General features: G+C 40.4%; 3 protein-coding genes across 4 annotated transcripts; 2 read left to right on the forward strand and 1 right to left on the reverse strand.

The window, feature by feature from the left end:
• Positions 1-17,863: 17,863 nt before the first annotated feature.
• C1GALT1C1 (C1GALT1 specific chaperone 1) lies at positions 17,864-19,712 on the forward strand. The gene is made up of 2 exons (XM_084213074.1): positions 17,864-17,877; positions 18,358-19,712. The coding sequence occupies exon 2, from the start codon at positions 18,363-18,365 to the stop codon at positions 19,317-19,319; it is 957 nt and encodes a 318-aa protein (XP_084069200.1). The 5' UTR covers positions 17,864-17,877; positions 18,358-18,362; the 3' UTR covers positions 19,320-19,712.
• A 1,729-nt stretch (positions 19,713-21,441) lies between these two features.
• MCTS1 (MCTS1 re-initiation and release factor) lies at positions 21,442-28,435 on the reverse strand. Its single transcript, XM_084213149.1, has 6 exons — positions 28,271-28,435; positions 27,475-27,627; positions 26,675-26,772; positions 25,498-25,631; positions 24,432-24,499; positions 21,442-22,490 (listed from the first exon to the last, which is right to left on the reverse strand). Exons 1-6 carry the CDS (start codon positions 28,279-28,281, stop codon positions 22,409-22,411), a joined length of 546 nt encoding a protein of 181 aa, XP_084069275.1. The 5' UTR covers positions 28,282-28,435; the 3' UTR covers positions 21,442-22,408.
• Positions 28,436-31,493: 3,058 nt separating this feature from the next.
• On the forward strand, positions 31,494-56,582 carry CUL4B (cullin 4B). Of its 2 annotated transcripts, XM_084213193.1 has the most exons (20): positions 31,494-32,600; positions 35,249-35,364; positions 39,811-39,914; positions 40,837-40,906; positions 41,386-41,459; positions 42,464-42,626; positions 42,727-42,816; positions 43,092-43,174; positions 44,207-44,274; positions 45,351-45,469; positions 46,291-46,483; positions 47,510-47,614; positions 47,905-48,015; positions 48,734-48,819; positions 49,364-49,471; positions 49,720-49,833; positions 50,732-50,837; positions 50,912-51,084; positions 51,625-51,777; positions 52,899-56,582. In XM_084213193.1, the coding sequence occupies exons 1-20, from the start codon at positions 32,069-32,071 to the stop codon at positions 52,992-52,994; spliced, it is 2,664 nt and encodes an 887-aa protein (XP_084069319.1). In that variant the 5' UTR covers positions 31,494-32,068; the 3' UTR covers positions 52,995-56,582. The 2 variants fall into 2 exon arrangements, 1 of the variants encoding a protein (XP_084069319.1); XR_014616439.1 differs by lacking the exons at positions 51,625-51,777; positions 52,899-56,582 and having other exon boundaries at positions 49,720-49,844; positions 50,742-50,837; positions 50,912-51,047.
• The last annotated feature ends 5,603 nt before the right edge of the window (positions 56,583-62,185 follow it).

Here is a 62,185-nt window from a genome sequence, read left to right on the forward strand (position 1 = left end):
ACAGTAGCTACTCAAAGAAACTTACTACGACATAATCAGCAGTATACAATAAGAGAGAATATAGTGAGACTGCTCCTTTCAAATGCTACAGTAAAAGAAACCAGTCTGAAACACGCAATCCTGACAAAGCCAGAGCCCTTAGGGGACATGGGGAGGCCCATCAGAAAAAAATATCATTAAATGATAGCCTCCACCAGGTGACTGAATGATGGGGCAGCACAGATCAGCTGCAAGAGACAGCTCTGCTCTCTGTGACCCAGGCAAGGATCAGCACAGAAAGAAAGGGAATTCATATATAACCAATATCCATTCCCTCTGGTGCAGCAGATGTGATAAGCACAATCTCTTCTAGCACATTAATGTGCCCATGCTGCTCTTTTCTTGCCTCATTTGACTGGGGGAGAAACATTTCCTGGGCACCATCCAAGCCTTCATGACAATGTTTTGAACCAACCCATCATGGTAGAAATACTTTCAGTCCAATCCTCTCCAATACTTATGTCAGGAATTAGGCATTTATGACATGCACATCATGATGTAGAAATATTAACTGCTAAGCCATAAAGAGCATAGACATTTAAATTTAAACAAGAGTGTAGCTTTTAGGACACAAAATAGTAGCTTCCAGAAGAAAGGAAAAAAACTTTAAGCAGCCTGTACTGTGTCCCAGATTGGTCCTTGGACCTAGTGCTGAAAGCAACACCTGAGCAAATGCTGCAATCCCAGCAGCCATATGAATCAAGACAAGTAACTTAATCATGCTGTGCCTCCATCCTCTCATAGGAATAATGCACAGCTGATTTCATTAGCATTCACAAACTGCTTTCTGCCCAGCAGAGGAAAGTATTAGGGAAATGTTAAGAATCTCTACTGCTGGGCTTCTCTTCTAAACTAGCTCTTTTCATAAGTTATGTTTTACCAAGCATACAAAAATTTCTTAGAACCTTCTTAATCAAGAAAGCAAACATACCCTCATTTGCCAAATGCAGCCTTGTAATTATGTGGAAATGAGGCAGAAACAGCACATACATGCATTAACATTGACATGATCAAGAGATAACAACACCATTAATACATCCTTTTGGAAATGACAGTTTTCAGCCAGACAAACAGTTGGAAAATCACAAGTGGGGCTCATTAAACATTTTCTTTTTCTAAATTAACTAAACTTAAAAGAGAAAATGCTGCAGTAACTCAAGGGAGAAAAGGAGCCATGGTGTTTAAATGCATTAAATACATTCTAAGCTGTCCATTCAAATGAACCCACAGATCTTTTGTACCCAGAGCAGACATTTAATGGACTGTTGAATAGCTGTAAACAACCAGGTGACCCTGTGCGAGCTCCTTCACCTGCTTCAGACAGAAAAAATCTCATTAAAATCATTAAAGATAAAAACCACAGGCACCTGATTAATCAATGCTTGCACCAAGGAATGGTATGGGATCAGGAAGGCAAGCAGCAGAACTGGGCTTAGAAACAGAGCTGTACATAAAACATTTGCATTACAACACAGGTAAACTGAAGTAAAGCGCTGTGGAAACACCTGAATCAGGGCTGGAATACATTTAAAAGTCAGGGTAAAATATAATCCACTCTCCATTTGTAACATTGAAGACATTCCTACTCATACCATAGCATAGACACCCATACAATTTCATTTTGTGCTGAATTAATTTCTTTTCCTTCTTCTTGTGTTTTTTTTTTAACTAGAACAAGTGTATCTTCCCATTCTAACTCTCATTATTTTCAACTATGTTGACATTGAGAAATAGAGGAACAGTCCCTCTGTTGTTTCTTTACTTCCAAACTCCATTGTACTGTAACCATAGGTGACCATTTTTTTCCAAAAGTGAGATATTTGGTAGATTTTTCTCTGTGCAACACAGAAGACAAAGCACTTTCATTTTAGCTACATTTAAGATTGCATTAGGTTGAACAAATGCAAAGCACTTGGATCATTTTCTAAAACAAATTAAGGATCCAATATACTTTATTAGATCTGGGAAATACTGGATATTTCTCTAGACTAAAAGCTATATTGCTTCTGTTGGGTGATATTGGTATAGCTCAGGTGCTCAGAATTTGTATTAGCATCTTCCAATATATTTACAGTTCCAGCATGTTGTGAAGCTTTAATTATCTTTTGCCATTTTATGATTGAAAATCTGCTAGATGATTCAGTGTACTAAGTCACAGAACAGAGATGTGACTTGGGCAAATAGTACTGATGGGGAGTTCTGGCAAAAAAAATAATCTCCTTAGTTACATTAATAAGCTTTCCCCATAAGGCAAACTCAGCTCAAGCTGCTGCAGTCTTGATTTCTAAATTGTTTGGAATCTATTTTGATTTTCTGCCTCCTGTTAAATATAATTCTCTTCTGGGCTCTGTTTTAAGCATTGATTTTTGCAATTGAATCCATATTACATTGGGACCCAAATCCACAGCTCTTGGATTCAGATTACATAGAAAAATTTAGACAAATAATCACAATTTTTTTAATTAGACATACTTTTCCTTTTTGAGCAAAGGTGGGACTCAGAGCAGTTACAGTACCATTTTTCTCCACAGTCAAGGATATACACGAGTAAGTGATGGACTGTTGACTTCTTAAGAGCATACTAAAAACTTCTCTCTAGGCTATACTTCCTATGGGAGAAACTTGCAGTTTAATGAAGCAAAAGTATTATTTTAAATCACTGTGCTCCAGAGTAGCAATCAGTGCTAGCCTGAGAATGTAGAGAATCTCCTAAAATTCTCTGCAAAGGCTCCATCACTAACAGCACATGGTGACTATTTCCATTTAAATAATCACAAGTGGGGCTGACATTTTTATTTCAAAAAAGTAATTTTTACTGATTTTTATGGCTACTAGGTAAGTTTTAACATGTGTTCATCTCAAAAATACACACAGAGAAGAGAAACATCATTACCACAGCAAAGACCTGCTTTCTGTTCCTAGCAAGTCTTTTAGGGCTTTCTGGGAAATGTAGGTGCAGAGAGAGTCAAAGTCTCCTATTCCTGCTCTCAGCTGAGTTACTTGTGCCAGCATGGCACCATCCCCAACCTAATCCAGGTGTAACCTCTCTTAGGGAAAGCTTCTCCAGCTACCTTTGTCTTCAACTGGAATGGAAGAAGGCAACAGCTCTGATGATTGCAATTCAAAATTAACTGAGCTTGAGACCCTCCCATTTGTAAGGGGCAAATATTAATAACTACTTTTTGGTGGTTTGCCAGCTAAGTCACTTGGAGCTTGTAGAATTTCTTTGTGGGTATGAAATAGAGAATGATATATAAAAGCAGAGAACCACGAAAGTGGATTTTGGGTTTAGATGTTTTGTCTGTTTTACATAAAACCAATTAAGAATTCTGACTAGCAGCTGACAATTTCTGCTGCTAGACAATACTATTTCAAAGGCAATGGAATCTTTGTACCTACACACCCTTTCTTCTCTCCCTTTGCTCGAAGGGTGTGATCCCCTCAGTTCAAATAAATATTTTCAAACTTGTTTTATATAGACGAGAATATTGACAAGAGTCTCTTTGCTGTTTCTCCTCTCACCTCCAGTTTCTTCCTGGAATAAATATGCCACAAGATAAATACCATGGCACTATTTCACTAATATTAAGAAATTTGGTTTCCTTTCTCTCAAAAACCAGCTGATTAGAGCTAATTGTATGACAGACTGTTTGCTTTCAGAATAGTCAAGAAATAGCCTGACTGTTTGGGGGCTTGGTTTTGATGGGCTTGAGGGGAATGAGGAAGAGCTCCTTTCTCATGCCTCTTCAAGTACAGCATAATCAACAGTGGTTTTCTGATATACTGCTCCTTGCCCATCACATTGACTAAGGAGTCTGGAATGCTTTAAGTACCTTTATTGTGTTCTCATTTTCATTTCAGACAGTGCCTTCCCCATCATCTCAGTTGGAAGAAAGCAGAGCAGCCTGTGATGTGCTACTCTGCCATTGTGCCAGCCACTTTGTACATAAGACAGAGTTTTCCATTGCTCCACCAGAGTGATCATTTTTGTGCCTCATTATTTCAAACCCTTTCCACTTCATTATAAAAACACCATTTGCCAGAGCTAAGGTAAGTAGCACAATAGCATTTCAAGGCAGCATGAATTAATCAATACAGCCTGTACAGCTGAGAAGTACAATGTCACTCTCACTGGAAGGTGTAGGTTTCATTTCAAGTTGCTCTCCATCCTTCTAATTAAGTACTTTATAACTCATCTTCCACAAAAAGCCTCAGCTCCCAGATGTAAAAACAAATATCTCTGTTGAGAAACAGATGTGAAGATAACTAAAGTAGAAACAAAATAACCCATCTGTAGGAAGAAAGAAAGATAAAAAGAGAAAAATTGAGTCAAACATGTTAGTCCCTACACCATCTAGAATAGTTAGGCTTGACCCATATACACCTGCCATTTTACAGTGTTCTCAAGCCTCAGGGTCATTTATTTGATCTGGCAAGAAGAAAGGAAGCAAGGGCCAAGAGAGCTTTCCTACCCATCCTTTTCACTGCCTAACACCTCATCTCATTCTCAAAGAGCACATTGCAGCCTGGCACTCACCAGAACTCAGAGAGATTTTTATTTCTAGGGCCACCATTGAACCAGGAAGCTGTCAGTGTTTAAGGCTCATGATGCTATTTCAGCTTCACTGAGTGACCCGTGTGGGCTCCACATCCAACATTCAGTCCATTAGCTGTACTTAGAAAAATCTGACTTCTGTTCTTGAAATAGGCTACTGTGCTCCATTGTGTATTGTGAGTGGAAATAATTTCCACCACCCACCCAGAGCAAAGCAGACCAGTGGAAGCCAGCAGAGCCCTGGGTTAATTGCTGTAGGAGCTGCCTACCAAAATCCTGTACAGCCCCACCAACACAGTCATCCTTTGTCATTCATAGCCCCTCTATCCATGCAACTTGCAACTCAGCCTCTCAAGAGAAATGTTCTACAGCAAGAAAGTCAGCCCTGGTCCTTTCTACTTTCAAGACATTATTTTAAGACATAGAAGAGAAGCCAGGATCAGGGACTGTAGTCAAATAGGAGATCTTTCTAATTGCATGACTAGGAAATGGGAGGAGTAGCACCAGTCCTTCAGAACGGGAGGAGTTCATCCCTTCCTGCAGTACAGCAGCACTGTCATTTTCTCCTTCAGAAGGCTCAGAGACACTAACTGGGAGGTACCACTCACCTGTTTGCACCTTACCATGCTGAGGTGGATCCAACACACACTTTTACCTCTACTGATCATCCAGAAAAAAGCAAAACATCGATGCCCTTGTTACTCCCAAATCTTTTATCTGTTCTGCAGTCAAGCTATAAAGCAAAGACTTTGAAGCAATAGCCAGTTTGTTCATTAACAAGAGGTCTCACCCAAGTTGTTTTTGTTCAGCTATGCCATGTACAGATCTGGTTTGATGTCTTGTAGAAGGCAATACAGAGCTGACAGATATAGAATAAATGCCTTGAATAAGGAAATGTTGTGCAATTGTTTAATTTACTTTGTGGAAATCTTCCTCACAGACCAACACTAATACTGTGCCAAGAGCCTTATACACAGTCCATTCTGTACCATGCTGCTCTTTTCCACTGTAATTTAATGTATGGGGTTTTATCACCAGTCTTTCAGGTGCAGATCTCAAGCAGAACAAAATGGCTTACAACATCTCTTGCTGGCAAGAGTTTAGATGTCTGCTTGAAAGGCAACTGGAGTTAAAATATGACAGGCAGCAGACTAACCTTAACCAAGGATGAAGCTTTCAGACAGTTCTTTCTCTCCCAAAACACAGTCAGCTCCTCTGGGGTCTGCTTTCCCTCTATGTTATAAAGGCTTGTAACAGGGTACTAATCCAGCCTTTGGGGGTGGCTCACAACAGAGATAGTGCTGAGTCCAGGCTTAGGAAAGGGCAGCACTCTTTTGACTGAGGTGAAGCTGGCTGGTTGTTATTTACTTTCTGCCTTATGAAGATATTTTTTTAAAAACAAATGCAATCATGCATTTGACCCTGTGGCAGATGGAAAGCAACTCAGTTTTTAGTGGCAATATGCCAAAAGAGTTTCATTTTTGTTCAGTTTCTAAGTCTATCTAAAAGAAGATCCAGTAGAAACTTGCCTCCACAAAGTTAATCCTGAAGGAAGATGTGCTGGTTTTGCCTGGGGTAGAGTTAATTTTCTTTACAGTGACTGGTATGGGGCTGTGTTTTTGGATTTGCTGAACACAGAGCTGATGATATAGAGATGCTTTTGTTATTGCTGAGCAGAGCTTACACGGAGCCAAGGCCTTTTCTGCTTTCCACACTGGTGAGGACATTCCCCCAGTCCTGACTCTGAGTACTCATCAACCCAGCCTGAACACAACATTCTGGAGCAATGTAAATGGAGGGAAGAGAGCTCAGCATGCAAAGGCTCTTTGTAAGACTGCCCCAAGCTGCAGCACAGACACAAGTACTGTCTTCGGTTAGTGGGGTCAGTTCCCCAGTTTCGTCCTGGGAAGGGTCAGAGAGCACAGTGACATCTCCCACTGTGCTGGGCTGACACAGCCCTGACACCTCCTGAGCAAATTGCTTTGTTCTGCAAGTGCACCACAGCAGCTTCTTCAGCTGAGGGAAATGTGCTGGGCTTGCTGCAGAGCTGAAGAAGTGCAGACAAGTAAAATGCTGTGGATGCCTGCCAGCACATAGAATGATGACTGCAAATGCACAGCACTGTCCTCCCACAGCAGAGATGGCAGGGTGACACTGCACAGGCAGAGAGCCGGGGTGGGCTGGTACCAGCACAGCCCACTTGTTCTGAGGACAGCTCACAGAGGGAGAGTCTAAGCCACAACAGCCCTCATGTGGCACTCTGAGCAGCCCTGCCCTAAAAATGGGAAGCACCTATCTAGCACATTACTCAACAGGCACTCACCAGGCAAGATATCTATCCTGCTAGCAACGCTCTTCCAGATGCTAGACAACATCAGAGCTACTCAGCTGAAATCCAGTTTTAGTCCTTTTGCAGAGTGAGTTCACAGAAGTTCAAAAGAGAGTTCTCCATCATTGTTACAGACCTCATCTCCTGAGACAAGGTGAGGCAAGCTAATCAAAAGAGATATGGTTACTAAAGCACAGGAGAAACTGGTGTATTGAGACTGAGTTGGTTTTCTAACTACAGCTTTGATTCACCTATTTTTCTCAAGCCTGTCTCATCTGTTAAGCTGAAGTGGTACCAATTCAATGCCTAGCTGAGCTATCAACTTTCCACTATTCCTCTTTCACTTCATGCAGCACTCAAGCCTCTACACTGAAAACACTGGCGCCACATGGAGAGAATAGATAGTTTAAGTTTAATGCTATGGCTGAGAGTCATTTATGTTAATAGACATTTTTGTTCCTTGGAATTAATCTTCCTCTGGGTTTGTGGATTTTTTTTTTTTGGTGGCATAAATCAGAACAAATTATTTCCCTTACAATTTAGAATACTCTTTTACTCTTTCTCAGATACTAAGAGCAGAGAAAGATAATCAAAAGCAATCAAATTACCATATCCTAATGAACTGCCATTTGTCAGCTGAGCCAGGGTTATTACTTCCTTGAACATAGCAGGAAAACATCAGAGAGGCTTGGGGATGGTGATTAAAGGCAGTATGTTTATTTCTGCATTTGCAGGAGGCACTCTCAACCACTTGCCTTGAAATCTCCATCAATTGCAATCTCTTGTCCTTACTCAGCACTTTAATTTCAGCCTTTTCCAACTCTCCCAACACTTGCTACTCCGGCCAGCTCCTGCTGAATTCCCCACTGGCCTCTGAGTGCTGGACAGAGGTTTTCCTTCATGAGCTGCAAATCTTTTCACTTTTCTTTAAAGTTAAAAGAGCTCTCTGCTTTGCCACTTCCACGTCCTGTTTTCCACCATCTGTGTTCTGCCCACTCCATCTGAGGGTTCTCCCTGATTCCCTTCTCCAGATCTGGGTCCCCTTTGAACAGCCTTTTTGTTCAAGGAGTAAGGATAGGAAAAGCAGACTCCACTCTTTTCATTCCCCATCAGCAGTGCTTCCCCCTCTGCCCAGAAAACTGCCAGTGCAGAGCAACCCTGTGTGTTGGGGAAGAGCTGCTCTGGGTGGCACATCCTGGACCTGGTGAGAGAGACAACAGGAGAACCAGGCTCCCTCGAGCTGCTTCACATCTGCCTCCAGTAGACAGCAGGTCTCCAAGGGCACATCCTGATACATTGCAAAAAGCAGAGCAGCAGGAGCTGGGTGCATCAAAGAGGGAAGGTCCTGACACCCTGTCTAAAAGGATGAAGAATATCACTGTTAGCAAGATGGTGTTGCCTTTGTGCTGATATTTGACATACAGACCTAGCAAACAGACTCTCCAAAGCAAACAACACCCATATTGCAAGCTGAATTCTGCAAGCTGCAATTTCCTGTCCTTGGCTGGTAGTTACAGGAATACTGTCAGTATATTCATATCAAAAAGTCCAACCACAAAAGCAAAAAATTAAAGAAAAAGGACATTGCCAATGAAAATCTGACCTTTCTGAGACTGACAAGTACTGTAGATGTTGGATGGCTCTGCTCCTAAATACACCTGCAGTCAACCATTAAATATTGTACAATAAAACTGCCCCATACTGAAAGTTTTGCCCAAGCCTTAAAGGCCACCCATCCTCTAGAAAAGCATTTCCATTCAGCAGAATTACAGGACCACCACAGACAAAATAAATCTGTTAGCAGAGAGTTAGGAGACCTTCAGGAGAGCATCATCTTCTAAGAAACTTACAGATATAAACCTCAAAATTAGTGGGGTTAAAAGACCTCACAGGCTTTTATGTCCTTGATTGCTTCCTTTGAGCCAAGTCATGCATGGAGATAAAGCACTGGGCATATTAGCTTCCATGAAACTCACTGTCCTGGCTGTATGTCTTCCTGATTTGAGTAATTGCTTAGACTTGTTATTCTTTTAGTGATAATAATCTTGCAGGAACCCTGGCCATAGGGTAGAGGGGACCTCATGGATGACTGAAACCATGAGCCTCCTTTGAAATAGTGCCATATAATCCCACTCACAAGACTTGCCAACCCAGGCTTTGAACTAGTAAGGCATCCTGTTCCCTGTGCTCTGTGGATATGGCTTTCAACATAGTGCCCTGATGCCTAACTGGTTCTGTTGTGGTTTTAGCAAGTTTTATAGAGCACTTACAGTCTTTACAGCTCTACCTGCAAAGCACTTCAAAAGATTCTGTTAAAACTTACCACAGTAAACCTGCTGACTCCATAATACAAATTCAAAGTAATTCCAGGTCAAACCTTTAATCAGAGAGACCTCTGTAAGCTGCTTCTCACCCTTATTAAAGAGATTTAGGAAACCATGAAGGAGATTGGAGAGTTACTGCTGTGCCATTTAAAAAGGCTCTGTTAAGATTCGGGTATTTTTATCTTTTAGAAAAAAGCATTTGCAGATTATAACTCTAAGAAGACAATTATAAGAGCATTCTGAGAGTCTTTTCACTTTAACTATATGGGGGAGAAATGGTACAGCAAAGTATGGGAAAGAAAATACATTGCCTAAGCCTTTTTCTTGAATAGGATCCTAACTAGCCATGTCACAGCTGCAGTGAAGTGTCTCATGTTCCTGTGATTTATTACTATAAGGGCCACATCATCTGCCAAAGTGTGCTTGGAAGAAATTAAATGGTTTCCAAAGGAAACTTTGAAATAAGACAGATTTTCGATTTGCATTTTCACCCTGATTAGTGTCTGTGAAGCTCCTTTGAAAACTTTTGTATCAAGCATAAATACAAAATTATTTCCAAATGCAGTTTGAATTGGGGAAGGTTTCAGGAAGGAAGCCCAGTTACCCACAGAAAGGGACGAAGAGACTGTTTAGAGGAGCGAGAAGGCAGAATAGTAATGAAAGAGAAAGGAAGTGGCAAAGTTCCAACATGCTGTGCCTTGGACCCAATTGCTTTCTGTCTAACATGATGAGTTGTTCACAGGCCTGAGTTACTCTGTTACCCTTTTAGCTTGACTGTGGACAATAAGCCTCAAATCAAGTGTAAGAAACAAATTAAGGGCTTGATTCTACACTCCTAGTTCCCTTTCACTTCCAGCTGAGGAGAGAGAATGGTATTAAGATCTACATTAATGTTGATCATGGCGTCATTCCTGATGGGTATCCATCCACAAAAATCCCAGAAAAGAAAACTCCCACAATTAGCCTAGCTACTGCAGAAAGATATTATCAGACCACAGCAGAAAATGAAGCAGCAACATTTCCATTGATCCCAATAGCATCAGAGAACCTCAGAGTCAGCCTTTCAAGACTCTTGTTTGCATATGAGTGTTTCTGCCAACTTGTATCAAGTTTTCATTTTCAAAGCAAAATAAATTTAACCTCACAATATTTGTCCACTGATGTAAGACTGCTCTGTTTTCCTGATGAAGGTCAGCAAAACTCTGTACATCTGTAGAGAAGTCCCAACACTTTCATCAGAAAGACTTTGGAAACATAAATTATTAATCTATTACAGCTTAGGTATGGAAAGAGCCAAAACAAAATAGAAATACATGGAAAAGGAAAAAGTATGTAATAATCTAAACAGATTGGCAAGCTGTAACACTGGGTATTCTCTGTAAAATGTCCATAAGTTAACTACTCAGTAACAGGCCAAACCAAATATCTTGGTCAGTCTTGACTTACGCTATATAAATTACCAAAACAGCAGCAGTGAGGAAGGACTGACATCTTTCTGGCCTAAAGAGGTGACTTGATTTACAGATGTGCCAGAAGTTGCTGATGGTAAATTACTGTTGTGTCAAACAACATGCACTCTGTAGAATAAATGCTTTAAATAAATAACTTAGTTCTCTAGCATCAGAATCAAAAAGCACAGATAGTTGCCATGAGACGCTGGGAACAAAGCAGCTTTGGTAGTTAACACCAAGGAGGAGATTCTCCCCTGAGTTATAGAGCCTTCAGAGGGGAGGTAACCAGATGCAGGGAATAACCAGACGCATGAATAATGAAAATATGTGGCTAAGAATAAAAATAGAAGGGTTTTTTTAACTTGGTCTTCCTACCTTTATCTGTATTCCTGCTATCAAAGTTTTGCAGAGTTTATGTAAGAGATTATTTCTGATTTTGAATTTGCAACAGCAGTTTTCCCCAGTAGCACCTCCCTATAAACCATGAATACACATTCAAGGAGCACAAGTTACACCACCATAACACCTCAATCCATTTGCTTTAGCACCAACCTGTAAAAGGATGACACACTACTGTTCAGTCTCCTACTTGCTTCCTTTTCTTCCTCCCAAGATAAAACAAGCGTTTCGCCTAAACTACTGCAATTTCCTTGGGGAGCACAGGATTGCATTATAATGAAGCCCATCAAATTTGGTTTAGAACTATAAAATGCTGGGATCAGTCCAAAAGAATCCCTCCAGGCATATGGCATATTTATCTTCCTATGCATTATATCTACAGTCCCATTCCAGTACCATGTACCAAAGCCTTTTCCTCATGCAGAAACGCCAGGTAACACATGACAACCCACAGAGGACATTTCTGACAGATTCTTTGACAGATGCTCAAGACAAGACATGCTGTTGACACTATATTTTTTACCTGGTTCAGATTAATAATTAAAACTGATTCAGCACTGAGAATCTTCTGACTTTGTACTGATCAGGAAAAAAACATGTTCAACTATGAGATGACTAGAATCATTAAAATTCTATTTCAGAGAACTGCTGTTAAGTGATAATTTTGTTCTTCAAATTGGAAGAGAGGATTAATAATTGAATCCAAAGACTTAGTTATATATATTTGGTAGGTTTGTTTCATAATAGAAAGAATTACTTAAGCAGAAATCCATTAAAATTTTTAGTATTCTCATGCTAGTCTGATTCTAAGCTTTTCCATTAAGCAGCACAGTTATAATGGCATTAACTACTTAAGCAGCAAAAACAGCACATAATTATCACTTTTAATTCAATCTTTTAGCACGTGAATGGATACTGCACATCACTATAATTCACATTCTTAAAGAGATTTTTCTATTCTGTCATAGCATCTTCGCCTCTTCTTTTACTGATACAACTGATCCAAGCATGTATAATTTTTTCCAAAATTCCTCAGATTAATGAGATAGCAAATTTAAACCCAAAGGTGTAGCAATCAGCTACTGCTTTATTGACCTTAAGATAGATGTTTAGATATGAGCAGGAACTAGGGCACAAATACCCATGTACCAGCATATCAGCATCTTAAACCATGTGCATACTCTCCAAATTATGACTATGTTAGATATTGCACATATTAAAAACAAAAGTCCCACATAAAGAGTATAAAGTATGTGGAAGCTCTAAAGAAATTAGGGGAGAAGAGAGAAGACTATGCAGCACATACTATCCCATAATTTTCTGCAGAGGGCCTTTTTCAAATAATCCCAAACTGACAACACTATGCTCCTTAAAGGTGCCACAAAATCACTTCATCACTGTCTCATGCATTTTATTTTAAAGGCCTCTTAAGAACCCATTCCTTCTAGTAGAATGCTATTTTCATGTCAACTTTTTTTTCCTTTGGGATCTTGAAAATTAGATTTCCCTATCTTTGCCTCTTTTTTTTTTCCTGTTTCTATTTGATCAATGATTATTCATTTTTTCCCCTGTGCTTCTAAGAGAGTTGACATTAAAATGCCTAGTTTATATTCTCTTTCTGTTGTACTTTTGCATTGGAGCCACTCGCAATGATGTCAGCTCAGCTCCAGGCATTGTCTCTGATAGTTCAATTCCAGCTGAATTGCTGGAGCCATCAGGACATTAGCATTCACTTGATTGATTTAGCATACTCAGAGAATAAGATGGGTTTTGTATGCAGCGACACACATGAAAAACTGAAGAAATTACAAAGCAGTCCAAAGTTCTTTTAGAATCACATATCTTTTCCTTCTCACATACCTTCCTGTGCTTGAGGGCACAATCTAAATAACAGCCATTTCAATGCCAAGCCCTTCTTTGACAGTGCTCATGGAAGAAAGAGGAAAGAAAAGCAATTTAAAACTTGTTTAACATAGTTCATCAATTTAACAGGTTTCAAGTCTAAAAGATGGTATTATGCATTACTTCCTATAAATATAGGAGAATTTCAACTGTAATTTCCAGATTTTGTCCAACAATTGGAGAGAATATTTTTTCAAAGGTAAATACTTCAAACTGAGTTCTGAAATAAGTATTAAAAATATAACACTTGATGGCTTTAAAACTTTCTTCCCTTGTCCAGTGCCTACACTTGTGACAAGGTTTTGGTGTTGTATGTGACTCAAGATGCACATGACCTACAAAGAGTTTGTGTCTTTTCAGATTCTAGATTCTTAAATGTAAAATTGAAGAGAACAAGAGAACGCAGGCCAAAATTTTTAGAAGAGGTGGCTAAAGTTTGGCTCATGAATCCATCTGCCTCCAAAAGAAATGCTGAGCCGAGCAGGTGCCTGTGAACTGAATCAAGAAATATGGCTTTATTTTCCTGCAAACTAGAATCTCCACCTCACTCTTTTAGGACTTCAAAACAGGGATTCCCAAACTTTGCAACACTAGGACTGAAGACCTCAGCAGATATATTTGTTCAATTACACACTTTATGGGCTGCATGAAATTACTGGAAGGACCATACTGTAATAGAACATAGCTGACCTCTTCTTAAAAGCCCTTTTCCTGCACCATCTCTGTTGGCTCCAATGGGTGTTCAGCTACTCAAGGGAGTTTGCAGCCTTCAGACCATAACCACACTTGACATCTGTGACAGGACCTTTCACCTCCTGATACAGCAAAAGCTTATCTCTACTTCCCCCATGGCTAAGCTAGGCCAGAATGGTTTGTCTTGGGATGAATTACCTCAGCTGAAAACACCTTCAGCCAGCAAAAAACATCCTTCCTTGAGTGGTGGGAAAGGAAGCCAGAAATAAGTGACTGACAGACAAGCACTTTTTACAGCTATAAAAGACACTATGATTTTCATGAAACCAGAAATCTCCTCTACACTCTGAGTGTGTAGAGAGTTCTCCTCCATGAGGAGATGTTAACGTCGAGATACTTCCCTTGGACTCAGGGAAATTAGGAGACTCTTTGCACACCACCATCATTTGTTGGTGACATTGGTACCTAATCTATACTATTTCTTTGACAGCTGTAACATAGGTACCTTTATTGCTGTGCCCTGTATTTTTATCTAGTAGTAGTTATTTTGTTTATCCTGTGTTGTAAGTAAGCCTGTTAAAGCCTTGAGTCTGTTTTCCTTATGTCTACTTAATAAATAATTCATGTTGTAATAGGCCTGATTGATCATTATTAAGGACTTGAGAGAGAGAGTGGGTTTTGGGGTGCTGGCTGCCTCAATAAAGCTACTGTCTAGTGCCAGAGAGCTGAGCAAAGGCAGGGACTTGTCTAAGCTCCCCCCTTTCATCCGTAACAACCTCCCTCTTCTGATGCAGTCAAATGGACAGGTAGAATTTGTGCATTTTCCAGTGGATTCAGCATTATAAATATATGGATGATGTGACAACAACGTCAGCTGTCCCAGTTCAACCTCACCTTTGCATTTCTCTTCATTCCAACAGTATCTCCTAATTAGGGATTCTTTCTATATGACATGTAGCTCAGCTGGTGTTTTAACTGCTCAGAAACACCTGCAATAGCTCTCCCTGGCTTCAGTTACCTGTTCTGAGTGCAACTGCAGGCTCCAGCCCAGCCTCCCCACTGCACACACCATAACAGGAAGACAGATGGGTCTGGACACTCATTTGTGATCATTAACAAGCAGTGCCTGTAAAAGATGACAAGTCATGTGTCAGCTGAAACATTTCACATTAATTGGAACAAAGTTCCTATCAAATATATTTTGATAATAGCCAATCTCTCAAGGATATTTTGCACCACACAGCGAGAACATGTTTAATGTCTTTCCTTGGAGGCATGAAAGAGAACTAGAAGGCAAATGCAGCTACAGCCAGTGAAGAAAGACAAACAGAAAATAACAAAGAAACAGTTCTGTCTGTGGAGATGAGCAATGAACCATGGAGCCTATCAGCTCTGTCAGCAGTGTAGATCCTGACACAGGTCTGTAGGTTCCAAAGGCTGCTATTGTTCCAGAGGGTGGTAGAGACACTATGAAGGATCAGTAGAAAGTAGGAGATGTTGTTGCAGCCAATGAACATCTCCATGAACAGTGAGTCAGTACTCAAAGCTGAAATCTGGCAATATTCTCTATGAATACAGGAGACTACAAGTTTTAACACAAAACTAATGCAAGGCCATTTGCAGTGATCTTAGAGGAGTCAATTCTTCTGTTCATTCCTACAATGTGATTGAGCATTTCCCTTGACCTTCCTCATTTAACTTCCATCTTAGGACTGGCCCTTTCTAGGTTACAAGATTTGGTTGGTTCCCAGCCAATGGCAGAGCGACTTCAAATACTTATCCCCTGAAGTTCCTAAGGATAGTTTCTTCTAGTAATTTGAGATGGATAGTTAACAGGACTACATGTGTGTCTAAATTAGCTCCAAAATACTTCACAATCACTGTTGTGAGACCTTATGCATTATGAGGCCATTTTAATCTTCTTAACACCAAGCAACAACTTCAGAAGCCAGAGAGTCTCTCTGGGTTTGTAGCATGCTTTCCATGTTGCTTAGACTTTCTCTTCACTGATCTACTGCTGGATAAAAGCAATGTTGAAAAGACATTAAAGCAACAGTCAAGATCTGTAGCTACATTAGTCATTCTGTCAGAGACCTGGAAAGAACCTCACTGAAGTTAAGCAGGAAAACAATTTGCTGAAGCATCTGCTGAAGCAGTGAGTCGCAACTCATTCAAATCTCTCTAAAGTACCTGATCAAGCAACTGCTGAAGCCCTGAAAGCCACAATTGATTCTGCAAACAGGAGATACTAAAAAAAGCTTTGAACTCATCTCCAGTCTCTGGTATGTGATAAAAACCTTACTGTCCACATATTTATTCCTTTAAAGCAGTCAGTTGAGGAAATACAGGATGAGTGACATTCCCCTAGTGCAGCAACATGGGAACACAAGCCTGTACAAGCTGGCAGTGCTCTCCTATCACTGTGTGTAATTGGCATTTAGTTCCACTGAACTCAGCCATTTTGGACATGCACTGACCCAACCAAAGGAATTGTTTTGTAATGTTTTTACCTGAACCTCAACCAATTGTTCCCCAGGCCCAGAAGAACTAAGCAATCAATCATCTCACAGGTCTTTTTGCTAAATATAATATTGTTAAGCATTGAATTCTACAGTACAACCTAAAAAAAAAAACCTTACCAAATAACTGAGGGATCTGAGGCACCCAGACAGGTGCCATAAAATCCAGAGCACCTCAGCTGTAAATTGACTACTATAAAACCTGCTATATTCATACAACCAGGATATACCTTACAAGATGGAGAAAACCTGTATAGGGCTTTATCCTAATCAATGTCTTGGCCTAATGGTAGAGTTTGATCAGCTAACAAAGAGATAAAATTTGTAAAACCTCTTCTTTTTTTTTTTTTCCCCAAGAGGCAGGTGGAAAAAGGGAGCAAACTGTTGTTCTGTGATGCTTGTTCAAATCAGGTGAATGTTCAAATCATTCATCAACTCCAAGTTCTTGATAGTTGATGAAAGAGATTCTGACAATCTGGAAATCAGAACAATTATCACTGAAGGAAAGAAAAAGTTATGTTGGTTGTAAATAAGGTTTTCGCTTTATTTTAAATATTAACTAACTTTGTGTGTATTGTGCTGCCTGCCAGGGAGGCAGAGGAACAAGCGAAATATACCATGCTTTAAGCATAGTTTATTGTATTGGTTAGGAAATTTATGACAGTATCTCCAGGATTTAACCCTGGATATACCTGAAATATTGATATACTTGATATATATTTGATCCTACATATACTTGGACATATTTTATTTGATCCTGGATACAGTTTAAGGCCAGTTCTGCCATTCATTTACTATTCTGTCCCCAGTCATATACCTTCTCATTTAAAATCAGTTTGTGCTGAAAAGTTGAACTTTTCCTGGAAGATATGGCTTGTGATGCAGATTGAGCTCTGGGTGGGAGCCCGAGGAGAGTTCTGAACTGCCAATCTTTGGGATAACAAGGGGCATAAAGATGGGTGATGCCAGCCAGGCGAATGGAAAGAGAGACAGAGCAGGAGCCGGGAACTGCCGATCTTTTGGGATAATAAAGGAGACGAGGGCGGGCGCCAGTGAGGTGGATGGACAGACAGACGGGGGCAGGGGCAGAGGACTGCGGAGGGAGAGTGACACTTGTGGCAGGGGGCACTGTGACGGGATAAAAGCCGAGGGGTTGCTTAACTGGGATTCCCCTCGGAGCAACCAGCTCGAGCTGTTTAGGGGTTGCTGTGCCGGGAATAAATCCCTTTATGGGACGAGACATCCGAGACTCAGCTATAGGAAACCTGCGGTCGAACCGGAGAGGAAACCTGGTCTGACTGTGTGACTGCCTTGTGTGGGGAGCCAAGCGGGGGACCCGTCGTGGCCTGGGGCCGCCGTGAAGAGGCTTCTGTCCCAGCAGCGACTGCCTCTGGCGCTGGGAGCGTGACTGCCAAGGACCAGAACGGTCCGATGGGAAGGTTCTATAACTAAACCGCGCTGGCACAGCAGGGCCCGCGGCTGTCCCCGCAGCGCTCTGCGAGCGCCTCGGCGGCGGCGCGGCGGCCCCGGGAGCAGAGGCGCCGTGAGGGAGGCAGGGCCGCGCGCGCACCGCCAGGCGGCGCCCCCGCCCCACCGAGCGCGCGGAGCCCGGGGCGGCCGCGCGGCGCTTCCGGCGGCGCAGGAAGGGGCGGTGCGCGCGGCTCCGGTGAGCGGCGGGAGCGCGGTCAGGGAGCTCGGGGAGCTGCGGCGGGAGCGGCGGTACCGCCGGGGCCGCGGGTCGGGGAGTCTGGGGAGCTGCGGCGGCTCCGGCACCGAGCGCCGTGGAGCGGGGCAGGCGGGGACCGGGCTCTGGGAAGGCTCCCCGCGAAACGCCGCCACGCGCGGGCCGCGTCAGCGCCCGAGCCCGTCCCGCGACCTCTCGGTGCTGCGGACGAGGAGACGGTGGGGCCGGGACCGTGCGGTCACGGCAGCGGAGAGGGGCCGGGGCACAGGGCTCGTCTCCTACCGTTACCGAGAGCTGCGACCGGGAACCTGGATATCGCCAACGCTTTCACCAGCCTTGTCCCGGTGCGGGAGATAAGGGAACTGCAGCTGGGTTCAGAAATTGAGGACTGCATTAGAACCGTATGGAACCTGCACTAGTACACTTATTCCTGTGAGTTCTTACAGTGTGTCTCTTTTCTAGGAAAAATGATTTCTGAAAGCAGCTCCTTCATCAAGGGTGTGGTGCTTGGAGGAGTCTTCTGCATGTTGGTTACGCTCCTCGGACACATTAAGGTGGGCCACGGGACCAAAGCACATCACCACGAGCATCATCACATCCAGGCTCCCAACAAGGAAGATGTCTTAAACCTTTCAGAAGGTGAACGTGTGGAGCTTAGTAAAAACATCAATGTTTACTGTATTATCCTTGTCAAACCAAAAGATCTGGGGCACTGGGCTGCAGCAAGGGAGACCTGGAGCAAGCACTGTGACAAGGCAGAATTCTACAGCTCGGAAAAGGTCAAAGTGTTCGATTCTGTAGCCGTCAACACAAACGATATGTGGGCGATGATGCGGAAAGCTTACAAGATAACATACGAACGCTATAAGGATGAATTCAGCTGGTTCTTCCTTGCATATCCAACAACATTTGCTATAATTGAAAATCTCAAGTATTTCTTACTGAAAAAAGACCCCTCTCAGCCTTTTTACATAGGCCACACTGTGAAATCTGGTGACCTTGAGTACGTAGATGGCGAGGGAGGGATCGTCTTAAGCATTGAGTCGCTAAGACGACTCTCCCGTGTTCTTGAAGACCCTGACAAGTGTCCAGAGCAGGGAGGTATGATTTGGAAACTGGCAGAGGACAAACAGCTGGCAATCTGCCTGAAGTACAGCGGCGTGTTTGCCGAAAACGCTGAAGATTCCGAAGGGAAAGACGTCTTTAACACTAAATCCGTGGGGGCCCTCATCAAGGAGGCCATGTCCACGCACCCGCAGCAGGTGGTGGACGGCTGCTGCTCCGACATGGCCATCACCTTCAGCGGGCTGGCCCCCAACCACATGCACGTGATGATGTACGGCGTGTACAGGCTCCGGCCCTACGGCCACTCGTACAGCGACGCCCTGGTCTTCCTGCCCCCTCCGGGCTCGGACAATGACTGATGGGTCTTCAGGGAAGGCCTGGAACCCTGGGGTTGGCTATTCTCACAACACACAGTTGTACTGACACATTCTGGTACTGGTGTACAGGTTCTTTTGCACACTGAGGGTTGGTAAAGCTCTTAATTTTAAAAGTGGAAGGAGAATTTTTTCCTAAATCTTTTATAGAGAAATGCTTCTGGCTTTTGACAGTGCTGGAATGAAATGATAAAAAGAAGATGTTAATGTTTATTATAAAAGGAAATTAAGTTTATAGGGGGGGTTTGTACATGTAAATATTTATTAATGAAAACTGAAATGAACTTTAGTCTACTCTTAAAAATATATTTTTGCAGGACTTTGATTATTTCAGTTCTTCCAGGCATTTCTAGAATGTCTTTATATCTTTCTAAGTTGTACCAATAAAAGTGACTGCAGATTCAGTCTCAAAGACTGTAACTTTAAGCTATTTTTTTTTACACTCAATATACACTCAGTATCTTGAGCTTATATAGCACCTTCCACCTCATGTACAGCCTTCTAACAGCAGGAAGCAAGGTGACAAGGAATCTTGCAGCAGAGTAATATCAAGTGCCCTTTGGACTACAGTTTCTAAGCAGACAAAGATAAACTGTATTTGAATAGGTATTAACATGGTCAGGGTGTCTGTTAGCACAAGATTAATTACTCATTTAAAATTTCACTCCATCTATAAGCATGTTAGAATAAAGGCTCAGTATTATTTTTACTCCTGTTAGTGGATGCTAATAGTGTTTACAAGGAAGAAGTTGGTCAATTGTCAGTACAATTTGGTGTTTGGTTTGGGATTTTTTCATGCTTTTTTTTTTTTAACAATAGAGTGCACTCAGTTTTACAGAAGTTCCTGGGTCACACTCCTACCCACCCACAGCCTGTGCCGACAAAGAGCACTTCAGTACTTACTCCATTTAGAATTCAGTGAGCTGACATGGGTGTTTCAAGACTTGAGGAAGGTATTACATCCATCTGTTAGATCTGTGACTGTCAGAGGCTTTGTTGGTATTACAATATGCATAAAACACAGGAGCAGACTCTGTTCTCTCAGCTTTAACCAACCAGTTGTAGCACCCTACCCTGCGCTCCAAGTGGGCAGGTGAAGTGAAACGACTGCTTGAGAGGTGATAAGACTATCCACATCTTGGGTTTTTTGTTTTAAGCATCATGTTTTTGACAAGGTAAGATAACTGTTCAGACCCGCCAGACAGGCTCCCACAGCTCCAGCTGCTTTTTGAAAGGTGAGACAAGATGCACCTTCTCATCCCCCCATCAGTCAGAGCTCAGCTGACAGCAACAGGATTGCTGCCAAAACCTAGGTAAAACTTGTACCTTTGATGTGTTGCTAATCTGGTATATAAATTAAGCATGATTACACTTTTATCTCCTTACAGAATAATACAGCTGCAAAAACTTAGACAAAACCAGGTAAAGCAAGCAAAACTTTCAGTGTTTCTAATTATCAAAAACAGTTCTGACCCCCCTGCAGCAACTGTAGTCATAGGAGAATGAGAGTGAACAATTCCAACAGGAAAAATCTCATTTGTCACAGATTTGAGGTACTGTAGGACAACAGGAAGAGATAAAATGGAAGCAAACCACAAAAGGCAAGATTAGCTCATTTTACACAAAAAAAAACCCACCAGCACTGAAGCATTAACTGATTTCCATAGTAGCAGAAATCAATACATTTACAATGAAATCTTTAAGATGCACAGAAATGTTCACCAGCATTCTGAAGTTCTGAGGTATGATCAGAACTCTTTCTGCAACACTGCTTAAATATTTTCTTCCTGCATTAATAGTTTGATTTTCCCTGTCATTTAAAGAAGTACAGTCTTGTAAATAATTTTACAGAATTTTAAAAGCAGCATTCCTTCTGCCATGTCTTACTTGGCTTTAGAATCAGATAGAGAACACCTTGGCCACTACCATCTGTAAAGGTCCAGGGTGGGGAAACCAAGTCTGCAGAACAGCACAAGGCACTGGCACACAAAGTTATATTCTGCTGCTGTAAAATGCATGTGTTAGAATAAAGACCTGAAATATTAAAAAATGCTTCCAGAGACAGTTATGAGTGGTAGACCTTAAAAGTTTCCTTAATTTATTACAGTATTCCATTTTTCCATAGGCATAGCTTTGGGTATGCAGAACAAAGGACTGGGTTATCCAGACAGACACACAGTGCTCCAGAACCCATTCTGTAGCTGTACAGAGACATGTGGCAGTGTGCACAAACTGAGAGCTCTTCAAGTTCCACCTGAAAAAGTTGCTCCTGGCTACAATGAAAAACGTTTTGCTGTCATGCCTTTATTTAACAGTGATTTTGTTTCTCTCCTAAAATAAGGCGGCACACAGGGAATAGGGAGCGTCAGGCACCAGGGTGGCACACACTTAACTGGCAGTGTGCCCACCATTACTACAAACTCCTCTAGAAGGAGAGCAGTATCAAAGTGTTGGCAGGTAGAAATCTGAACATACATACAGTCTTCAGATATGAGCCACCATAAAAGAATTTCTAATCCACATATCAGTCTGAGTTCATAAATCCTATACAGATAACTGCATATTAAAAAGAGAAAATCCTTAAGTAAAATGAAGTTAATGCTCTTAATAAGTTAAAAAATAATGTCAAAAAACCTGATTTCTCCACATTCAAGAAACTAGGTAGACTAACAAGATGTCAAGAAAAAATCTGAAATGCTTCAGAGGTTTTGTAAACCATATTTATATTTCACACACACTTTATATTACGCTTTTAGAAAAGCACAAAAATGTAAACATTTCTTGGCTTTTTCCTCCTTTCCATTTGAAATAGTCTACTCACAGTCCATGCAGAATCTTTCATCAAGCATCTTCAGTCACTGAAGACTCAGGTTTAAGACAAAACAAAGTAACTGTAATAAAAAGAAATCTAGAAAACTATTGTAGCCTAACAGTACTTTTGCATTCAACTGATTTATTTAGCATAGCCACAGAACAAAATAATTTGTACATTCAGTCACATTAAAAACAAGGAATTACAAAGCAGTCCACATTTAATCTAAGTGCATTCCTTTGGAGTAACAGTTCCTGTTGTTTCACTTGTATGTCTTCATATGCCAAAGGCCATCATTTAAATAGTGGATATTTTCAATACCAATCCCTTTGTTGACCTTCTCACTGTAAGAGGAAAAACATACAGAAATATTAGCTAGGTTAAATATGAGAGCACTACAAAATATATTATTTCAAGTAGAAACTGCAACATTTGCCAACTGGAAGGGGAAAGCTACCAACCACAAAGTCTTTCTTCCACAGCAGGTGGACAAGAAACAATATTTGTTATTACACATGCCCACATTGCTGACTGATAAGAGGACAATATTTGCCTTCCACATTTTTTCAACAGCTTTCCACGGCATTTTTACTACTTCTTCGTGGGACACAGTTCTTCAGACAACACTTCTGCTAATTTCCTTCATTTTACCATTTCTCCATCAAAGTAGCACAGCAGTTGTGAGGCTTCCTCCCCAAGGACAGGATGTGGTACAAGATGACTAGAATGTAGAATCTAACAAGTTCTGGTTACAAGTGTGCCAATGACACAATCAAATGCAGGTGAGCTGCCTCACTTCTAGTAGCAGGTCATCTACCCCCTTAATAAAGAATTAAAAATGCTAAATTTATATGCCAAGGACCTTCAGCTTGTTAGAGACGTGCTATCCTCCATAGTACTATCTTTTGAGTTATGTCATCTTTTAAAAATTACTGGTTTATGTCAGTTTATTTTTCCAGTTAAAAAAAAAAAATCACACAAATGAACTAGTTTTGCCACAATAAACAATACAGATCTCTTTCTGGGAGTGAGAACAAGTTTCATTCCCCTGGAGAATATAATTTACTCTATTTACACCAAGTGTTCTATTACTTACACAACCTGTCCAAAAGTAATCAGGAAGGGAAATGCTGCTAACACAATATTAACACATTATATGTAGTAATTACACCAAGAGATTGAAATCCCACTGCCTAAACCAGAAAATTGTGGTCCAGTGTCACACAAAAAAAGCAGCTAACAGACTGCAGAGAGGAGCATAATTTCATTTTCCTCTCCAGTTCATGTTGCTTCTCACAGGAACAGGATTTTCAGCTGCAAGGCTGGTGGATTTGAAATTAGGTATACAAAGGACCTTGGTTTGCAATGATCACAGTGGGTCACTGCTCTCTTAGGACTGGGACACAGGTAGCTTTTCTTTCCACTTCCTCTTGGAGTCTTTTGAAGCACCACAAAGAATCCTGAGAATAGAATTCCTCAACAGCTACAGCAGGTCCAAATCCAGGTTTCTGCAGTCCCACTCTATCCCTGTCCTCCAAGACATTCCCACCTCTCTGCCTCGTGCTACCATTATGACTTAGGACAGGCTTGTTGAGAATCAACCACACAAAAAAAGAGTGACTTGTTTTCACCAAAAAAGCTTCCTCACTGTCCCAAGTGACAGACAGGTCTGGAAACCTTATCCAGACAGATCTGGAACCCTGGAAGTTCTATTAACGTCTTGCAGGATATGAGGTGCACTCAGAAGTTTTAGGCCAAACCTTCTGGGTGCACCTCACATCCTGCAAGACATTAATAGAATTTAAAATGAGAAAGTGATTTAGCTACTTATAATTTAGCACGATCTGAAAGCCAAGAACAACTAACATCCATTTCCATTTTCTGTATCTCTTTTCCTTCTGAAACAGTTTTCTGTTTATCCAGAGTAGAACTCTGAATTTTACAGAAGGCTCAGGTAAGTTAGTCAGCACATCAAGCAGGAATGCTGGGCTGCATGTGGGTACACCCTGAAGAAAAAGAGCAGGCCACAGAAAAAAAAAAAGCCTGGACAGGCAACCAAGATCCAGCAGGACTTGAGTCTCTGCTAACCCTGCAGACAAAAATCTCTTCAATGTTTTTGATCCTCTCAAATCCAAATTACATCTCTTGCCTAGCCTGGGTGGTACTCTGTACTCAACACATGCTGCAACAGCAATGCAGTAACCTTGACAGTGGTGCTTATACTCCAGACTAACATAAGAATAATAACATGGGACAGGTTGTATTTCAGCTTTTAAAACACTTACATGTCCTCAGCTGACATCTTCATTACTCCCACACATAATGCATGTTGTTTTCCCTCTGCCATAATTGCCTACAAATTACTGCTAAGGAAAACAGAGTTCTTTTTAAACTATTTCAGAAAAGTCAAAGCAATATGAAGAAATTACTTCCAAAAACACTTTCAAAAGCCAGTGTTGAACTTCTAATCTTGCAGTAATTCTAGAGTTCCAGTTCTTAAAGATAAGCAAAACAATGCACTGAATTTAACAATTGAATCAGTGTGTAGAACAAAGCATGTATTTATGAACTTGGAACAGCAATTACAGAAAAAAATCTCCCAGTGCCAAATTTCTTCCTTTGTGCCTAACACAGAGATGACAGCCTCTGCCTTTCCGGAACAAAACAGCACATGTTTGTGGGGCCATTTTAGATTCCAAGGCACAGAAGAATTGAGACACCAATTTAAAAACCACAAGTACTGAAATCACGTGACCTTTTCAGAACTTAGCAACACGTGATGTTCACTGCTGATCTTTCCCTATAGCATCCAACTAACAACAAAAGCAGCACAGCTTGGTGTTATAAATGCTGAATTTGTTCAGGGTTCTTTTCTCAGTAATATAAGGAGTGAATTAGCACACTTTCCTCATTTTACATACACTAACTTCATCAGACACATAGATCAAGTCCTGACTGCAGTAAAGCTGATCCTACCCACCTTTCCTAATTCCCTAAGAAAAGGAGAGAAGGGAATACAAGATTGACTAAGGAGGCAGGGCACAAATTGCACTGCACCTCATCTACTTTTACCATTCTGCATAAAATCACTAAGGAGCTCCACTTACCAATGAGATTAACAGAACAGCAGGAATAGTTATGTGGTTTGGAACATACAGTCAGTAGAAAAATATGAATAACTTTAACCTTGCCAAGCAATATCTAAACCTCTGCAGCTCCTTTCTGATTATTAGTTATTTCACGAAATCCAATTAAAACCCAAAGTAATGCAGATAATAATAAACTGAGAACAGAAGAAGAGAAATTTAACTCATCTCACAGTGAGCAACAATTCATAGTTGAGAAGGATACAACAACAGTGTCAACAGCAGCAGGGTAAAGCTTTGCTCCAGGAGATGTCAGGCCAGGGCACATTATATTAGCTCCACTCAGGACGAATTTAATGGCACCTTTGTCAACCTGCTGATGCGGGAGAATAAATGGGTCTAGGAGGGGAAAGACACAGCATTGCCATTAATACAGCACCATGACAACATGAACAGCTCATTATAAAGTCATTTTAAACAGGCCAATTAGATATAGAGCGTCCTGCAAGGGTAGGAAGTTTGTGAAACAATTACCAGAGCTCCTGCTGGGTGGTACCATCCCAAAAGGACACAAATACTGTCCTCCCAGACCACATCTTTTATCTGAGAACCAAAGGTAAACCAGCACTTCAGGCTATGGCTCCTGCACACACACAGACCCACAGACTGAGCAACAATTTTCCCCTACGGAAAGCAACCACACAACTGCCCATCCTAAGAGATCTTAAATACAAGGGATCTTAAATCCTGCAAACTCCATGTACTCTTACAAATTACTCCAACATGAAAGAAAAACAGTTTAACGTTAACAGAACAAAAAAGGCAAACACAGACAAAAATCATGAAAGCTGTCAGCTCTCCAAGCCATCGTTCAAGTGCAGGCCCACTCTTGAAGTATTTCCAACACCAAGATCTGACTGAATAACATTCTTTGGGATTCAAAACAGAGTAACACAATCAAGCAGAACAGCAAGAAAAAATTGCAAGAGTAAATTGTGAAAAGTAAAAAGCATGCAGCCTAAGTTCCTACAGGAGACAGATACATACCATTAAACTCAAGAATAGTTTTCTAGTAAGAACTTACAACTATTTGTACAACACGACTTGAAAGAAAAAAGATAGGGACCAACAACAGCAAATTTATATCTTTGTCCTAAGGGAGCCTCTCAAGATTTTTTACAGAGATTTACACAATTTAATTCTTACTTACCAAAGTTCAGATTGCTTAACATATAGCATGGAAGCAATTAACATAGACATGTGAAATAGAAAATTAATAAATTCCAGTTAAGAAAGTATGCTGTATCTTTAAAATCTATTCTGGAATATGCATACGCATGGAAAATATGGAATGGAAGCTCTTTTTAATCTGGTTCTACAGATGTCCTGTGGAATCACAGTCACCCTTCTCTTCCCAGCACAACTACCCTCAGGAAACTTACATTTGTGAAGCAACCTTAGCGTCGGGTAAAAAATCCCTTCTCTTTGCCTGAAGAACAGCAACTCCCCATTCACAGTGAGGATTTCTATATGTTCATGACTGCAAGATTAAAAAAAAAAGAAAATCCAAGAGCTACTTAACCCTTCTATACTTTAAATACAGTATTTTACTTTATGGAGTCTGGTCTGTCTTAGCACCTGAGAATAAAAACAGTCAATTAGTAACACGATTTAAAACTAAAAGTATTACTATCTTTTTGTATGACTTGCTCTTCAGTAGTGGTCTCCTTATTCCCCCTTTGAGAAAAAAGAAACCTACTGACAAAATACACAAACTGCATTTCCTTGGTGTTGCCTTCTAAATGCAATACAATAAGAAGGACTTGGCAAAAATGTACTACCCTCTATTTAAAAAAAAAGGGAAAATAATCAAGATGATACATGGAAGCCCAAAAATAGTACAAAATGTTACTGACAGGAAACCAAACAATTTTGAGCTTCCACGTTCATAAAGCTGAATGCTTCCCATTAACAACAGATTGATCCTTGGAGAGACTGAATACTATGCACCTTAGCTACCAGGAATCATTTTTAAGTTCTTCAAGCATTCCACTAGCACATGCCTTTAAAGCACAATGAGCACATGCCAACTTTTTAATCTGTCCATAACACGGACTACTAAACTATTAAGAGATGATGGATGCCTATCAAAAGTGCTAGGTTTATTTACTGTACAAAGGAAACATACAAAGGAAACAATCCTAGCACCTTGAAAGCAAAGTTTAAGAGAAGAGACACTTACCATCTTACTATTTTGACTGGATCTTTCTTTGGCATGATTTGGTTTAGCCATGGTTCAATAACAGGAAATTGGTCTATCAGTTGATTCTTGATACCTTTAATAACTGAAGTCTTCAGCTGGATACAGTTTGATACATTCTCCTTTTCATCAAATCTGTCAAGTGAAAGTATTTTAGAAATGCACAATTTGCTGCACAAAAGATGCATTTTTCAGGAGCTGTCTTCAGAAGTGTTAATAAATTCACTACTGAAGTCAAATAGCAGACTGACTGTACAACTTTCAAATGCAGAATTTCCTTAAGCTTAAATTTGTCCCCGGGGAACACTTGGGCTGGGGGAAGGCAGGAAGGGGCCGAGGGGGGCGGCCCACTTAGTAGCCTGTCTTCATCCCTAAACTTTGTGTACGGCCACAGCACGTGTTTAGTCTCACAGATAAACCCTGGTCCATGGCGCTATTTTATTCAACTCCAAGAGTACTCTGCTGGTCACACAAACACCCACAGCCCCGTTCCGACGCGAATCCTTCACGTCCACCACAGAAGCACGAACGGCGCTCTCTACCACCCGAAGTTGGGATAAGTTAATGACTCAGCTCCATTTAACGAGCGAGTGCCCAGGGCAAAGCCGAGGGCTGCGGGCGGCGCTGCCCGAGGAGGCCGCGGGGCCGCTCCCGCCAGCGCAGCACCGAGCCCGGGGCTGAGGGGGCGCCCGGCCCCGGCCCCATCCCCTCCCTTCCCTTCCCTTTCCTTTCCTTTCCTGCCCCCGCGCCTCCCTCGCCCCTGCCCGGCCGCACTCACTTCTTGAACATCCTGCGGGCGGGGGGCGCCGGGCGGGCAGGCCGGGGCCGGCGGCGGGCGGGCACCCACAGCCTCGGCGCTGCTCACACGCGGCTCCGGCCGGGCCGTGCCTCGCTCCGCGCCCGCCGGAAGCGCCGCTCCATCCCCGCGGAACGGGCGGGGCCAGCCGGCAGCACGGCAGCCAGCGACGGGGCGGTGCCTGTGCCGCTCGCCTCGGCATCGCCGCCTGCCCACCGCTGCCCCCTGCACAACAGCGGCGTTACTGGGCTTTGACAGCCACCGACTGCCTGGTACTTACAGGCACGGCGCTGTTTTCCCAGGTAATAGATCGATTTTTGGTAACACAAGAAGAGCTAAGTGCTAATAGCTACTGACATCGTTTAAACACAAAATGCGTTTAACAGAAAAAAATACAGCCATCTTCAAACGGGCAGAGCAGAAGCTATCCTCGCGACAGCTTCAGAGAAGGACACAAGATACTATCAACAGCATTCTGGGGGAAAAAAATAGAGTTCTTGTCAAACAGCAGATACTGGAGCCGGGGCAGGGAATCAGTCCCAGGTGACAGTGCCTCATCTTCAGGGTGGGGAGGGAGTGGAAGCCTGGCTTGCAGAGAAGTTCTTGACTGCCAGGCAGACAGATGGATTGTGGTGGAGAGAGCCATCCATAGTGTTTATTAGAATCAAACTGGGTTTTTCTTGGTGATGGCTGCAGCAATTGTGAATAGAAAACCGTAGGCAGACAGAATTTACCACACTGCTCTTTCACTCTTTGAGGAGCAGACCTGTGTTTGTTCTTTAGGCTGGTGTTTGCTATATAAACAGACATACAGGTGATCACCCAGTTTCTTTTTAGAGTCATGGAAATGCCACCACTGGCATAAAGGGGAGGGAGGAGAGGACATAAAACACCAGGTTACTATTGTGCTAACAACCGAGTTCTGTTTTCCATACAAAACAATTTAATCACCTTTGATACTATAATACATAATTAAAATCTAATACTTAAAAGTTCCATCAGCCAAACAAAGTAAAATCAAGCTTTATAAATGGTATCGTTCAAATAGTGCAGTTCAGCTTTGGGAACAACCACACTAATAACTTTTTTAAAGGATAGGAATTAACTAAAGCATTACATAAATAGTCAAGCATTTCATTCATGAATGCCACCTTTACCTACTTTGTAGCATCCCCAAAAATACTGAGTGATGATCAAGAATTCAATTTTAACTGAAACACAGTGACACTGCTCATCCCCAGGATTAGAAAATGAGAATGGGAGTTAATTACACTGACAAACTATTCCATATGTTCTGGTGATCCTCACAAAAACTTTAATCAAATAACACTTTGCCATGCAAACAACCACATTTTTAAAAACTGTAATGAAAAATCCATCATATTCTACCTCAAATGATAGAAACACAAGGTAAAACATCTACCCTTCTTGAGAAAGACAGCACATCTCACTGAAGTCACCTGAGCCACTGGTTTCACACCTGCCTATAACAGCAAGATTAGCCCCAAATTTTCAAAAATTGCCTTTGTCAAGAGGAAGGTCTTACCTCTACACTTCTGCTACCTTAAAGCAGTGTTACTGTTCAGCCTCAACACCAAAGAGCTGGAGACATTTGCTCTGGTTGCAGGGTCACTTTTAAGTCCTAAAATTTTAAAACCATGGTACCTGGACAAGACTGACAAAGCAAGGGGAACATGAAGCAACTGCCCTGACAGAAACCACCCCTCAGGATCACATGCTAAATAGAAAGGACTTAGGATTTCACCCCCCATAAGTTTTGGTAGAAAAGAGTGAAAATCCATCACACCTGGCTTCTTCCTGGATCCCCAGAACTTTACCTTGCCTCCACCTGCTCTCTCATATCCAAAAGCCAAATACTCTAACTGATGTGACAGTCATTGACTGTCCCACCCCTGAATGATTGCATAGCAACTTCAGGAAAAGGGACTCTTACTCATGTCTTTTTTATAAATCCAATCCTTTCAATGAACCAAGAATGTGTAGAAATTTGGCAACTCTTATATCTCTAGACCTCTTATCTAATTTGGCTTAAGTGAACATGACAGTTACTGAGGAACAGAGGAAAACTTTACAGCATACTCACTTATTTACTTAGCAAACCTGTTTATTTCTGTTACATCTGACTCGGAATGCAATTTAGTAGCCTTGGGAACCATACAACCTGTTCTAAAGCCAGTCAAAACCAGACTCAAGCTTTATTTTGCTGGGGTTTTTTCAACTGGAAAATGTACTTTTCTACATATCACAAGCATAAAGTTCCCAGCCTCAGGAGTTGTCTGACACTGACTCAGTCATAAAACTTACTCCAGAAGAGCCTCAGTAACATTACATTCCTATCTCTATGTACTAGTTTCTGTCAAGACAAGTTAGCCCATCCTTTCCTATCCAACATGAAGTGCCACTAGGCTTCCCCTGAGGAGCTCTGCTGTCTGCTGGAGGAGGTGTATGCTCTCTGCTGAAGTCCACAGAGAATCTCCTGGAACAAAACCTCATCACTTGGTTTGTTACTTTTTCCACAGCCATTTGTCAACAGTGTTTGAATCCTAACAACATTCATGGGGAGTTTACAGTCCCTTTGGTAACAGATCCACCAACATCAAAAAAGAGACTCTAAAAGCCTACGATTTCTGTTCTCGTTTGTAAAAGTTACAAAATAAATAAACAAAGCAAAAGCAAACCATAGGCTGTAGTCCAGTGCAAGTCCATATGTATTAAAATCATATCAAAAAGCTGACGCTAAATTATTGCTTATAAATAAGTGTAAGAAAAATCATTTCCAAACCAAGCTAATAGGCCTCGGCCTAGGCCGCAGGCTCCGGGGGAAGGAGCTCCCGCGAACGCCGCCGTGCACCGCCCGGAGCGCGGCCGGAGCCTGCGGCGAGCCTGAGGCGGGGCCGGGCCGGGCCGAGCCGGGTGCGGCAGGGCGGAACCCCGGGGCAGGCCCCCGGTACGGAACTCCCCGGCCCCGCGCTCCCGCCCCAGGGGGCGGCCGCACGCCGGCGCGGGGCGCACCGAGCCACGATCAGTTCCGGTGGGGCCGAGGGCGCCGGCGGGGCCGGGGGCGGGTCCCGGGGAGGATCCCGGGGCGGTCCCAGCGCTTCGCGGCAGCGCTTCCGTGCGCCGCGCCCCGTCATGCACGGCGGGCGGATGCGCCGCCATTTTTGCGCTCCCTCTGCCGTGCAGTGACAATAACAACCCGGCCGGGCCGTCCCCCCTCAGGGAGCGCGGGCACAGGCGGAGAGGGGGGAGCGGGGCCCGAGCGGAGCGGCCGCGGGGCGGAGCGGGAGGCGTGTGGGGCGAGGGGCTGGAGCCGAGGCGAGAGAGAGCCGCGCTCAGCCCTCCCCGCTGCTGCTCGGCGGAGACGAGGCGGCCGGAGCAGTAGGGGAGCGCAAGGAGAAGCCGGGGGAGCGGGCAGCTTTCCGTGGGGAATCTGCGGCTGGAGAGGAGAATTGAAGGGAACTAGTGGGCGGCGAGAGGCAGGAACGGAAACGCTCCGCTGGAAAAGGAGTAAAAGCAGAAAGGCAGAGACAAACTACGAGAAGAACCAAAGTAATAAAACGGGAAGAGGAGATAAAGTGATTCCTCCGATAAAGAAGAACGAGAAGGAGAAGGAATACGGAAGGACTGCGCTGATGAGAAGGAGGAGTTGAAAGACCCCCCCCCCAGAGACAGCAAACAGAGACCGACTCTAAAACTCTTCCCCTCTTTGTCACACCACAAGGATTTGATGCCCCTCAGCCTGTTCACTTCTGTGTGTTCATGTTTCCCACAGGTTTCTCTTCCCCCAACCCCCAAGCTGCAGCCCAGGAGGTCAGACCTGCCACTGATGGTAACACTAGCAGCAGCTCCTCCTGCAAGAAGAGAAAGTTAAATAACAGCAGCAACAGTAATTCCGAAAAAGAAGAATTTGATTCCATTTCCTCCTGCACCTCTTCTCCTTCCAAAAACACCTCCTCATCATCTTCCTCTGTCATCACCGCTTCCTCGTGCTCCTCCTCAGGGGTTGCTTCCTCCAACCATCACCTCCAGAAGAAGCTGCGCTTTGAGGACTCCGTGGATTTTATTGGACTCGATGTGAAGATGGCTGAAGAGTCTTCTTCCTCCTCCTCTCCTGCTGCCTCTTCTCAGCAGCAGCACCAGCAACAGCTTAAAAATAAAAGCCTTTTAATTTCGTCAGTGGCTGTGGGGCACCATGCAAATGGCCTGACCAAAGCTGCCTCCTCTACTGTTTCCAGTTTCGCCAACAGTAAACCTGGCTCTGCCAAGAAATTAGTGATCAAGAACTTTAAAGGTAACAGGCTATAATTTGTCACAACCTGTGGGGATCTGACACTCGACTTTGTGTTTTGTTTTCAGCCTGAAAACCAGTTCCTTTCAAATAGCCCCAGGTTTTGTGGGAATTGCTTTTCTGTGGTGAACATTTCTATACTTATGTAAAGGGGAATCATGATTTCTGATGTGTGCTTGCCTGGTCATGTACACATCCTGGCCTACACTTTGCTGCTTGGAATTATTTTTCAGACTCCCTTCACTCTGTCTCTTGAGAAGGCCTTAATTTGCATGTTAGGTGTAAGGTTTTACTGCCTAAGTGTGTAAATCACCTTTGTTTAAACTTTTAACGTTTGATACCTCTTTTCTAGTAATCCTGATTCAGAGCTTAGTATATATTTTAGCCCAGTTTATGATAAGTCTTTGCATAGAATGTGGTTTTTTTTTTCATTGGCCTTGAATCTGCATGCCTTGTCTCTATCCCTGTTGTCTGTTTATAGGATAATCTGCCTGTGCTTAGTTTTAAATGTTGAAACTAAGGTGATTATCGGGCTATTATGGTGGATTTCCTTTCTGGTTTCCCCACTTGCCTTTAAAGTAGGTAGTTCAAATTTTTGCAGATTTTTTCCTTGTAATGTCCTCACTGTAATTTTTAATTGTAGTACCTTTTCTTTGTCTTAGCTTACTCTTACTTTACAAGTTTACATTATTTTATAAATTCTCTCCAAATGTGTTTGAGATTTTTGAGTAGTGTTACTAAAGATCAAGGTAGAGAAATTAAACTTTTCTGATGTGATGCTGCTTCATTTTCTAGTAAATAAAAATACAAATAGGTAGGCAGAAAACTTAGCTAAAATGCTGCCATTTTTTCCTTATAAAGATGAGGCTATCCTGGGCTTTTTTTATTTCCTGCTTGCTGTTTTCCACAGTAGTCCACACCTTGCTTTCCTGGGTTGTTTCTTTCTCCTCATGCATTTTGGTTTGTGGAGGGGTAAAAGATATTACCGAAATGAAATTAATTTCTAAATACACAATTGACAGAAGTGTTCTGTAGACATACTGCATTAAGTAAGGATTAGGACCCACTGTAATGTTTTGCAGGAATTCATGATCACAGTGTAACTCTTTGCTTTAAGGTTCCAATTCTCAAAAATGTTCTCTGCTCATCAAAGCATCCTTATTTAATTTGACTGATTATTTTAAAATACAAACCTATGATGCATTATAGGCTGCTCTTCAGTTGCTTGTGCGCTGTTATCTTTAAGGGAAGTTAACTTCTCACCTTTAAAATACCTGTTAAATGTCATGGATTGTACGGTGCTGTGATCATCACTGCTTATGAAATGGTATTTGAACCTTGCTTAAAAAGGATGTTTTGGTATTCTGGCAGCCTTGCTTTTTATTTACTCTCAGATACTAAACTGAATAATGATCTTAAGATTTGTCTTTATCTTAATGTGATAGCAATAACATCTTTTACCACTTAAATAGCTTCTTGAAATCCATAACCTTGGTGTTGCCTGCTGAGCAGTATAGTCAGGAGTTGCTAGTGAAAATAGACAAGTCAATAGCCAGTTGTCTCTAGATCCAGATCAGGCAGCTAATGTTGGGATATTGCCAATGTTGTAGGCAAATGCTTGCAAAAACAAAATAATTACTTCTCTCTGTTAGTTATTTCTAAGGAAATAATAAAGCTTTAAAATTTGTTTTTTCCTTTTAGCTGTGTAAAAGTCAATTTTAATAGAGTATAAACTCTGGGCGAGTTTCACCTGTTGGTAGCATGAATGTGCATGTGTCATCTTCGTCCTCAGATTTTCTTCTTCTGTCTTCTCCATTTAGGAATATCCTTATTAGAACCAAAAAAGGTCACTTTAGGTAGTTACAAGAATATAACATTTTTGAATAGTTCTTGGATTCTGAGGATGTGACTTGGGGAATATCTCAGCAGGTTGTAAATGCTGTGGTCTTGCTGAAGGTGCTGCAGAGCAGGGGCATCTCTAGAAAAGAGCCATAAAAAAATAGCGGAGAGGGTCTGATCTGGAGCTGTTTGAACATTAAAAGAGGCTTAGCTCTAAAAAATATCCACTGGCCAAACCCAAGAGGGACATAAATGGATTAAAACCATAAAGGTTTTCCTTGGGACCATAAAACCTGTACAATAATTGCAGTGTTTCCATGAGTGTTTCTTGAGGAGTTCTTTCCAACTGTTAATACAGAGTAGAATTAATGAGCAGTAAATTAAAAACTGAGATACACACAGCTGTGTATCTTTTAATGCATCATTTTTGCCTTTTATGTTCCTTTCTTTTGGCTCTGCTGTCCTGATTATGAGAGTATAAGGAAGGTATAGATCATTCTTGCTGCTTTTAACCCTTCTTGAGCTGCTCAGGCGCAGGATTGTGATTTTTTGTAAACCACAGGTACTGTTTGAGCTACAAGTGCTGTGGTGTATATATGAAGAGCAATGCTGAATTTCTTCAATATGTTACTCTTTCAAATGTGAATAAGATACTGCTTTTACACAAATGCTTTCTTTCCATGTAAGTATAAATTAAAAGCTGGACCATCAGCCCATACCTCTTTCCCCTCAAAGCTACATCCTTTGCATTTCTGTAAAAGGTTCTGCTTTATCTAAATACATTCTCAAACTTTATATCATTTATTTTAAAGATAAACCCAAATTGCCTGAAAACTACACAGATGAAACCTGGCAAAAACTGAAAGAGGCTGTAGAAGCTATCCAGAACAGTACTTCAATTAAGTACAATTTAGAAGAACTCTATCAGGTAAGTGCATTAAGTAAAAGTAATGGGTTAGGGCTTTTCTTTTTTGTTCTCAGAGTTCTTTGCTTAAAACACTTAATATGGTGGTAAGAATATGGCATTTTGCTTGATAGCTGCTTTTGTCATTGAAAAACTTGTCACCAAATAGTTTCTTCATTTTTCAATCATGAGTTAAAATTTCACGAGACCTAGCATTGAACTCATATTTTTTTTTTACTTGCCTCAACAAAACCCAAGGTATGGTTTCCCTTGCAGCATTTGATGAGAATTCATTAAATCAAGGAGCTATATTCCATTTTCTGTTTAGAGGGTTGTGGTGTTTATCTGCTAAAGGAGAAAGGCAAAATCCTCAAATATTGGTGTTTAAGGTGATTTATAGTAAAATATAATTTCCTTTCTGAAGAAAGTATCTGTTCACGATCAAGTATCACAAATCACTTAAAAACTGAAACTTCTAGTAGGTAAATAGAACACAATTTTTCCTTCATGAATTGTATAATTTTGGTTTGATTGTAATTTTCAGGCATTGCAGCATTTGTTCTATTCTAACAGCTGAGAATCCAGCTTTATTGCCAGCAACAGCTCTGATTGTGTTTTCTTAAATAGTTTAGGAAGTGATCAGATTGAACTGCATTTCCTAATGTTTTTTTATAAGCTCCACTTCTGCTTTTTCAGCTGAGTGTGCTGGGGAGATTTCCCCCACTTACCTTTTCCCTACTCACGTCACTTGCAATTTTAGCAGCATAGCAGTGCTGCTGCTTTAGCTGGGTATTAAGAAGCACTTTAACTTTTTACTCTAATTCTAAAGCCTTTATTACCTGGTTAGTTGTTTTAATTTGTTCCTCTGTGTGTATTTATAGCCTTCTCACCACTACTTTTTAGTGTCTCTTCTTCCCCTGCCCTCCCCTTTTCAACAAAAGCTGCATTTGTATATGAGGAAAAAATCCTGTTTGTACAAGGCTTGGGGACAGATTAAATGAAGAATTAATTGCTGTTCCTCAGTCCACAGCATTCTTAAGATCACTCTAGTCTTTTGAAATGTTCAATTAATTAACTAAAAATACTGGTTTTTAACAGTTTGTCAGAATAATAGAGAGTATTGTTATTTTTGCAAAACTTGGTGGAAGTGATAGCAAATTACCACCATTTGTACTGGGTGGTATTGTAAATTACTTACTCTAGACTAATGGTGCAAATAACTGTTAATTAAGTGCTTGAAGGCTATCCAAAATTGTTAAAAAATAGAGTTCTATTGAAATACTTGCTTGTGTTTAACAGTGTTGCTTCAATTTTTGCTCAATCTTACCACAAACTTAATTTAATATTGCTTGTGATCAGAAAACAAAAAATAAGATTTTTTGTTTTAAATCTGTGTTTCAACATTGTTATTACTTAGGTACTTCTCAGTGAAATAGAGTGCAATGAAGTATGATTTTTTTTAATATAAATCTAAAAATAAATGTCTTGATTTAAAAATAGTAATAAGAATCACTAGTGTTTTTAGATGCTAGCTAAACTAATGTCATTTCTGAACAGCTGCTTGGTAAAAGGATCTGATCCCAAATATGCCTTGGCAGACACCATTATCCAACATAGAGGGGAATTATAAAAGTCTGCAAAAGTTCTGCTGCACACCTCAAAAGAGGATAATTCTTTTTTTTATGGAGTTCAACTTCTTGCTTTTGGTTTGACTCTTGTCTGTGCTAGAAAAATCCCACTGGGCAAACATTTTGAAGCTTTATTTCTCTGCAGGACCCAAGCTCCATATTTGCTTTGTTCTTCCTCAGTAAACAAAATTATTCCCATCCTTGAGTAACTGAAGTGCTACAGAATTGAATGCTTCTTTCATGGAATAATTTTCCTTACATTAGTACCTGAAAGTAGAGATCTAGATACATAGTTATTTTTTAAAAATCAATCAGATTCAAGTACTTCAGGAAAGTTCTAATTTTCTCTCATCAGAGTTGTGTTCAGTTTTTTTCCTCACCACGTAAACCCAGGTGTGGATGCTGCAGTTAAAAGGGGGGGAAAAAACAACCAAAAAATAAAAAACCAAAGAGAAAACCAGGAAACCACATCTAACTGCATATGTGTTACACAAAGGAAGTAGGGCTCTTCAGATTTCCTCACCATTATTAGGGCACAGATTCCCTGAACAGAAACATTTTTTTCCACTAATTCAGAACAAGATAGTTTTGTGAACCAGAGGCTCTAAAGTTTTCACATGTATTGATGTTGATACATTTTAGATACAATCAGTATTGTCTAGCACTGGTAATTAAGCAAATATAATATTGCAGTAGGGGGTTAATCTCTTAAAAATTAAAGCATTTCTGTGTATGTCATCAGCAATGATGCAGAAGTTTTGTACTTTGTTCAAACACCCAATCCTAGCAAACATGTTTAACACTTTGGAATTTCTGATGGACAAATGTAAATGTTCAGCCTTATATGAACACTCCATAAAAGTAGATGTATGTTAATACATGCTTATTTCACTCAGAGTTAATTGTATGCATTTGTCCATCTACAGTAGAGAAGCTAATTCTTTTAAGGATTTAGAGCAGCAGTACTTGTTTGACAGGCAGCAGTTTGTAACAGTGTTGGGATGAGGTGACCAGAAATCCAGGGCAGAGGCTGCTGGTGTCCTGAGTTGGTGGGTTGAAGGCAGAGTAGTGCTGGTTCTGCAGGTGACAGGCAAGTTCCATCCAAAATGTTCACCTTCCCAGCTCTCAGTTGGCTTCTCCAAAGTGGAAGAAATTAAGAAACCTAGGAAGATTGCGCTTGCTGAAGTTCTAATCAGGCTATTCAAGCTCAGTGTTTTCCATCCCCTTGTTCTACTGAATTAAGTATCAGTTTCTGGTTTCTTATTTGCTGCCTGACCCTGGTTGTCCAATAGCAGAATAGAGTTGAGCAGTGGTCATAATCTCCTCTGAGCAGTGAACTATAGAACACATTTTCCTACCACTTTATTCTCTGTTTGGTGTTTCTTAAGTGTTGAGGCTGAGAGTCAAACCTGTTGCTATTTCCAAATACTATGATATGTATACTTGGGTGATAATTTTGGCTTTCCTTACAGTCTTCATTCAGACCTGTTTTGGTTAATTGGCACTTTCACTCTCTTGCTATACCTGTTTACTCCTGCTACTAAGCTCATGCAGGTTTGGGGAGTTTTGTGGTTATTGTGTGGGATGGTTTTGTTGTGGGGTTTTGGTTTTCATGAAGGTTTGGTTTGTGTTTGGTTGGGTTTTTTTAACTCCTCTATGTGCTAGAGCCGGTATTAGATGTAGTGCACTTGCACTCAGAATGATTCCTATTGTTATCCTGGGATGAACCTGAGAACTCTTGCTTAGCTATTTTGATTGTTGCTGTGCTTTTAGTGGTGACTGCTCACTGTCTGCTTCCATTTGGACTGTTGGGAAATATTCTGAGGTAATGGCATAAATCTGCTCTGTGCACTTCCGAGCTATGCGGTCCCTCCATGGTTGCCTGCAGGTACTGGGGAACAAACTTTACCTTCCAGTCCTTTTTTTTCCCAAGGAGTTGGTCATACTAGCAACTGAAATCTTTTCCAATAAGTAAATAATGGCACAAAGCATTGATTGAAAATCAAATATGCTTTTCCTCTAGCTTGTACAGGTGTTTTACAGAATAATCCCTTACTGTGTCTTTCACCAGCCTGCAAAGAGTTAAAGTTGTTTAGTTGCTGTTGAATTCTGGGCAATGGGTTTGAATTTTAGAAGTCTTGAGATACACTAATGGACTTCAGAATGATTGATTGTTTTCTTGATCAGTCTCCAAGACATGGCCCCATTAAACTTCTTTTCAGTTCTTACTGTGAGCACTGTGGTAATTCTTCTAATACTTGATGAGACCTAGAAATCTAGGATTGTCACTGTAAATGTAGTCATGCTACTAATATTCAGGATTATAATTAAACTTATTCAGGCAGGGAGTTGGTGGATGGATAGATAACATCCCCAAAAGTACATATATATATACATATGAGGGAAGCTTAATCAAGGAAAGGACTGCAAAAGGAAATTAATCTGGCAGTGCTTTTCCACTAATATCAGTGTGACTTGCAGAGCACAGCAGTTAATAAAATTAATACCTTAAGTGACTGCTTTGAGGTATGAAGTCCAGCAAGGTACTGGAAGATATTAAAGTACTATCCTTGTTTTTAGAGATGCCAGTCCTGCAGTTCCATGTGAGAGACTGACACTCCAGCTAAATTGATGGTCTGTGAGCTGTTCAGGGCACAGCCTGCCTTTATCTCCTGGTACATTGCAGTGCCATGTCTGTCTCTGGTGTTTGCATGCAGCAGTTAACTGTGTTAAAAGCTGTGAGAAGCAGAATTCTTGTCTGGGAAGGGATGTCCTCCTTTCTTATAAAACCACATGTATGAATATAGCAAGATTTGTTTGTTTTTCTTTCTCTTTACTTCAGGCGGTTGAAAATCTCTGCTCCTACAAGATCTCTGCAAATTTGTACAAACAATTGAGGCAGATCTGTGAAGACCACATTAAAGCACAAATTCACCAATTCAGAGAATATCCTTTTCTTAGCTGATGACAAGCCAAAATTGTTTTACCTGCAAATATATAGTGATGGATTTCTTTGACTAGTTCATGACATTAGGCCATGATAATCTGAATTACTACGTTTTGTGTAATTGGTTTTGCTTTTATTTCTTCGTGTGACCTAGGAGAACACTACTTGTTCCTTTATGCCTGTAACCACTGAGAAATTTCTGTCAAAGTTTCACTGGTATTTCTGAAACACTTTGACATCTTTTAGAAATCTGTGATTTGCAGATCTGCAGCAAGGCTTAAAAAGCCTTTATTGGCTGTATCATGTCAGGCTTTTCTATATTGAACTTGCCAAGGTTGGATAAAATTTAAGTCTTCCAACAAATTGGGGTTTTTGGAAAAATAATGGTGATCTGGCAGCATGTCAGTTTCTGAGGATCAAGATGTTTTATTTTCAGAAGTTTGGAGTTGTATCAGGTTGACATTCTGTTAAGTGGATATTAATTAGTATCAGAACAGTATACAGTGAACTGAATAAAAGATAAATCTGAAGGACAGAATTTATTTCTTAAGGATAACTCTTAACATGAGCTGAAATTACAGTGTAGTGGTAAGCTCTTACATGTATTGGGTATTGTTGGTTTTTGAGGTATGGGGATATATATGTTTGTTCCATTCCCCAGGGATGGGGATTAAATGAAATAGTCAAAATTTAGATAATTTTTTTAAATTTGTTCAGATAATTTTGGTTTCTCATTATTAACACAAAGACCCTCATTAAAAAATAAAACTAGATGTGTTGCAAAGAATTACCTGGTAGTTCTCTCTGAGAGTAGGTGAGTTTGTTGTGCTCCCTGCTAAGTGTCTTTAAAAAATAATAAAGAGTTTTCATTTCATTGTTTACACCATCTATTAATCATGATTTTCTTAATGATTTATTCACGGATTCATTGGATAGTGTCCTTTTTCTAAAGAAAATAGACAAATGTTGGCAAGATCACTGCAGACAAATGGTAAGTTTTTCTCTTTAAGGAAAACCATTTGCTTTGTCAGCCTGTTTTGCTTAACTTTGATTTTTTTTCAAAGTTCTGAAATGTTTTAAATTTATGTAAAGTTTCTTTGTGATATACAGCTGTATCTAGTTTGTTAGAAATCAAGCCTTGAAAATAACTTGCCTGTAGTGTGTTTCTTAGCATATAGGTCTGATTTTGGACACACAGACACCCCTAACTCCTCATTGTCAGTTTTATGCAAACCTTTCTCCTTTATACCTATTTTTAAAGGAGCTGTTCTGTTATTCAGAAATATGCAAAGTGTCACAGTGATCACCTTGCAGGGATTGGCAGAAGATATTAAATAAATCAGCAGTGTCCAAGAAAGAACTGCCTGAAACCAATTGGTTGGATTTCTTGTTGTTGTTGAGCATAATTGGTGTTGCTCTTCAGTTTCAAGAGTAAAATGATTGTGGCTCTTTTATTCCTTCTCGTGACAGATTATGATTAGAAGTATCTTTCTGTTCTTGGATCGAACTTATGTACTTCAGAATTCAATGCTGCCATCTATTTGGTAAGGGCACAAAGAATTAAATTATTTGGGGGGGCAGAAATGAAATTATTTGGGGGTGTGTTTCAACTATTGCTATAACTTGCTGATTTTCAGATAGATTTTTTTAATATAAACCTCATTGTGACCTTTAAATTACATGGTGAATACATGAGTGCTTGTTGCAAAGGAAGACTTTTAATTTATTTGCCATAAATTATAGGATTGTTCTAGAATATCTGTGGTCCCAAATTTCAGTGAAGTAGATATCAGCCTCCAGTTTGCACAGTTAAAGGAAGGGGTCTGGTCAACAACTGAAGTGCAAGGGTTGGGGGGCCCAGTAACTGCCTTATTACAGGCACAGTATTTCAAGTTGGAAAGAGTTACTTAAAATAAAAGCAAGATAATGCTTTTTTGGACTTCAACTTCTGCTCCTCTTATTATTAATAATTAGTATATGCCTTACTGTTCTTTGGTACCTGAATTACTTTGCAAGAGATTGGAGGGCCTGACTTTTCCGAAGAGTGACCATACCCATATTTCCAAATTCATGGAAATGTTTTAATTGGATGGTCATTGCAGAGATCCTTGTCTGTCACATCACCGAGTTCTTCTAAGCTGTGCCTAAGAATTAGAGAGGAGTAAGTGGTGGACAGAAAAGGAATATTGTCCATCACCATAACCATGGAACTGGAACCCAGGATGATATTTTTCTTTTCTCGTGAAGGTTGGTGTTCCAACATTCTGTCAATGAACTGAAAAATAAGGATGTTGCAAAAGTTACATGGTTATTTAGGAAAAAATATCTGGATTGGTGTTTAAAATGTGTAATTTCATGTTGGTGCAGTGTCGTGGTTTATTCTAGTGTCCATATATTTGTTCATCTTGAGTGATTTGGAGGCAGAGGAATGAGGAATTGGAAGAATGCTGGTGTTGGCCTCTTTATTAGATTTAGATCATGTTCTAATAAGAGATATCTGGGATTTATTCCTAAACAATTTATTGAGTAATCTTTGCTTTCTTTTTAGGGATATGGGACTAGAATTGTTCAGAACTCATATAATCAGTGATCAGAAGGTTCAGAACAAAACTATTGATGGCATTCTGCTGCTGATTGAGAGGGAAAGAAATGGTGAGGCTATCGACAGGAGTTTACTGCGAAGCCTTCTGAGCATGCTTTCTGACTTGCAGGTGAGTAAACCTGTTTCACCTTTAAACCAGTAAATAGCTCACATTCTTACTTGGTGCTCAGTAAAATTTACCTTATGTTGTTGTCATGTTGTTTCCCCAGATTTATCAGGACTCCTTTGAACATAGATTCTTGGAAGAGACCAATCGCCTGTACGCAGCAGAGGGACAGAGGCTTATGCAGGAACGAGAGGTATTTGGGGTGTTTACCAGTGCTTGTTGTGCCTAATGTCAAAGCAGTGCCAGGGAGTAGAAATACTCTGCTGCCTTAGTGTACAAGGCAGTAATGGGACCTTTGTTTTATAGTATTCTGAAAAAGGAAATGCACGTGCAGTTGCCTTCAGTCACAGTGCCAGTGATTTTTGATTAAAACTGTGGCTGCTACTTCTGTCAGACCAGTACTGTCTCTCCTTTTCCCTTCTTGTTGTTTGTTTTCTTTAACATACAAAACCACTCTGGCATTTTCAGGTTCCAGAATATCTTCACCATGTCAACAAGCGCTTGGAAGAAGAAGCAGACAGAATTATCACTTATTTAGATCAGAGCACACAGTAAGTGCAATGTCTCTTTGCCTGGCGGTATGAGCTGTTTGGCTCCTCTTCTGTTGAGGGCCGTTTAAGGAGCTGCAATTTATTTCTGTTATTGACTGACCATCAAATGTTTTCACTTCCCACGGTTCCATGTTTACAATGAAGCACTGTCTTGGCTCACTCAGCTAATAGCCTTTTCTCCGTCTAAGTCACTGTTATTTTGGCATAAACACTGTTAAGTATTTGCTTGAAGAAGAATAGGCTGCCTCTCCCAGCCCAGATGTCTCTTTCCTGCTGAAATGCATTTAGTCAGCCGTTGTCCTACCTGAAAATGATAAGACTTGGTATAGAATATTCTTAAGCTAAAGCCTCTGAATATTTGCAAAACATATTTGCATATGTAGTCTGGGAAATTATTGAATAATGTCATTCTCCAGTCTTTTCTACTTAGAGGCAGGATTTCCTCCAGCACAGTCACGTGGAGGCCTTCTAACATAAAGCTACAACTGTTGTGTCTGAGAGAAAATGTAGGTCACTGATATCAAGACCTTTCTGAGAGAGAGGTGCTCTATTGCTACTGTCATATGTTTTGATTTTCTTCCTCTTTCAGCTGTTAAAAGCATTTAGCTTGTTCAGTGGCTTTCTTCTGCCACACCAGTATTAGTGGCCAATTTCCTGTTTTGTTTTAATACATCTTGAGGTCTGTCCTTGGTTTGTCTCCCAATACATGAATGTCCTCCCACAACACAGGATTAGGCATCTTATTTGATGAATTCTCCCCAACTTCTTAACTAATAGAATCATTGTCCAGCTGCCTACAGGTCATGTACAGCAGGCTTATTGTGTGAATTAAAATCATCAGTCAACAAACAGAAAAAAAATATTGTTTACTAGGGAGAAAAAGGATGAATATGTGTATAATTATTTTAGGTCTTTGACCACAGATAATTAGAGCACTCCCAATGATCATGCAATTAACATAATCTCAAAAAAAGGATTTAAAACTGTCAGTAATGGAAAAAAGAAAAGTAATTCTAAACATTTCTTCTGTAGGAAGCCACTAATTGCTACTGTAGAAAAGCAACTTCTAGGTGAACATTTAACAGCCATTCTTCAGAAAGGTAATCTTTCTTCTTTATAGAAATGTTTCTAATTACTGCTTCGGGGCTTTCAGCTCCTGTGCTGAAAGACAGCGATGGATTTGGGTGCTGGGGGAGGACAAGCTGCATCATTCCTTAACTCCCTTTGCTCCTCAGTGCCCAAAATAGCACTGGCCATTCTGGTTGGAGATAAGGGGACACTGTCCTGTCTTCTGATTACACAGCAAAGCAAAAGAAAAATTACAACAGGAGACTCAAGCTCAATGTGTTAGGCATTTTGAAGACTTGGAGGTAATGAAAGGAGTACACTTTGACTTATGGCTGTAACAGAAAAGGCATATACTGAGTACTTGCTGCTGACAAAAAGCAGCTTGTTTTAAAAATGTAGTATAATTTGAGCTGTGGAATACATTGCCTCAGTTCTACAATAGTCTCTGTGGAGTCAAGTGACCCTCTGGTGATCTCAGAGATAATCTGGAAATAGAAACAGATGCAGCAAGAGTTGCTTGCAATCAGGTCCTTAGTAGCCAGATTCTGAATGAAACAGGTATGTGAGCATCTTCCTGCACATGTGTAATAAACTTCACTGAGTGGAGTATCAATGTTTACCCATCTACTTTATTAGAATCTTGCTGTAGAGCATCAGACCTTCTCCAGAAAGTTAAAAAGTGAAGGTTAAGATATTTCTTGAAGCTGAGTGCCTTCAAGCATCTGTAAGATTTGTTTTACAGTTGGCGTTGAGACTCAGCTGTCTTGCCAAGAACTCTTCCTGCTGATCAGTACAGTGTAAACTTTTCAAATCTTTAGGGAATAGTAAAGCAGTAAGCAAAGATGTAGTGATAAGATTGTTATGTAAAGTACATATATCCTAACTGCAAAAAAGTCATGCGCAATAATAAGATTTTTAAGGTTTCAGCCAGATATTTTGTGTTTCACTGTTAAATTAGGTACTTTAAAATAAAATAAAAACCAAAAAAACACCACCACTAATGGTTTGATAAAAAATACTAGTTTTGAAGAGGCCTCTCTGTAGTAATAAGCTGTGCTTTGTTTGGGTTACTCTGGTTTAATTTCTATTGAAATTCTTCCATTTGCAGGTCTAAATCACCTTCTTGATGAAAACCGAATCCAAGACCTGTCTCTTCTGTATCAGTTATTCAGTCGTGTGAGAGGTGGAGTACAGGTTCTCTTGCAGCACTGGATTGAATACATAAAGGTACTGTTCTAGAGCTCTGGAACAGATACCACTCTTGTATCAGTGGGGTTTATACACAGCCACTTGAGTCATCTCTGTAAACTATTGCATTTTTCTAAAATTTGAAGATATTTGCTTATAAACATGTATTTAATAGAGAGCTTTTGAAACATCCCAGGAAGGGTACAGTAACTGTTCTAGCTCTATTGAAGAAAACAGTGAACATTCAGTTGAATTATTGAGCTCCAAATACATTTGGATTTTATAATCTTGCTTTTAGTTAGTTTGTGAGACAGCCATATTTCTTCAGTAGTTGTTTGGGTAATGACAGAACGTTTGTCTTCTTCCTAATAAAATTTCCTGTGAGAATGAGTGTTTGTTCAAGTTACCAACCATCTGAGGTTCAAAAAGCACTTGAATATCGGTTAGGATGATTCATTTTTTCTCAGTGAAAATGTCACGGGAAATATGCTTGTTGTGAAGGAAGAGTAGTATTAAATAAAACTTAATTTAGTGGGAGGAATACCTGTGTAAAACCTGAGGAATGGATGATTAAAAAGGGTGTGTTAATTTTGTCATGCAAAACTTCATTCCTTTAGACAAGTTCTGAATCCATTCACTTTTTCATCAGCTGGTTTTGAATCAATATGCAAGGTCTAGGGATGATTTATATTGTAAATACTTCATAATACACTAATAGATAATAAAGTAATACTTTTGTTGTTCCTGGAACTAATATGAGTGCCAGAAACAACACATTACAAAGGTAACTTAAGATTTTAGAACTCTTGTCATTAAAATTAATTATTCAGTCTAATTGAAAGATATGTTTTATTTTGCAGGCATTTGGTAGCACCATAGTAATTAATCCTGAAAAAGACAAAACCATGGTCCAAGAACTTCTTGATTTTAAAGACAAAGTTGACCATATTATTGATGTTTGCTTTCTCAAGAATGAGAAGTTTGTAAATGCCATGAAAGAAGCCTTTGAAACATTCATTAACAAAAGACCAAATAAGCCAGCTGAACTCATAGGTATTTTTCTTCAATTTCTTTCATGGGAGCATTTGGGTGCTGAGTTGCTGATGCACTTACAGATGGGATATGCTGGAATTGTGTTAATACACACACAGTGCACATCAGCCTGGGGATCTGCTGTGCCACCTGATGCAAGGGAATTGTTTGGAAGGGTAGCATCAAACATTAAAAGCAAACTGGTCATCACTTAACTGGATAGGCTATAAAAAGTGCAGAACATCAGAATTTGGGCATTCCAGCAATTGGCTGGTGTCCAGACATGAGAATACTGCTAAAAATTGGAATTTTTTCAGAAGCTTACATAACTGTGCCACCAGCATGTGTGCACAGGACTGTTAAGGGTTTAATATGTGAAAGGGAAGAGAGCTGAGGATGTCCTGAACCTCTCCTGGTGTGGGGACAGAGTCTCTGGTTTGCAAAGAATGTTACTTACAGATTTGTGCATTACATTCCTGGTACTCTGCACTTTGGAATCATTTCCCCACACAGTGAATAATACCTGCTTTGCAATTGGTTGTGCTGTTAGGCTTGTGGAGTGATGCTTTCTGCCCTCCTTTTTTGTATTAATTCCTTAACTGTAATGTGCTTACCAACCCATTTGAAATTAAAACCAACAATCTAGTTTGATTGAAACTGGAAATTCAAACAAAATAATGATATGCTAGAGAAATTCAGTAGTATAGACAACACATTTAAATAACTGATTTACATATTTCCACCTGATCTTTTTGCTTCTGTTACAGCCCTGTCAATCTGCAACAGCAGTGACTTTACTTTGAGATCACAACATAAACCAAGATGTTTTTTCATAGGCAAAATGTTTTTAGTTCAGATGCAGTCATTGCTTATCTGAAAATGTTTGTGTAACTTTATAACCTCTATGAAAATGTATCAAGGGAGCTGTTATGAGGCTGATAGAAGTGATTTCAGGATTTTCAAGATTTCATAATATTAGATTTAGAGGTTTTTGTTTCATTGTGATATTAAGCATGTGCTAAACTCTATTCTTCAACACTCTTTTAGCTAAATATGTAGATTCAAAGCTTCGTGCAGGCAACAAAGAAGCTACTGATGAAGAACTTGAAAAAATGCTGGATAAAATTATGATCATATTTAGATTCATATATGGTAAGTATTGGGGGTTTTTAGGTGGGGATACAGTTGTTTAACCAGAGGTACTTTGAAATTATTTTTGCAGTCTGGTTACATTTTCAGGTGTTTGTTCTCTGTGGATGTGTTTTGTTGGTGTAGTGCTGTTTAATTACTTTGCCTGTCAAATTGCAAATAACAAAACCTGTGGAAATCTTCACATGAAGGCCCTTTTTGTTTTTCTGAGCTTTTAATTGGGTCTTTTGTAGGTAATGTTTGTTTAAAACCAGCAGTGCTTTCTGATCACTTTCAAATCTCATCTCTTACAGGAAAAGATGTCTTTGAGGCCTTTTATAAAAAAGATCTAGCAAAGAGACTATTAGTTGGGAAGAGTGCATCAGTAGATGCTGAAAAATCTATGCTTTCCAAACTCAAACATGGTAAATATCTATCATTTCTATCTATCAGCTGTCTTTTAAAAGTAGTTTTTTTAACAAGATTTCACAGAAGCACTGTTGATATTTCCCCTTTCCATGAGGGCAAAAGCCTCTGTGCAGGTCCTGAATGACTGATGGTTTTTGAGGAGATTCATTTGCTTTCAGTTTTGTAATTATAACAGGGAAAGCCAAAACTCAGGAACTTAAAAGTCCACAGTGTGTCTTGGCCTGTGGGATAGAGTTGAGGTTCCCTGCTGAGTAAATCAGTGATGTGCTCAGAGAAAAGATGACTTCCAATTGTTATTCACTGCCAGCTAGTTGTTCTCTAGTCTGGTCTTCATTGTTTCATTGGATGGAGCCTTTGGGTGGTAAGGGTGAGATTTTTAAATCTTGATCTAATTCTGCCATCAGGACACAGTTTGAAAGGCAGCTGATAGGGATTAGAATTGTCATCTGAGTGGCCACCATAGTCAAAGGATGAACAGTCAGGTCCATGTGGAAAAGCAGCTGGGTTGCAAAATAGCTACCACATCAAAACATCTTCCTTTTTCTTGTTTGTAACCTTATTCTGTTCCTGAATTAGAATCCAGGTCTTTATGTAAGAAAATCTGATGAAAAAGGTCATCTTGCTTAGAAGTACACTCTGGCACTTAGAATAACTACTCTGAGGTATTGAAAGTAAACAGATGAATTTCTAATTTTTACGTTTTCTCTTTTATAGAATGTGGAGCTGCTTTCACCAGCAAACTTGAAGGAATGTTTAAAGATATGGAGCTTTCAAAAGACATAATGATACAATTCAAACAGGTACTGAGGGAAAGCCCTGTCTGTCCTGTCTGTGCTTTTGAAAATATTAGTGAATTTATTAAGGGTTTTTCCTGAGCAAAAAAACTGAGACAAGCTTCTTCAAACAAACAACCCACAGCAATAACAGAATTGTAAACTTACAAAACATTTTAACACCAGCTCTAAGACATTTTTAACACCATTGTATTCTGGTGCCTGGCTTGGAAGTTTCTGCACGTTTAGTTCTGGTGATTTTGTAATGTTTTGATTACAAACAATTTTTAACATTCTTTCCTCTATTCACACTTAATTAGATCTTCACCTCAACCTGCTAAAACACTACATTTGTTGTTTTCTTCTCGTATGGAAGTGCCTTTTGAACTTCAGAAAAGTGCTTGTTCTTATCTTCATTTTCTTGTATGTAACTTGCAGTGTATACAACAAACACTTCATGTGGTCACTTGTCTTCTCTGCTCTTGCAATGCCTGTTCTAACTTTTCAGTTCTACCTGAAATATGTATAATTAACATAGTTCTGTTTCAGTTTATTTTGTTTCTCTTTGCAGTATATGCAAAATCAGAATGTCCCTGGCAACATTGAACTAACAGTGAATATTCTGACTATGGGTTACTGGCCAACCTACGTGCCTATGGAGGTCCACCTGCCCCCAGAGGTAATGAACATCATGGGTTATACAACATTGGCCTTCAGAAATGCAACTTGAGATCCACTGACCATATTGGTTTTCAATATGCATAGAGAAGGAAATGCAGAACTATCTTTTTAAAATGAAATTTGTTTTCTTGCAATTCCCTTTATCATTCTAAGCCTTGATTTAAGACTTAATTGATTGTGGAGGAGGGAAGGATGCTTTTAAAGTAGAAATTGTGTTTCAATGTTTTGGGATTTTTCTTTCTTTAGATGGTAAAACTGCAGGAGATTTTCAAGACCTTTTATTTAGGAAAACACAGTGGTAGGAAACTTCAGTGGCAGTCGACACTAGGACACTGTGTACTAAAAGCAGAATTCAAAGAGGTGAGTCCATTGTTTCTATTACTCCTGTTGTGTTGTTGATTGCAAGTCTGGGTTGTACCTTAGGGATATATGGAAAAGCTTTTTTGTGCTGTGATGGAAAACTTAACACTGTTTCTGCAATTACTTTTAACCTCCTGCTGTCTTTTCCAGATATTGGTAGTTTCTGAAACAGATGTGTTGATGTCTAAGAACATGCACCCAATTTCTGTATTGGTGGGGAAAGAAAAACCTTTTGAGGAAAATATCCACTGGTTTTAGCTCCAGATTAAAAACTGCCCTCATTTTTATAGTGGGGAGAAAAAAAGGGGGCCATGCTTCTTCAGTGGCCTTACTTCATCTGATAGCATTAAGCATCTGCACAGCAAGCTTTTCATTACTGAAATGCAGAAAAATTGTGGATTGTACAAGAACACAACTGTTTTGAAAGGGTTTCCAGTTTTTCCCCTTCAGCATTTCTATGGACACAAGATTCTCATGAAATAGGAATGCTTTTCAGAAAAAGTTAATGGTAAAACAAGTATTATCAAACTTCATTGTTTCCAAGATTCTCTGGTTCCTTCTACTGTGTTCCTTAAACTAATGTTTGTGTTAGATTTTGACTTAAAGGCCTTCCAAATTGTAATTTTGAGCACTCAGTACTTTAAGTCATCTGATGCATATCCTGGGTGAGTTTTGTCACTGGATAGCCTTGTGGCCTCAAGTTTGTGCTGCATTTCATAGTAAATACGAGTGACCAGTAACTTCTATTCTTCCATATTCTGAAGTGAATAAAATAACACCCTGTTAGTGAAATAACTGACATGCAAGAGTGATTTGTTTCACACGTTCCCCTCATTCCTTTCCCTCCACCCTCCAGAAAAAACAGCCTGGTGATGCCTGTTTATTTCCTTTGTGACAGGGCAAAAAAGAACTTCAGGTCTCCCTGTTCCAGACACTGGTGCTGCTCATGTTTAATGAAGGAGAGGAGTTCAGTTTAGAGGAGATAAAGCAAGCCACTGGGATAGGTTGGTATCGAAAACAACCGAGTACTTCCAAGTGTTCTTACTAAAAAAACCTAAACAACTTGTTTCTGCTTTAGAGGATGGAGAGCTGAGAAGGACACTTCAATCTCTGGCTTGTGGCAAAGCCAGAGTACTGACTAAAAGCCCCAAAGGCAAAGATGTGGAAGATGGTGATAAATTCACATGTAATGATGATTTCAGACATAAGCTCTTCAGGATAAAAATCAACCAAATTCAGATGAAAGAAACGGTATATTTTTTTTAATCTTTGGGGTTTAGATCCTTGGGTTAAGAAGTTTGTTGCCTGCCCTTATACAAGCTTTTTTCCTCCTGGTTGTCATGTACATACTGATATCTCTGACAGAGTTACATGTGTAATTTGGATGACAGCACATACTTAACAGTGGTGATTTAAATGTGTGCCTCTGTACTAAGACACCAGTGATGCTGGATATCTCTAAGTAAGGTTAAGAGAAGTTCCAATTCTGAAAAGCTTTTTTTGTCCTTTATCATTCCATGGAGCTTCACTGACTGTTTGTAAACATGGAAAATTCACTGTGGACTTGTTTATCTGACAGCCATCCAATGTAAAATGTGAGCAAAGGTTTTAAATCTCAGTACAAGTGTGTTTTTCAATAGGCAGTCAGTCTTCGTTTTTGTAAAGGCTTTATGTCAGATATTTGACAGCAGGCATTTCACTGTCTTACACTGAGAATTGTCTTGGAGACGGAAAGAATTGTTTTGACAGTGCTGGTGTTCTCATTAAAGCTTTTCTAAATGGGTCCTTCAGGTGGAGGAGCAGGCAAGCACTACAGAGAGAGTGTTCCAGGACCGGCAGTACCAGATCGATGCCGCCATTGTGCGGATCATGAAGATGCGCAAGACGCTGAGCCACAACCTGCTCGTGTCAGAGGTCTACAACCAGCTGAAATTCCCAGTCAAGGTGCTGTGCTGATTTTTCTACTTCTAAACCTCTATCAGTTCTTTTTATCTTTCCTGGCCTGCCCTCAGTTGAACAGTGCTTCCATCTAAAATATGCGGCCTTTTTAGTATTAGAAAGAGCAAATACTCACTTTCAGGAATTTTTAAAGTGCCAGGTGTTACTAAAACATATTTCCAAAGGATTTCAGCCCTGGAGTTTGTTAGCACTAAGGGAGCAGCTGGCTCTCCTTTTACACTGCTATTCCACTGTTTGCAGAGTTCTGGCAAGGCATTCTTGGGCAAAGGAGAAAATGCTTCAGACCTCAAAAACAATTCTGCATTGCAATCTTAGCTTGGTTGATGCTTTTGAAGTATAGCGATTTTTCTGGATGGATTATAGTGGTTCATATATATATATACACACATATATAGGAATAAAAATAAAATATTGTTGAATGTCTCAAAGCTGAAGAAGCCCACAGTTGCAATATAAAATGACTGGCTTATTGTGTACAAATGGAAATGGGTTTTCAAACAGACAGTGATGCATTGTTGGAATTCAAATATATGGTGCTTTCTATCAATGGAATTGTAAAACAAAAGGTCCTGTCATTTCATTCCATTGTATTACCATGTTGAATGCCTGCAGATCTGTAAGTATTGCAGTTGGGCTGTGTAAGATTATGGCAGGTTATTTAATTTTCCTCACTTGTTACCATGAGGCACTTTTTATAAAGCTCCTCCCCCAACAAAATCACAGGGCACACAAACTATTACACAACTCATTTGCTTCAGAGGAAATGAAACTTGTACTTTTACTGGCTAAAAGTCAGAAATAGAAACACTTTGGTACACGATGCACAAACTCCACTTATTTAGAGTTAGTTCAAACAGCAGCAAATATCTTCCCTTCCTGTAAAAATCTGTTTAGCTGCAGGTGATGAGCCACCTTTGTAACTTTCTCTTCTATCAGTTATACATTACAGATTTGTGGAGCTCTGATACTTTAAAGGATTTTTTTTAAGTGGGATTTCTGTTTCCTCAGCCATCTCAAACAATATAGATATTTGGCTCAAGTGGAAAGAAAGGACCAAGAAGCATTGACTGCAAAGTAATAATGCTGACATGTGCTTTGTTTTACAGCCTGCTGACCTTAAGAAGAGAATAGAATCCTTGATTGACAGGGACTACATGGAAAGAGATAAAGAAAACCCGAATCAGTACAACTATATTGCATAAACATATGTTGGCCTTTGTTTTACTGCACACTTGGTGTCCTACACAGTTGCCAGTGGATAAACTAGCCTCTTGATCCCGTTAATTGACTTTTTATACTACCGATGATTGAATGAAAGCAGTGTAATGGAAAAGTATAGTAGAGTGGACTTCTTTCAGTGGTTAACATGCCCATTTAAAGAGTAATATTTACATTTTAAGAAGAATGCTGTTGAACTCTTTGCATGTTATTTAGTAAGATGTGCAGAAAGCTGAAAGAAAGTACCTGGTCTTTCTGATTCCATTTGTTTCTGGGTCTGAAGAGGAGTCCCTTGATATATGACAGATATCTTTCACATCTTTAAATGGAAACAGAAGGTTCATTAATATAAGAAAATAGCCTTTAAAATGCTTAAACTGCATGCAAACTTTTAATTTACTGTACAGAATGCATTTCAGTTATACATACCATTGGTTTGGTTGATGCCCACACTTGGATTTTTTTCTCTTGAGGGGGGAAATGGGGAATAAGCCAAGCTATGCTTATTGCTGATCTAATGGAAAATATTCTTGATTGCAGGTAAGACAAAATGGTGCCATTATAAAAGGATGTATAAAGTTTGCAGTGTGGGCATATATACTGTATATACAAACACCATTCTTAAATAACTGCTACAACAAAACAAGTTCAGATTAGATTTATATGGCTTGCCTATGAGACTTGGTATTCACCTTTGGGAATTTTAAGCATAAAACAGCCATAATGGAAGAAGTGACAGTTTTTACTAGTCATGGGTAGGAGGCCTTCACTTCTTGGCAGCAATACTCTAGAATAAAGATAATCTATTAACAGATGAAAAGCCACACTGTTTTTGTGGTAAAGCTGTAAGAACAAAAATTGCGAGTGGATTTTAATACTTGTTTTGCTTTGCAACATTCTAAACTTGAACTAACCTCAAGGTTTAGACAGGGCAGCTCTTCTGAGAGTGCCCTGCTTTGGATTGCTTTAACTTAAAGCTTTAAGAACTCAGCCCTAGAGCCTAGCAGGCCTCCTAGAACCCAGAAGCCTACCTCTCATATAGTAAGTTAAGTATTGCTACAAGGCATCTAAAATATATTTTCTTAGATGACCAGAGAGCATTCTTTGCATCTTTATAAGACATGGGAGAGTAAGTCACTTGAATGTAGAGCTTTGTTTCAACAAAATACATTTTTTATTGCTTATAGCAGCATGTGCCAGGAATATATGGGAAAAAAAAGGTGTCAGCAGAAAAGGAACTCCTCCACGTACCAGTTCTTCCTTACCCAGCCAGGCTTTGTACCTATGATCAGCTGTGTTGCAGAGCACAATGAAAAACCTCATCCTCTTTCAGGCACTGATAGTCCTGGGGAATACCAGATATCTCTTGAAAGCAAGATGTTACTTTTGTTTAGTGGCAGTGTAACTTAGCTCTCTCTGACTCTAACTTCTATCACTGTGATCCCACATTCAGGGGTGTGCATGTGTGAGAGTGTGTGTGTGTTTTCTATCTGACACATCCCATCCTTAGTGCTTTTTTTTTATCTCCTGTTTAATTCCATATATTCTCCAGCCATGTTTTCTCTCAGGCTCTTTTGTATGCAGTCCTCAGCTGACAGATAAAACAAATGTGAGTGGTTTTTTTCCTACTAAATTATTTTCAGTCACCCGCAACTAACCATCATACAGCTCTTTGTGATCTGCAGAAAATCTGCCTTGCCCCTTGACACTATTGCAGCATAACCACTGCTAGACATCCAGGGCCACCCCTGCCTCTGTGAGACAGTTATGTGGGAAGAACCTTGAAGACTCCTCCTGCAAATTTTCAAGTGTTAGCTCAAATAGAGATCCACTGGGGAGGAAAGAATGCCTCCCACCATAAAAAAAAAAACTTCTGTGTTTTGCATTCAATGTTCCTTTTCTTGTATGTGTTTTGTATCTTCAGCCAATAAAAGATGTCTTTTAAAGAGAAATGGAGAAGAAGCATAAGACTTAACTCTTTGGGAGACAGGAGCTGATGCATTGAGCTGGTTCCATTCAGACTGTTGTAGCATATAAATCTAACACCACTACACGTGTGAACACCCATTGTGGCAAAACCCTCCCTCATTACACAAGTGTCACATTCAGTCAAACAAACTGCAAAGGACTGTAGGTTTATTTCATTTTTATCCTGTCTAATGCAGAAAATATTATACAGAAAATGTCCTGAAATCTCAAAAGAATTCACAATCTGAGGTAGACCCTAAGCTCAATCCAGTTAAAGCAACCCAAAGAATGGACTTTGAGAACCCTGGCCAGACCAGGAGAGGGGTGAGCGAGGGAAGAAGGCTTCTCCTTGTAGCTCATGGGTTTTCCCCAAGAACTTGTTCATCTCTTCTGCTAAGGTCTGGCTCATTCCTGGTTCATGACAAAGCTGCAGCCAAGGTTTGTTGTCATACAACTCCGCAAATTCTTGCTGGGATCATGTGCCTGCTTATTGAGCCATATACATCTCTGTAAGAAAAAACTGAAATGGGCTTGGACCACAACTCATCTGGCTAGAACACAGCTTGTCTTTTTGGCCACACATTTTTAATCTTGACTCTTGCATGCAGTTTATAGCACCTTGTTCATAAGAAATTGCAGTTTATTCTTAGAAATATATATTTTAGGTTTTTTAATCTTTATACCCATAAATGGACTATTTTTTTGTCTTGGCTGGTTTCAAAAGTGACCATTTTGTTTAAATGCTGTAATTGCAAATGTGTTGTAAACGTTGTTTTGTTCTATAGTTTACACAAAGGTGCCAAAGTAAATAGTTAATAAAAAAAAAAAAAACCCTAGCAAATCGTTAAGTTGCTTTAGCTGTTCTTCATATTTTGGTCTCAGCTTTTTTTTTTTTTGTCAGCCTTTCATTTTTTCCTAGACATGTCATTTGCCCTAATGCTTTCTTTTAAAACAACAAAAAAGTGCATCTAAAAAAATGTTCAAGTACCACTCTTTTTAGTGCTCTCATATAGTAGGAAGAACATTTTCTTTGAAATGTTACACTAAAATTGTAAGAGTACAGCAGCATTCAAAAATGTAATATACTTTTTGTATAACAGTCTTGAGAGTGTGTCTGGAGTGGGGGGGAAAAACTAACCCTGTTACTTTTCAGAAGCCTCTTCCCTCAGCTACCAGAATATGAAAATGTGCTTTTTCACAGCATCAAAAACTTATAGTTTATGCAGACTTGCAAACAGGGCATGTATCACCGTTGCATCCTTCGATGCAAAAAGCAGCAAAACCTTTTTTATGTTTCATAAGTCTGATATGGGTACAGAGAGTCTTTCTTAAGTTGGTAAATAATGTAAATACATGTCCTTTCAGAGAGTGAGTCTGTTATCTAGGTATTTTGTGTCATTTAATAAATATTAAACAGTTTTGTGTTGATAAACTCTTGTGTGTAAAATGCCTTCTTACTCCAAGTTCTGTATGTTGGGCTTACTAATGTTTATGGCTTCTTTAAATTCTTTAGCTTGTGCTTTGATAGCAAAATACTTGTTTGCTACTTAAATAAGAAGTAGTTCTTTATTCATTCAGTCATTAAAATCCCTTGAGTTTTCTAAGTGGCTTCCATTCCTGAATTTTTATTCTTTTGGGTTTTTTGCTAAGTCTTTGATGGTTCTTGGAGGGGAAGGAAATAAGCATCTTCATAGATGCTGAATTGGGAATAGAATGTGTACAAGTGGCAGAAAGACACAAAAATACCAGAGGTGGTGCCTTGTTGCTCCTGAAGTGACTAGTCCTTGTCTCCCACTTTATCGTTACTGTAATGACTCTGGAATGATAATTGAAGCATGAAGGACAGAGCTGTATACAGAATTTGCTTCATGTATTAAGAATGGCCATTTGGCCATTTCTTGATTTTTCTTCTTCACCCTGAGCAGCTGGGTTAAATCTGAGCAGAAGGGCTGTATCTGGCTTGGCCCTTCCCAGCCCAGGAGCACTGAGCACTTGGTGGAGGGGGGAGATGGAGTGGTTTGGATTTCCTTTTTGAATTCTGGAAACTGGGATAGCTGCAGTAGAGCAGGAGCTGATCCTGTGAGCTGTTCTGGGAAGGCTGGCATGAGCTGCAGGGAGGGTGACCCTGCACTGCTGGAACCACACAATGTCCTGGGGCAGGTGGGTTTAGACAGGTCTGGGAAGCATCTGCCACCAATCCTGCTCAGCTGCTTCCTTCCTGTCTTACAGCCTGGAGGCATCGAAATGCATAGGAGGGTTTTTCCACCAACACTTTCTCCTTAAAGAGAATACTTCCTACATTCTTTAAAAAAAAAAAAAAGAAAAGTCCCACAGGAACAGATGAGTGGAGACTGACAGATTATATGTCTACTCTGAGAAGAAAAACCAGAGCAGTAAATTCTTTCATTCCTTTTCCTGTGTGAAGTAGAATATATGCCACTGTACTTTCTCCTGAGAGAAAAACTGATTGAGAAAAACTGATGACAAATGAAATTTACGATGGTAGCTTTGGATTTGCCTTTTTTCTTCTCCCTTAAATAGGCCAGGGCCTGTGGACATACTGTGGAATTTTAACAATTAACACCTCAAAACTTACCAGAGTGGTTGAGAGGCATTGAACACTGTGCAAAGGGTATCTTGTAATACCTGGAATTAACTGGGAAAAGAAACAATGGATGGATGTTGGTTAATCTACAAAGGAGCAGGTTTTTCTTCTGCTTAAGTAATTGTTTCCTGGTACAAGGTCATCTTTCAAATGGCTCACAGCTTGTCTTGCTGCTGCCTATAGAAAATTAGCATTAGGATATAAATTAAACAAAAAAAGTAACTTTGAATTCTCTAGAATCAGTAGGAGATTGCAGCACTGCAAATAAACCTCTTAAGCTGAGGAAAAGTAGTTCACATCCAGCAAATACTAAATTTTTATCAATTGCTAGAGATTTTGACACAGTAACTGCGTCTGACCCTAGGACCCCACTAAGAACGCCAAATCCAAGTGAATGTTTCCAATTAGTCTCCTGTTAGCTCTTTGGTTGCAGCTCAAACTGGTGCCTCTGGAGAGGGATCCCTACCCCAATTCACACCTCTCAGTTATACCCCTGACACTCATCACCCAGGCTAAGTCAAACACAAAATTCTGGTTGGTGCATTCTTGATTTCTTGCTGGGTTCCATTGTTGCTGGGCTGGCCACCTTCTCATGTAGCTTTTTATCTTGGAATTGTCTCCTTATGAAATCCCTTCTGCTTGTATCTTCTGCTCCCAGCATTGTTACATTTGTTAGGTCAAAAGTTTGGTCAGCTCTTGCAGCCTCAGGAGACTATTCAGACAGGAGAATACAAATAACCTAATTTTCTGTGTAACTGTTGATAGTTCTTTATCTTACTCCTTAAAACAATCAGTTGTTTGTCTGCTTGCAACACCTGTAATTTTAGAGCTGGAGGAAAACATGATGTCACCAGGTGCTTTTGTGTTAAAATGCCTGAGTAATCATAACTTGGTATAAAATTCTGTCTTTTCAAAAAGATAAGTCCACAGATGCTGTTCCATCTCATGGTATTTACAGTAACAAGGAAGTTGCAGTTAACTGCTTTCAGTAGATCCAACATTTAGATGTGTTATGCAATTAAGGAGTGTAGAGGGTCACTGCCCAGGCCTTTTCAGGGCTCAAGGGCTCCTGTGCTGCTTTGCAAAGCTTAGTCACTATGACTTTGCAGAAAGGGGCTAGCATGCAAGTAAATTGCATCTGAAATGATAAGGAATAGATTGCTTGTTACTATTTGGAGCAATAGTTGTTTTAATTCGTTGTGAAATATGAGTGCTAAATCATTAGCAACATATTCATTTAATATAAAGCTTTATTTTCCCCTTCTGGACTGAATTTCCCAGGAAATTATCACAGTGCCTGTTCTGTTTTACCCTTGTGTAGTCTCTGAAGCTTGAGGTATAGCTAAAAACAATTCATTACCATTGCCACAACCAGATACCTTTCTCAAAAGCAGGCCCTTAATTACATCCACAAAGCCCTTCAGCTGGTGCTAGTTTTAGGCTCAAGGCAAAGCTGCTCTTTAATTAATCAATTTTCAGTGAAGGCTGGGCAGGGCACTGTACAGGCCAAGTTCTTCCACGTGCATGCTGGGGAGAAGGTGCAGCTCTCAAGCATGAAACAGGAACAAAAATTACAAAACAGCCTCTGCAGAGGTGAGCTGAACCTTGTCACTGCACAGGTAAAGCTGGTTTGTAGGATGTGGCTGGGGAGTAGGTCAGAACCGGTTCTGCAACCACAGGGCTGTGATTCTGTCACTTGCAGGACTGGCACTGTGTGTATCCCTTCAGTTTCTCCCTTTTTATTCCTACGGCAGCAGTTGCTGCTTCAAATCGCAGCTCTAAAAGCACAAAGCAAACACACAATCTCAAACTGGAGAGAGCTCATTTCCCAGGGAGCTCTGTTTCAGGACAATGCAGTGAAAAGGCATTAGCCTGGTGTTTGCCAGACCTGGTTTCTGATCTCTGCCAGAGCTGGAAACTATAGACTAGCTACAAATATCATTATGTTCTCTGTAAAAGAGATGTAATGTTATTCTAGGTCACAAGGGATCCCGTAGCACTGAAGTCCTGCAGTTAAAATATCCAGTTATGAAAATGACTGTATAATATCCAGTTTCCCTCCCTGCCTTGTATTTTAGATGTAACTTCTTTTCCTGCCGAAATCTCTCAGAAAATGTTACAGCCAACACATCTTTCATAAGAGCTGGAAGTGGGCGGTGCCTTCTGTGCAGAGCCATTTTCACACAATAAATTCTGCTCTGAAGCTGACAGATGTATCTCCAGCAAGTTAGCACTGTGTGTCGATCAAACCACAAAAGCCAGAGTATTGACACACCTCTGCTTCGCTGGAACAAGCCCAAAGAACATGTTGTCAGTCAAACAAGTCCTTTTTTTCCACATTAAACAGCGCTACATCTACAAGCAGCTTGGTCTGACTCACAAAATGCATCAATCTCATCTGCTGCCACATGTTAGCCCAGCTGCTGAGTGCTGCAGCGCACATCGCATCCCACAGCAGCTGGAAACGCATCCCAACACCGCGGGAGATCCCGCAGCGCTGAGGGACACCGGTGGGACAGAGAAGAGAAACCAGTGGGACAGAGAAACCAGTGGGACAGCAAAGGGGCAGCAGTGGGACAGAGAAGAAAAACCAGTGGGACAGAGAAGAGAAACCAGTGGGACAGCAAAGCAGCAGCAGCCCCAGCACGGTGCCAAGGCCCAGCTGCTGCCCTGGGGCCCCCCTGAGCCGCAGCCCGCGCTGACCCGAGCGGGGTTTGTGCACCAGCCCGTGCCCATGGCCGGGGCCGCCCCCAGCCCACACCGGGAATGTTTTTCCAGCTGCGTCGCGACGCGAGCGGTTTTACAGGAAATTTCGCAGCTCTCTGCTGCAACCTGCTCGCTGATCCCTTCACCTCCCCACCAAGGTTTCTTTTTTTGGCTTTTCACGTGATTTCCCCAGTCTTGACTCAGCAGTTTCCCGCAGCAGCGTTTATTGGTTTGGTTTCCCAGCGCCACCTCCCCGGAAAGCGCCGGCCCGGGAGCGCTGCGCACGGCTTAGATAAGAAGGGCTTTAGGGTTTTTTCGGAGCTGTCCCTGCCCCCGAGCAGACTCACACACGCAGCTGAGGCCCTGCAGATGTCACCCTGTGCTGGACACTCCATGGGCTTCATTGCGGTGGCCGGACCCCGAATGCTCAGTCCACAGGCTGCGAACTGGGCTGTGTGAGAAGGAGAACTCGTGAATAACGCTCAGTTGTTGGCACAGCCCCAAGAAGGTCCCTGTGGTTCTTCCCCCTCTGCCAAGTGACTCTGGGACCTCTCTGGCCAGCATTAATACATTCCTCTTTCCACCCCTTCCACGTGAAATGGAACCAAATCCTTTCTCTGCCTCCTGGGAAGGAATAATTGGTTCTGCCATAATCTTTTCCCTGAAAAAAATACAGGAGTTGCCCTTTTGTTTAGATATCTAAAAGAATAAATAAAATACATTAGAATAAAGCCATGATTACTGCATGTCCTAGGGATTATCTCTTAATTCTTTTTATCACAACCTCTTCTGCACCAGGAATCAGAAACATTAACTCGGTGCTTCATTAAACAGCGGACACTTTGCTTCTGACCACACACATCCATCAATTTTGGCAAGTCCCAGGGCTAAGGAAAGTTTGATTACAGAAATAGTGTCTAAACTGCTGATATTGCTAAAGGATGCACGAAAGATTAAGCATATGATGCAAATGAAATTAGGCATGAAATTATATTCTTCAATGAACTAAAGCTTTAGAAAGAAATTATAATGTTTTGATATTTGCTCTCAGTACATGTCAATGCCTTTTTAAAACAACTGATGTCAGGCAATATAACATGCAGTGAAACTGTAATGCTGTACAGAAACATTACAGTCCTCCTCACATCTAGCAATAAACATAAGGAATGTGAATGTCTTAGAAAACCAGGATCAGCTAAATTAATAAACTATACTGTTCTTTTAATCCCACATCGATGGCTATTTTTCTTGTGTTATTACACAGAAAAGGATTTGCTTGTTATGTTTGCTGCCATTAGATTTCATTTCAAGGTTCACTAAATTGGCATAAAGGAAACAAGTTAATCAGCCTTCCCGTTATGTCTGCAGAACATCCACTTGGTTCAGGGCCCATTTCCTACCGTGCAAGCAAGAGATCCAAACACTCCGAATTCTTCACTCAGAACAAGGGAGTGTTGGAACATATCAATGTATATTCATAAGTCCTGAAGTCAATATTCCAGCAGATACAAAAGATGCCATTCCACCGCATCAACTACCTGGAAGGACCAATCATTTTCTCCTCTTCCAATTAATTAAAGCTTAATCCAATGTCTGTCTCCTAATAGTCAAATCCTCCTAATTTGGTTGCTCCTAACTCCTTGTGAGATCACTTTTTAAAAGAAGAGCTTTGTTCTAAAGGAGTGAAGCCTGAGGAAATACAAAATCCCTAGAGCAGGACTTTCCCTAGGCTCTGAAACGCCCCATTCTTTGTGGTGGAGCTGAGAAAGACTTGCTGCTTTCAGAATCCGTGGTTTCATATGTGCTGCTGTTACTGACATTTCCCTCCAGCCTACATCAAGTCGGTTATTAAATACAGAGTTTATTTCTTCAAATAAATATTTGGCAACTAAGCCC

Source organism: Fringilla coelebs (assembly GCF_963513975.1).
Source record: "Fringilla coelebs genome assembly, chromosome: 11".
Taxonomy (NCBI): Eukaryota; Metazoa; Chordata; class Aves; order Passeriformes; family Fringillidae; genus Fringilla; species Fringilla coelebs.

Bases quoted from the DNA above. Each gene is read 5' to 3' on its own strand.
- MCTS1 (XM_084213149.1), bottom strand. The intron at 24,500-25,497 runs GTATCCTTCTCA...AGTAATTTGTAG, and splicing joins CTGCTGTTGACACTGTTGTT to GCAATTATGGCAGAGGGAAA. The intron at 22,491-24,431 runs GTAAGTGTTTTA...TTCCTCTTACAG, and splicing joins AAGATGTCAGCTGAGGACAT to TGAGAAGGTCAACAAAGGGA.
- C1GALT1C1 (XM_084213074.1), top strand. From the start codon at position 18,363: ATGATTTCTGAAAGCAGCTCCTTCATCAAGGGTGTGGTGCTTGGAGGA.
- CUL4B (XM_084213193.1), top strand. From the start codon at position 32,069: ATGTTTCCCACAGGTTTCTCTTCCCCCAACCCCCAAGCTGCAGCCCAG. The intron at 39,915-40,836 runs ATATCCTTTTCT...TGATTTATTCAC, and splicing joins CAAATTCACCAATTCAGAGA to GGATTCATTGGATAGTGTCC. The intron at 40,907-41,385 runs GTAAGTTTTTCT...TTCTCGTGACAG, and splicing joins AAGATCACTGCAGACAAATG to ATTATGATTAGAAGTATCTT.